This window comes from Calidris pugnax, unplaced genomic scaffold (assembly GCF_001431845.1).
Source record: "Calidris pugnax isolate Ruff unplaced genomic scaffold, ASM143184v1 scaffold44, whole genome shotgun sequence".
Taxonomy (NCBI): Eukaryota; Metazoa; Chordata; class Aves; order Charadriiformes; family Scolopacidae; genus Calidris; species Calidris pugnax.
In genome coordinates this window covers 21,197,242-21,268,590 of record NW_015094506.1, presented here as the reverse complement: position 1 = coordinate 21,268,590, position 71,349 = coordinate 21,197,242, and the positions used below count along the sequence as shown (strand labels likewise).

The following is a 71,349-nucleotide window of genomic DNA, read 5'->3' as shown; positions in this document are numbered from 1 at the left end:
GCGGCGGAGAGCGGCGTGTCTGGTGCAGGTGGCGCGGCGGGGCGGGGACGGGCCGGTGGGGGCGGCGGCGGCGGCGGGAGGGGGAGCGGCGCGCTGTGAGGGAAGGGGCACGAGCCTGAAACATGGCGGAGGAGGAACTGGGAGCCGCCGCCTCGTCCGGCCTCAGGCGCGGGGAGGGAGGGGGGGGGGGAGAGCGGGGCGCTGAGGGGGCAGCCGGGCCGAGCGCCCGGCCCTGCCCTTCGCCTCCCGCCGCCGGTCCCCGGAGCAGAAGTTGGAGCGGAAGCGGAAAGTTGTAACCCCGCGGGCTCGGGGCCGCGACGTGGGGCCCGGCCGGCTGCGGGGAGGGGCGCGGGTGACGCCCGGTTCGGCCCCCGCCGCGGGCGGGGAAGGGGGACGGATCCCCGGCTGCCGCCGTCGTTTGTCAGCGGGAAGTCCGAGCCCGAGCCCCACCTAGTCCGGTCGGCGGAGAGAAGCTGATGGCTCTTTCCGGCCGGTGTGGGGGGGCGAGGCGAGGAAGCGGGGGGGGACAGGCCGGGTGCGGCCAGTGGGTTGCCCGGCCGGTGTCCGGGCGCTGCGGTAGCCCGCCGGGCAGCCCAGCGACCGCCGGGGCTTGTGCCTGGGGAAGCCACGAAGCGGGACAAGCAGACAACGTCGTGGCCAGCGAGTTCCCCTCCTGCTTGTCACCACGTAAAAAGGGGATGACAGGGCTGTTCATCTAAACACCCCCCACCGCTCCCCCTGCTACCGCCCGTGTCAAAGCAAATGGAAGAATTTGAGTGACGCTCCCTGCGCCAAACCTGTCTAATAAGTCTGAGATACCTCATACCCTTCTGCGTGTCTTGGGTGAAGAAGTGATCGAAGGAGAGCGAAGTTTGTGAAGGGTCGAATAAAACCAAACCTGAGTGGTTTTGAGCTGGCTTCGGATTATAAAAAGAGGATAATAAACCAAGATTTCTTTAAAAAAAAAAAATCGGTGTGGTTTTACTCCCTTTTCCACCTTAAAGGGACGGGTTGTCCTTTTAAGGGTTTATTGAAACAAAGATTTTTCTATTCTGCTTTAGGGTATAATAGTAAGGCAGTATGCTTCCAAGAGAGAGGGTATTTCAGAGATGCCCACCTTGAAAATTGCACAGGTCATGTGTGTGTTGTTGCATTTAGATGTTTTGATTAGTGTCATTTGTTATTTCCAGGGTATAACAGCTACATCTTACCTCAATATGAAATGTGTAGAGAGTGTATGACAAAGACTTTTCAGTGTTCTTTCACAGTAAAATATACATTGGAATTACTGTTGTAAAAAAGAAGACACAAAACACTCTTCTTTTTCATAAATTATAATTAAAGGGCAATGTAGCAATCACATTGTCTTGTATAGTAACCATTCAAAACCAAATTTATTTCCCTTTGGAATAGTCTCTTTTCTTCTCTATGGGAAACTTGAAAAATTAATCAAATGTTCATCTTTTGGATGACTTGCCTCTGTTAATATTGCAAACTTTTGAGGAAAAAAAATAATCAAAAAGCCCCAAAAAACTTGCTACATTCAAGTATTTTCACTTCCTTTATTCATCACATCTTTTTTTTTTTTTTTCACTTTTGCTCAAAGTCTATCCTGTAGACTTCATTCTATCTAGAAATAAGCTGAGTGTATAGCGGGGATTACCTTGGCTGTTCATATCAAAGGCTTTGCAAATAAACACTCTAATTAGATGCAGTGTTTTATTCCTTGGTACCTGCATATTTTCAGGGATGCTTCTTGTAGTGGTATGAACTACTTCAAGTTCAACTTGCAACTGTAGTGTAAAGCTTTGTGATTATCTGTAGCTAGATAACTGAATTTTGAGTTGAGCTATACAACTGTATCTTTTTTGCAGCAAAGCTGATCCTACTTGGAGCACCTGTCTGCCTGGGGGTGAAATAATCTGCAAAACAGAGTTGAAAGTCTATTAAGTGTAAAAACAGAACTTGTGGGAGGGCAGGGGTGGAAACAATAGTCTTTTTACTGTCTGTAACTGTGTGACTTGCTTCTCTTACTACATACATGCACCAGATAAGTTTTCTGAGTGGAATTAAAATTGTGCTATTTTGTTCCGAAGCTCTGCTGTGGGACAGTTCATCAAAAATAAATCTGAAGTGAGCCATGACAGTTCTTTGTGCTGTGCCAGTTTTGCAGCATAAAACTGACTGTATTTTTAATTGAGAGCCTTTCTGGAGCAGAGGCAAACAGATGGGAATCTAGGTGAGGGCCTACAAAAAGGGAAAGAAATTACTTGTATGGCTGAGGAAGGAAGTGTGCTGAAGACTACACTGCAGCTGGTGATCTAACAGTTAGTAAATGTGGCTGGGAACGAAAATAAACAGTTGTCCACCTATCATGTGGGATGTAAGTGCAAGAGTCACAGAAGTACTTGAGTACTTGGTGCTTACTGCTATAGTGCCAATCCTGTCATCTGCAGAGTTAGGTACAGAGAGGTGCTCTTAAGGGTAAGAGTATCTTATAGATAAAAACAGCCACTTTGTTGTCCTTGGATGTACGCTGAGAGGGTAGGTGGGTCCTTTATGAATTGACCCAGCTAAGTAATGCTTAGATGACTTTGAGATACCTAACTGACTTTTGAGAGCGTTCTTCAGGCTAAGCTCAAGTTGTTAAGAGTTTTGATCAAAATTGCTGTCTTAGTAAGCAGCTCTCTAAGCATACCCTGTGCAACAGAAGTTCATGTTTAGCTTGTGGGTACAAGCGCTTTCCACTCTTTCACCTCAGAACAAATGCAAAAGCAGACCGAAGTGCACTGTGTAATGTCGGTGCACTGAATCCCTGCTGAGTTGGGGCAGGCTTCTGCTGTGTTCTGTTGCATCTAGGTCAGGTAGAAGGATATTTTAGACAGCCTCCTTGTTCGGAGAGATTAAAGGAGTATCTACAGTAACTACACCTTCATATTCGAAGGTGAACTTTGTTTTCCTGCTCAGACGTGGTTAACATGGTCTGTTTCCATTCTTCTTGCATGAAGCAGGGAAAAAGGAAGGGGGTTTGTTACTTGAATTCCATTAATAGGGGACCTTTTTTCAAGTTGACTGAGTTTTCAAAGTTGTTCAGCAGTTGACTGCAGCAGAGCTTTAGTATCTCACTTAAAGCAATTAATGTATTGCTTCCTCCTTAGGCCTGTCAACCCTGAGAAAACCAAGTAGGACAGGCATAGTAGAAGCAATATTCTGAAGAAGTTCTGGCAGTTTGCTTGTAGTAGACAAGCACTATTTGGAGAAAGTCAAAGACATTTTCTGCTGGCACAAACTGTTTCTTCGTGGAGCAGTTGAATGAGGCTACCTTCAAAAGCAGCAGCAGGTTCTGGCTTGAAGTTTTCCTCTCTTTAGCTTTAAAATGCCTAAAGAAACACTGGACAACTAAAAGTGAAAGGGATTTTTTTTTTATTATTGTCTGTGCCTGTTTATGTATGCTGTTGTGAGCTCCTGACATACTGCATGTTCCTGTCCTCTAGCAGCAAGGAAAGTGAGGAAGGTTGTAAACAGCAGGTTGGAAATCTGCCTATTAGGCAACTTTTGAAATACAGAATGATTTGGGGGCCCTCTAGCTATTCAGGATGCTCTATTTTCAAGAACAGTGCTTTAATAGTAATTTCTACTACTGAAGCAGTAGAGTGAAAGTTACCATAAGACCCTACAGGAATGTGTGTAGCAGAGCTAAAGGAACTTTTTAGAGTTGAACCAGGAGGCTTAACAGTATCTTGTGCATTGTCTCACTCAGCTTTCTAGTTATTAATGTAGGAACTTGAAATTATTTGAAGGAAATCTCTGCTATAAAACTATGAAAAGAGACTGACGATTAAAGTACACATGGTTAGTTCATTTTTGGCCAAGGGAGGAATGCCAGACCATAGTGCAGGAATGGGACAGCCTAGCCCTTCTAATGGACTGGTGTTTGCATCCTGTGGCAGAGAAGCAGCATCTCATGTTTCTCTCCGGCCTGAGATTCTCTTCAGGGAACCCCAAGTTTCTTAGATCATTTGGTATCATTCCTGCAGCTGTTGCAACACAGGAAGGTGTCCTAAACCTGAATGACTTGACCAGGTCTTCTGCAGAAGGGATACTGTGTGTCACTGTTACTCGTTCATGAAATAATTTTCAGTATAACTAATTGTAGAGCTGTGAGAAACCTTATATCATCGCATTTCTGGACAGTATTGAGGAACTGGAATGGGAGAACAGTTTATTTTCATAACTGAAGAAAAACTTAAAGCAAGGATCTGTAGTTATAGTTCTTGTCTTCTTTTCATAGAAACTCTGAGGAGAACATGCTTATTGCATCAAAATTCATTGATGTTGAGTTGCATGTTACTTTTTCTTGCTTTTAACTGTGTTATTACTAAATCTTGATTTCAGTAGGTAATCTGGATTAAAGGAAAAGATGTAGTTTTAACATTTTCTTTAGTGTGGCTTACTTCATAACTTTATATGAAATCAGATGGTGAAAGTTTTTTCTTAAAGGAGTTTGCTATTGCACAGATGAGGTATGTTGGCTAGCCCCCTCTGCAGTTAATCTAAAATAACTTCTGAAGGCAGATAGTCCCTACAATTGTTTCTTTTTGTTTCTCTGTATTAGTTGTCTTAGCTTTTGAAGTCTTGTCCTATTTTTTTCCACTGATACTCTGCGTTTCTGCATCCTAACCAGTTGTGCCTTCAACTTTTTTCATGTTTGCAATGAAGGGAAATTTCTTACAAGTATACATCATGTATCAGGAAGCAGCAAGAAGAGAACTGCCACATCGGCGTTAAAGATGGAAGTGCTGGATAGATGTGAGTTACCTGTGTGGAGTTCGAGAGGGGAGGTACAGGAGGTAGAAGGACCTGTATGTTGCTAGGTGTGGCACTTCAGCACTTCTGAAATCAAAGCGTTTTTGGTAGTTGCAAGGCCAGACCAGCGACTTCTGGTTTTCCAGAGGTTTCATGTACAGTCAATATTTTTTGAGATGAAGCTAGTATGCTGAATAGTGTTCAGACTGCATCAGAACCCAGGCAATACTGACAGTCAAGTTGTGCAGTTGTACGATTCTTGCTTGCAGTTAATCAAACTTCTATAATATCTGGTCTTATACTTCACCTGAAAGTCATTAATTTGGAAGACTAGTGGAAAGTTGCAATGTGTTTTGTTTTTTCTGAATGTGGAGAACTGGAACATGGAATGGAAGTGATCTATTAAGTGGAAGTTACCTAAGAATCTTACTCTCTGCAATACAGTATTTAGGACTAGATTTATTTGTTTATAATGTGACATTTACAGTTGAGACTGAGCTCTTCGTGGCTTTGTGTCCAGGCTTATGTGGTTAGTTAAGTGTGGGGGAAGCCTAACATACCGTGTAGGAACCTCTTTTATTAATCTTGCAAATGCAAAGTGGGTAAGGTGAATTGTTAAATGTCGTAAGATGCAGTCAGTAACCCTCCTCTGATCTTTCATTGTGAAGCTACTTACAAGCTAACATTCTGAAAGCTTGATGTACAAGATGACCCATAAACATAGCCTACTTGGCTTCATGTGATTGCTTTTTGCATACAATATTGCTGAAGGATTTTCTTGGGGTTGGGAAAGTATATAAATTAATACTGCACACTAAATCTTGACTCATACACTTCTGGAGTTATATTTATATGGTTAGTATGTATAAGGATACATCATACTGTCTTTCTGTGACCCTTCTGACTTGTTTAAAATGAAGAACTGATGGGCAATAGGCATTCTGTGAGTGTGGTGGCTTTATTCCCATTCAGGGAATGGTCCTTTTGTTATTTACTGTCTATTGTTTATATTGGTGCAAGTGTACAGAAAATGTTATGTGTTTTTATGGGTTTTTTGATGAGCAGCATCAGAAATGAGTTCTTGGCAAGTGTAAATTTGCCTTCAGAGTTCTTGTACGTATTATACCAGTCCATAGACGAAATTCCAAGATAGTTTTATATCAACAGTATTCACTGAATATAATTATACAATTTGAGATGCCTTGGACTTGTATTCTTAGTGGGCTGCAAAATGCTGTGTTCAAAATCCAAATTCTGCTGGCGTTAGTTAATTGAGAATATGCCATGCTTCTAGAAACTGATGCCAAATTGTCATCCTAGCACTTTGTGGAACCTGAGAGACTGTGTAGTAGTAGTAGTCCTGTGGCATCAAGAAAAGGAGCACTGGAAGAGGGAAGAATAGCTGACTGCCATGCTGGAGAATCACTTTTCCTTTTTTTTTTTGTATATATCTTTTTTTGATTTTAGTAGCAGATTAGATGGGCTCTCACCAAAGAACAGACACCCTGTTACTTGATATAGATCATCCTGTGCATTGACAAAGTTTGGAGACCAGTAGAGAGAAGTCTGGGATACTGTAATAAATATACTTGGCTTTCAAATGTACTTTTGGTGTACAGTTTTCTACTTGCTTTTTTGTATCTGAATGCTAAAGAGAAGCAAGCATTTCTGAATGGTAAACTAAATCTCTGCTCATTTTATGTTCTTAGTGTTTATTATTATCTTTTCACCTTTCTTTGTTTGAGCAAGACCATTGCATTTTTTTTAATTATCCTCTGTTGGTTTTTTTTTTTCTGATCTCCCTAAACCTTTCATTTCAGGAAACGCCCTAAGCTAAATTGAGGTTCAGCCAGAGATCTCACATAGAAAACTTAAGTGTGGTAGCTGAAGTTCTGCAAAAACTGAGTAGCTGAATACAAGGTTTTACAATTAAGTGCTTTAGGCCACTGTATGTGCTGGTGTTTGGCATCCTTTTGATCTGTGTGTTGCTTTTCATCGAACTCTTAAGAGTAATCTCAGAAGAAAAGTGCTATATCTATGTGAGTAGGAATTAGAGTGAGAAAATAAGAGTATTTCATGTGAAGCCTGGAATGAAAAGATCAATGGTACAGTTTTACTCTTGAAGTACAAAGATACAAAGAAGTCCTGATGCTACTTCTTCCTTTTCTGCTAGAAATCTGTGTCCTGTCTAGCCAGGAAACTAATGAAGAAGCAGCATTAAGTGCACGTTAGTTTGGACTTAATTTAACTACAGTAACCAATATTTTGAACAATGTGCAGTCTTGCTAACTGAAAGCACATTCTGCTCCTAGCCAGAGGCAAGATCCTAAGACGCAGGTTGCAAATACTTTTTTTCAAAGATGAATGTATCAACTTGAAAATATTAGTATTTTCAGGTAATATAATTCTTTCATTACCTAACCTTCCTGTGAACTTTTAAAATGAAAATTGGTGCTGTGAGTTTCACAGAGGAAAGCTGAAGCCTCTTTTCTAAGCCAAGTGCTGAATGTGCTGTGATAGTAGAATGAAAATAAGAAACCATTTACAGCCTTATCTACAGAAGGTTGAAGTCATGGATCCCAAGAACCTAAACAGAGGATGCAAAGGCTAAACTAGGAGCACCCTAAGCAATGTGGAAATACAAGATTGTGGTTTCAGGAAGGATAAACTTGCTTCACTGGAACAGTCAGGGTGGACTGAAAAGACATTCTTTCATTCAGGCTTTGCCCAAAATATAGATTGTTTTGAGATGCGTGTATTTAACTTGCTGGAAGTAAAATTCTTCTTCAGTAAAACATTCAGGACGAGGTAATAACACTTCAAATGCCGTGGTGATTGTTGTAGTCTAGATAATAGATGACTCTTAGAAGACCAGACATACCAATGTGTTTTTAGAAAGGTCTTCCCACCCAAACCTCTGGAACCGATTTTAGATTTAGACATCTTCTGCTACCTTATCAAAGTACATGTTTGATTTGACTTAAAGTGTGTTTTAAAGTACGACAGGTTTCTCCAGAAAACAGCAAGCTTTGAAGATACAGAGGAACCAAAATGTATGGTCTAAGCAAAAACTAGAGTGATCTTAAGAAGATTCAAATAGGCTCTTGTGGAGACTTGATTAAACAAGTTTAACTCTCATTAATTTGGTAACTCTCTACTAAAGATTTAGTCCATGTAAAAGAAGGTGGTGTGGGGATGAGTGTGACTCAAATTCATTTGGTTAAAATTATTCAGCTTTTTGTGTAGGTGTCATTGTGTCTATGAACTCAGGCTTGCAAGCATGAATTACTTACCTTTGGGTTCCTGCTCATAACTGTCAGGTTTTTCCCTCCCTTGGAAATTCCTGACCCATTAAATGAGACTTTTTGGGGGCTGTCTAAGATGCATCAGCTGCTCACAAAGCAGATACAGAACTACAGCAGTTCACAGTTTGGCATGCTAAGATAAGCCAGCATTTGTTTTAGGGAGGGGTGTGGTGGTTTTGTTTGGATTTCTTTGGGATGGGGAGGTTGTAGGTTTTTTGGTTTGTTTTATTATTTTTTTTAATACCCTCATGTTAAGCTTGTGATAACTTAGCAGTTGCCTCAGAAGCAGCCAAGTTGTCTGTGCATCTGCATATGGACAGAGGTGTGAAGGTCAACTTCTACAGTTGTCATCCTCTAGTTGAGGTATGTTTGTGAGTTGAGTGTTCCCTGAGGAGCTACTGTCCTTAGGTTCAAGATGTTCTGTTTCTGGCAATGAGGCAGCAGCAAGATGTTCTGCCCAAGTTTCAGCCACTTTAAGTGTTTCAGATCTTTTACAAACCCACCTTCATCAGTAGATTCAGCTTATGAAGTTAACTGTGAAAAGAAGCAGTTAAGGTTGAACCTCCATTATTGCAGAGGTAGCAAAGCCATGTGGCAGAAGATGGTAGTTATTGCTGGGTGTTGGCATATGCCTTTTTCAACTTAACCTCAGGACGTCTCAAGCTTTAACAAAAGAACTGTTTGTGAAGTCAGGTATAACTTGGAGTGACTTTGAGTGACGTTTGCTGCTTACGGTCAAGTACCATATTTCTATTTAGGGAAATATTGATGGAGAGGTCAAAACAGACATGAGTTACAATTACTTGGGATTTTGCTAGTATGGTTAATTTATAATGGAAAAACTAATTCTATTCCTGTTAATGAATGCTAGTAGCTAGTATTCTCAATTTGCATAGAATCGGTGTCTTTTCAACAGATAAAACTTCTAATCTTAATTAAAATGATGTATGGGAATTTGTAAGTGCTCTCAGGCTACTAACCTGATTTGTAATAGAATTACTGTAAGTCATACTATGGAAGGATACTTTGTATGTAAAGGGCCTACACCCACCAGTCTTAAATGGCCACTAACAAAAGATCGAATAATGATGAAGGAAATCTGTACATCTGTGCCTTGACAATGTGTTAGTAATCTAAACAAACCTGAATTGAAACCAAACTTGTAAGAATGAAGGCAGTGCAAGTAATGATAGCTTACTATGCAAACACTGGCATTGCCAGGGGTGTATATGATATGTAAGTTATAGAGAAAAATAGACAGGAGGGACAAAATTTCAGGTGGCATTGGAACTGCAGTTGAATTTATGTTGGTAGAAAGAAACCTGATACAGGGCTTTACTGGTTCAGCAGCCAGTGTCACAATCAGAGTAGAGCTAGGATTGCCAGATGTTAAGCAGATATCATATGGAATTTGAGGCTAGGTCTTGTTTCTGCAACAGAAGTTAAACTGCCTTTTTCCAGAGAAGAGTATCTTAAGCCAACTGGCAAGTTTATTCTTGAAGCAACTTTCAAACTGCACAAGTGCATTTTTACAAGAGAAGTATCTTGACTCTGAGAATCCCCATGCCTTACTTGTAGTCCTGCTGTTTATAACTGGTTTTGTAGCTTGAAAGATACAATTTACTGTAACAGTTATGGGGAGAAGCAAATGCTTATATCTGCTTTTAATCAGAAGGATGCATATCAGGTAAAGCATGTTAGATGTACCATGATGTGGCAATCCATCAGTTGATAGAATTTTTAGAGCTAAATACGGATCCCTCTCTACAATGACAGTAGAGGCAAATTCACAGCAGTAAATTGCTGTCTCAGTTCTCAAAACTTGCTGTATGGTTGAATACTTAGCTTATGCATAGCAAGATATCATCATGTGGTAATTATGGATACTCTAATATACTTGTAGTATTTTTTTAAAAATGTGTTTTCTATTTATCTTCTGCTCGGATTTTCTTTGCAAGCATAAAAACCACTTACAATTCAGTTTCTTCAGGAATTCTGAGATCATAGTTTTAGCTGAAAGTCTGACTGGTAGAACATGCACAAACGACTTTCATGGTGGGTGGTGACTGTTTTCACAGAAATAGGGAGAAAATACAAAACCATGGCAAACAGTCACCAAAAATAAGTCTAAGTCTGATAAATGTCGTAAACTCCAGTTGAGGCTTAAGTAGACCCTACAGCTTACGTTTTATTGGTGACTCCAAATTTGTATTGCCATGGTTGAATTTTTGCACGAAGTTAAAACTTGACCTCAGTAAGTGGTGAAACATAGCATACCTTTTAGTGGCTTAAGAATGTTCATTACATCACTTGCTTTGAAGTGACTTTTTACACTTTGTATGAAACTACTTCAAGTTGCACATGCTTGTTAATGTCTCACATTAGAAAGCTTTCAACTTGAGATACCAGTGGTTTCAAGCAAGCCACTTTTTGTCCTCGGAATATACATTAAGGTTGTGTTCAGATTTAAGATTTAGGTGGGAGTTAAGCTTGACATAAGAAAAAATACCCAGATTTTATTCAGTTGTACTAATTCTAGACAGTGGAACTAGTCTCACAAGGTAAATTCATGTTGGCCGCTTTGCGGAAATTGTCCGTGTGTGCAGTGTTAATCAAGGAAGCTCCCCTCAATGAAAGCAACAAAACTTGGTTAAGCTCTCTCTGCGGTAAGTGTCCTCGTAGGCAGTTCAAGGAGCATCTTGAACCTTGGTGCCATGTTTGTGGTGCAGTAACTTGTTCTCAGGTCTTTGCCTTTTTCTCAGGTGGTTGGTATGATTTCATGTGACTATGTAAGCTTAATTACCCAGACAGCTTTTTGAAAATCCTCTGAATATCTTCTGGCATCAGTTAAAATATTTGAAGAAAAATTTTTGTCCTAGAAAAATTGCTCTATTAGTGCCCAGGAGAACTAGCTGTCCAACTGACAGTATACTTGTTTGTCAAGACAAGAAGCTATCAAAAACTAGAAATAAAAATTGCTTCTAGCTTTGTTTGCTGAACAGTTGACTCATTTTCAAAGAGTCTGCGTTTGTAATGAAATAGCTCTACTTCCAGGAGTCTTGAATAGAAAAGTCTTTAATTAGACCCAATCAGCTTTTTAGTGTATCTTGTCTTCAAAATTGATTTCTGAATAATGTTTTCTATAAATAAGTGTGAAAATCAGCTCTGGAGTATTTTAATTTATTTTTTATAAGGGTTACTGCTTGCCCTGTTGAGTAAGGGTTATCTAAGTTGCTTTAATTCCTAAGCATCTAAAGTTGGTGAAAATGAACAGGCTTCCACTTTGGATTATGTTGTCAAGGTGCTGGTTACGCTCTGCAATTATTCTGGAAAAAAAACCGCTTTGGAGTTGAGGGATGAGAATGTAGGACTTCCCCTTACATGTAAGTATTTGGGGAATATTAAGAACAGCACACATCCTCTCTTCTCTAATTAGTTGTTTCCCAGAAGAAGGGGTTCTAAACCAACAGACTCAAAACTTAGTGGAATCTGGATGGTACAGACAATTAGAAAGGTGTAGGTTTGGCTGTCTGAGACCGCTCCAATACTGGAAGTGGAAAACGTCTTGTCTGGAAAGACTTAATCCTCGAACCTTGGCTGGTCCTGTGACTGAACTCAAGCTATTTTCCCAAATGTCTGACCATTGTCCTCTTGTTCCGTCTCAGGGCTATTATCCCCTCTCTGAGAAGCAGAATTTTTTTCATTGGCTTTTTTTCCTCTCCCCTCCTAGTTGTAAGTAGGTAAACCAGTCGGTTAATTTGCTTCATCTGTCATTCTAATGTTTGAAACTTTTTTCTCATGCAAACAGTTGAGATGAATTCAGGAGCTCTGTTCCCAAGGTGGTTCTAACAAAGCCTCTCTTCCAGAGAGGTAAGTGTTCCTGGGGCAGAAGCATTATGAAAATTTTAGTGGATACACTGCAACTTTACAATACAACCAGAATGTCAGGGTCTGAACAAGAATCATAGTCTGTAAAGTCCTGAATAATCATGATCCCTTCTGAAAATGATAATGCTTCTGGGAGGGGACTATTTGGTTAATTCCATACCTGAACAACTAGTTTGCATAAGCAAGTCTCAAGGATATCTTCGTGTACTCACTGTATTTAGTTCATGTGTTTGGCCTGGGGCTGAGCTTCAGTTACAGTTTCATTTTGGGTTAATATCATGTGGAAAGATTGGACTATTAGCTCTCTGATTCCTCATCAGGTAACAAAGTCAAATCAGAAACCAAAACTTGAAGTGGAAGGAGTTGAAAGAAAAATAAAGTAAAAAAAGCCAAAGCCACTTTCATAATAACTATGATCGCAAGCCCAAATACCAATGGTATTTGAACTTTCCTGAAACCTCCATTGTGTGATTGCTTTCTAGGAAGGCTGTACAAGAAGTGTGCAGTTTCCTCATTCACTGCTCAAGTAGGGCTTCTTATTCCTCAGCTTTCTTAGTGTCATCACTTTGGTTTGCCTTTTCCTGGAGATGTGCTTCAAGAAATTGTTCAAGAAAATATCCAAGAGGCACTTTTTCTTGGTTTGCCTGAATCGGGGCAGAAATGGAAAGCAAGTTCCACGTTTGTGGTCCTTGACGTATGTGAAGCTTTTAAAATACTTCATTTCTAGTGACTTGTCCTGGTTAACCTTTCTTCTGTTCAAATGGGTTTCTTCAAAGAACTGCTCATCCTTCAAAGAGAATCTTTATTGGAGTACCCATGTGCATATAAAGCTCTTGCTCCTCTAGTTTATCAAGTACTTTAATTTTAAGAAGTGTGCCACAAAGAAATGAAACAGTTACATTAATATACTACACTAATGCATTAATACATGCATTAATTAGAAAAAATAATACAAACAGACTAGCGACAGAGGATGCACAAATGTGATGGGTTTATGGACTGTTACATTTCAGGAGGTATGCAAGACAGTTAGTGAAACATCACTGGCAGTTAATGGAGGCAATCTGAAAGTCAGCTCTATACTTAAGGAGAGATTGTATTCTTGAGACAGCACTAGAATCCAGTTTATGTGAAAATGCTATTTCTTGGAGAAGAGTAGCTTCCCTCATTTTTCTAGCTAAATTTTGCATTAGGCATCTCCGGAGATGAGTTATGTCAAATATCTGTGCGTATAGATACTTGCAAAGCCAGTACATGCTCCAATTAAGAGGGCAAAAAAGGCCTTGCTTTTTGTACGCTTCCTATCTTCTTGTTCTTTAGCGCCTGCATAGAGAGCACAGGTGACAGTATTTGCCTGCCTAAAGATGGAGGAGCAGAAAAATGAAAAAGCAAAGGCAATTGGCATTGCTCTCTCTCCTTGTAGGTCTGTCACATTAAAGGTAGCCAGCCTTCAAAGCAAAATATTTCTCTTAAAATAGACTCGACTAAATGAAGAAGGATTCAAACAAGTTACTTGGTTCATTTGGTAGGAATAAGTTTAAACTTAGTTGTATCTAATTGTTGGGTGACTCAGTGGATACTTACCATCAACTATTCAGTAAATCTGGGGTATTTTGCTTATCTGTTGGTCAGTTACCATAGTTTCTTTTGTTTCTGTTATGTCTCTTTGAGTATATCCATTTTACAGCCCTGAGATGGTGTGATCTGGGGAGTACAGACATATTGTTTTTGGACTTAACGATATTCTATTCTAGAAATGCTGGCCATACTCTGTTATAGCTGTAGCTTTAGAATGCTAAGTTGTAGATGAGGATATGCGTAAACCTGTGTCCTTATCTGAATGACTGACATTGTGTAATCTAATGATCCTTTCCTCCTTTCCAGTTAGTACAATTGCTTTCTGATAGCTTTAGAACTGAAAGGTATTATTGAAATGACTGGTTAGTGCAGACTGCTGAAAATTATTCTTAAGGTGCTACATTGAGCTCTGTCTTGACTGTACAAATGGTTTAATAATTACATATTCTTCCAAAGTTCTTCCTGTAACTTCTTTTTTGGGGAGGGGTGGGAGAGGATGACAATATGTGAAATGCAAGGCACAGACTTTTTATAAAGTGATATTGTGTGCACTAAGTCCAGTTTCTGTTTTAGAATGGTTAGAGAAGTGCGCTTTTTTTTTTCCAGGCAGAAAAGGAAATCCACCAGAAGTTTGAGCTTCCATTTCAGATTTTATACTTTGCATCTCTTTCAGCAGTTGAACTTTTCACTTTAAAGCTTAATGGCTTCCGTTGTTTCAAATATTATCAGGTAACTGAAAGATAGGGTGATTTGTGGCTTAAATCTTTTCTTTTATACTTTGTCGTCTTCCTCGTCTGCCCCCGCTTGTTTGTCATAAATGAGTCAAAAGGAAATCATGTTGGCACTGGATGGAGCTGAATACAGTATTAGTTCCAGAGTCAAGCGTTGTGTCAATCTGAAAAGAAAAGTAAGAGCATGATCAAAGTTTAGGAGGCAAGCAGTTTGTACAACATGTGAAATGGAAAAATGGGTTTGAGCTAGAGCAGCATCAGGTCAGGCTAGTTGGGAATCACTGGGAAGTCAAGTTCAGGCAGGATCAGAGCCCTGACTCAGTCTGGGGCACACTTGCAGCCAACAGGCACACTGGTCAGTGAAAAAGTGTACGCTAGGCTTCTGTTGCACCAAACAGTGTGACAGACCGCAGTGTCCTAAAGCAGCTCCTAGTTTTGTGGGCTGGTGTCTCCTTAGCTGAGAAGGAGGCAAAGACCAGTAACCAGGAAAGCTCTCTTAGCTAGGAACTGAGTTTTGCTTTTCTGTCAGACATTGAAGTAGCGTCAGGACTGCTACTCAAAACCAGTGGGGTGGTAGGTGGAAGTGGGAGCAGACAATAGATGGTGCTTCTGTTGCATGCTGTGTTAGAGATGTCCAAGTTAGCTTTCTTAGAGGGTTTTGGAGAATACATTGGTTTGTGTTTCATTCCAAGATGTCATGGCCAGACTACCTGAAGACAGACCCACACAGGGATGCCGTGATACCCCTATGATGTATAGGGGTGTGTGTATATATAAAGTATTAGTGTGCTCTCGATGACTTAAGGAGTAACTGTACAAATGACATAACAATCATCACAGAGAAAGAGGAAGGTTAGTACTTGTATTGCTCATTGCCTGGGTTTGGAGGGAAGGTCAGAGGAGTGTTTGAGTGTACTGCAGTCTGGCTTTTGTCACGTCTTCAAAGATCTTAAAGCTTTTTGCTTAGGTGCTTCCGAGATTAAGACTAAGCAAGCTGTAATAGTGTGAATATATGTGCTTTCATTACATACCAACATTTAAAGCAGTGAAATTGGCTCCAGAGTACTGTACAGCAACTGAATATTTAGGCCTGAACTTCCAAATCTGGTTGGTGAAGGAAGCTTTAGCTTGCATTAAATTCCTGAATTTGAGAGCCAAAATTGAATTGCTAGTCTCTCACTAAAACCAAGTTGTTAACTTCTTATTTCAGGATTTGTAGTATTCTTTAAGGAATTGTAGATCATTCAGTAAGAAAAAGTCACAAATGACTCAAAACACTAGGAAAAACAGATATTTGGTACCTGCTGCTTAGGTTCTGTTACTTCTAAATTACTGGCAGCCTTTGTTATTGACATCTCCATATTTAATCGCTGACTTCAGACTGAAAAATTCAGCTTAAACTGTTGTTTCAAAGACAGTGAAATTGCTGCAGTTCACCCAGATTACTGTACTGGGATTTCCCCTACACCCACTATGTTTATGTCATTCTAGAGACACCTTTCCAAAAATAAAGGCATAACTGAATGTTTGTTTTAAAGAAATGACAGGTAATGTAGTTATAGGCTTAACTTCTCATGAGCTTGAGAGGTGCATTTCAGTTAGAGACAGTCCTTTATTCCTGTTGTTTGTAGAAAGGCTGGACAACTTACAAGTTTGTGGATCTAACTGAACATTTACAGTGGTGCCAGGTGGATTAAACTTGTGGTGTGAATGGTGGTCTGTGTTTGCAAAAAATCCATGTAGGGAAGGGAGCATATTTTTTAAAGTCAGGAGTGGAAAAAATGGTCTATTAGGTGTGAAAATCACTCAAAAGTCTCAACATTTATTGGTAACAGAAGCCTGTGGCAAGAACTGCTTTGCTGGACACCATGTCAGTTATTTCCTTACAGCTTTCTCCTTGTGTTTCTTTTCTTGCTTAGGGGTGCAAGGAACAGTTTAGATAAGTTGAAAGATTGCTTATTGTGTCTTTGCAAGAAGAAAACCAAATGGGATGTGGGCTCTGGATTTCTCATCTTCTGACAAAGATGGACATTAACATGGAAGTGCTTTAATTTCTATGTGAAATATCTTAGCTTTTTGTGCTAAACACCTAACAGATGGTGTGACTCCAGAGATGATGTGAGATTACTGCTGATGAGAAGGGTCTTTCTTATTTTACTTCCACTGCTTACCTTGCACAAGCACCTGTGTTGGATTGCCTGCACTTCCCCACTTGCCCAACCCCCAAATTATTCATCAGCTGGGGAGAGTTTCATCTTTCTGCGGGGGCAGAGGGGGGAGAAAACAGGTAACTCAATCTGATAAGTGCTAAAGCCTCTGCAGGAAAGGAACTGAGACCTTCCTCCCAGGGCAGCAGTAACAGTCCTCTTAGCTCAGTTGCTGTAAGAGGTGTGTTTTCTTGAGCAGTACGTCCCAAAATATGTGGCCTTATTCTGGTTTTGCTGGGTCAGTTTTCAAGACGGATGAGTGTGCAGATCCGGCAGATTGTTGTGTGCAGCCACACTAGCGAGTGTGGAACAGGGGACCAGATCCAGCGTGTAGAAAAGGAATGGTCTCAAAAGATTTTTTTAGTTGTCTCCAGTTATTAATGAAACTATAGTCATTATAACTGCGGTTAGATCTAGCAAAACACTATGAAACTTTCAGACTTAACTGGGGATTATTTTTTTTTTAAACTGTCTTCTGGGATTCTGCTGTTCTTTTTGAGAAGTGTTTGTTTGCTGGGAAGAGGTTGGTGTAATTTTCTGACACAAGTCTTTCTGTGATTCTTTGTCTAGCATTTAAGTGTTTCAGAATGAGAAAATGCTTGCTATCTCCTCTTGGATAATTGTTTCGTATCAATAGTAACTGTTAGCTTTACTAGAGTAGAGTTTATTCAATATTGCTTTATGGGAGCACAGTAATGAGGTAGAGGAAATACTATATCTTATGGCTGCAGCGTTTATTGTAGCTGTATTAAGAGCTGATAGTTTGAAAATGGCCACCGTATTAAAAAAAGTTAACTAAGCCCTTTTATCAAACCCTGTGTAGTGAACGTTTTGTCAGCATGCTGATGCTTTCAGTTCATCAGAGGAGACAGACGTTTCATGCATGTCAGCTCATATAAACAAAGTAATTTACACATGTATGTGGATATATATATAAAATTACAAAAAAAATTTGTGATACAGAATCACTTTGGGGGTGGATGAGGAGTGGTTGTAGTAGCTGTGAAATTTAAGCAGCGTGTTTTTAGAATTACTGTATCAGCACCATAGGTAACAAACATTAGTAGCTGTTTATCTGATAAACCTATTCAATACTGTAAATGTGGTGGTTGTAAAACTGGAAGCTCTTTAGGCATCTGTGTGGCTCTTAGGAATACTGGTTTTGGTCTGCTGTTGCAGAATAAGTAGTGTATGCAACTTTTTGTGAGTGAATGAAAGATCTTGAGAAACCTGTGAAATACCTTAAGGTTTGCTGTGACTGTAGCTGAGAGGTGCTATGGGCTGGTTTGTATGACTAGAAGAGTTTTTTTGTAGGTTTCTGGAAAGCGTTATAAGATGAACATGCCTCACTGGATGGTATGCTGTAATCCAAGTAATTGGCCTATCAATTGGAGTAAATTAATTTCTATTCCTAATTCCTCCTTGCCATAAATAAAGGTGAATCCATCCAGACACCTCTGAGACAGTGATATGTGGACATGGATGTGAGCAATTCTTCCAGATACTTGTGCACTTTCTTTGAAACACCTGCAATATTTTGGCAAGATCATGATACTGAGGTCTTTATTACAGAGAATCTTAATATGGTTTTGACTTTTCTCTAAATTAGTGTTTCATGGGTTATAAAAAACTCTGTTTTAAAAACTTTCCAAGTGTGTGCGATCTTGACTATGAAGTTAGGCTAGATACCACTTAAAGAAGAACCATTATTCATGTGTTAACAAGAAAACCTTGGAGGTACTTTAGATGAAAAAGTAGCATTGTACAACAGTTAGTGTCTTGAATAAATGTCCATAGTTGCCATATTCTGTAATAATTAAAGTGATGTCCTGCTTAGGTTATGTCTGATTATAATGGCATATCTCCTGTGTTTATCAGCTGATATCAATATTTAACTGTTCATGTCTTGTTACATATGTGATCTTACAGTGACTGTAGTAATGCTAAAATAGTTGTCCTGTTGATCAAAAGGATGAGTAATTTATTGTCTGTTTTAGGTTTTGAGGGTGATTTATCTCTTGCATCATGCGTGAATACAAGCTAGTGGTTCTTGGTTCTGGAGGCGTTGGAAAGTCTGCTCTGGTAAGTATTCTGTGTGTTTTCTTGGGCTTCTCATGTCTTTTTTTTTCTCTAATATACTCTCTACTAACCCATATTTCTTTTACATAAGTGTGCACAAATAAACAAGAATAAATTTAAGCAATGACTGCTGAGGGTTCCTGGCTAGAATAAGTACGTCCCTTACTGGGTGTATCCACATCCATTGGTGTGCTCTCACGTGCAAATATTTTTGTATGGGTTGGTTGATGATGCTGCTTGGTCAGATCTTTGCCTGTCTTACACAGTGAAGTGCATAGCCACGGCATTTTGAAAGTCTCTGGCTTCACTGTGCAGCTCAGCCATAGTTCTGTAGGCAATCGAGCCTCTTCATGAAACTCACACAATGAACTACTTCGCCTGCATCTGGCCTTGGTAACTACTGGCTCAAGAAAACTCTTCAGGGTGCTGTATTCTTAATCTTTGCTAGCAATCTCCAAAGTACTGATATTTTTTTAATGCAAGTACAAATACGTATTTGCATGTTTGTAGGGGGTTTAACATGTTTTCTACATCTTTCCCTGCAAGTCAGTGTATAGCTGCAGCAGGGAGATGATTGTAAGCCAAAGAGGTCATGCATTTTAGTTACAGAAAAGTTTAGTCTGACCTAGAGTAGCACTAAAAAGTTTTCAGAATATGATGTTCTTGGGTCACCTAAGAACTTTACATCTTTCAGTTTAATTGAGCACCTTATAAAGTAAGGTCAAGAGGTCCACTCTATCGGGTAAGAACTATTCTCTTACATAGCATTCCTAAAGGAAAACGTAAATGACAAATCATGTTAGATTGTGAAAGAACTTTTTCCTTCACCTCTGAGTTCTTTATCTTACTGCAGCATTTCTGGATTTGAACCTGTCTGCTCTGACTTGGCCATTGAGTCTTAAAGTTCCATTTGACTTGTGCTAAAAATGTCCTACGTGCTAGGTACACAGGAGTATCCTACTGAGTCTAGTTAAGACTAGTAAATGCTGGCAGTTGTTTTTTTGACTAATTCCTGTGCTGGCAGATAAGTAGCAGAAGATGCAGTAGTTCTAAATGCAAATGTAAAAGCCGTGCAGCTGTATAGTATCCTATGCAACTAAAAACTAATAATGATTCCAAGAGTTAGACAAATCTCAAATCAATGCATGCCTTAATTCAGTGCTCCAAGTGAGAGTGGATAAAGGAAGATGTAGCATTGCTTCATCTAACAGTACTTAGTTAACTAAGCATATACATCTAACTTCCTGTTGTTTCTTATAATTTCCTATTATTATAATTGTTAGTCACCTAATTTGCCTTCAAAAAGGTAATAGATATACTGAGTATATATCTAGAAAAGTAATTTGTGTGTTTGCAAAATGTCTCTATGCAAGAAGAATCTTACAAGAACTTTTGTGTTGCAGACTGTACAGTTTGTTCAAGGAATATTTGTTGAAAAATACGATCCTACGATAGAAGACTCCTACAGAAAGGTATATGCAAGACCTCTCTAGTTTTATAGAACCTTAAATATTTGACAGTATGTGCTGGAGTTTTGAGTCATTGCTTGAAAAAGGGTATGCCTGGTAATGCCACATAATACCAGGTAACTTAACAAGTTTGAAATGCAAAGGTGCTCTTAAAGTCTGTCTAAAGGAATAATTCAAGACTAGCTTTTCAGTGTTTGAGCATAATACCTTACTAGCTAGTCAGTAAAAAATGGTAATTTCCTTGTCAGAATTGGGAAAGTTGATTCAAAAAAAAAAAAAATACCACTACCAGGCTTTTTAATAATGTTTATTATTAGTTTGTGTGTGATGAAGTATCTTCAGGTAGATCTGGACTTGTATATTAGCGTGGCAGTGTGCTCTCCTTGTTTCCTGCCTCCCGGCTCCTGTGTGGGCCATGGCCACTATGTCCGCCTGCAACAGTTGGAGGTCTAAGCTACTTGGCTACTAGGAAAATCTGCTAAAAGCAACTTCACATTCACCTTTAGAACACCAGAGGCATCATACTGTATTCCTAGCAGTTTGACTGATAGCTTGATGCGCTTCCATTAGGTGGGTTGTTGTTTTATTAATAAGTTAACACAAACCTATCATAAATGAACAAATACAGTGGCCTGTTAATTTCTCTCTTCCCATCTTCATTGTGACAGGCTGAAAGGTCTGACTCTGCCTGCATCATCTTGAATCTCCATATTGCTCACTCTTCAGTTTCAGCTGAGACCATGATTAATATTCCAGACTAAGATAGTTTTCATCTGGACTGCTACCAAAAGAGTTAACCATTTGAGGAAGCAGATTAGTTTTCATCTGTGTCAGTTTCTTAACCTATCTTTCTTTTTTTTAGCTGAATTACTTTTCAGGCGCATTGATACTCTGATGCAGTTCACCAGGTAGCTGCAAAAATGCAAGGGACACAAAATGCGCAAACCCTAGCTGGGAATGGGCAAAAACTGCAAGACCTCCTCTTTCAGCACTGGACTACTTATATACTGGAATAAAGAGGCTGCATTAGCAGCTGTTTCAGCCTGTAGTTACCACAATCTCTTCTGAATGAAAGAGGAATTAGTGAGAGCAAAATGATGATTTCATGCTTGTTTTCTTTGACCTCATATAAATCTGTGTGCTGGAAAAATCCTAGTCTGTCTTAAGTATGTGGGCTTTCATCCAAAGCTAGAACTCTTATTAAAGAGAGCAGCTACAAAAATTTCTATATAGCCACTTTTTCTGTATTAGAGGAGAAGGAATTTTGGACCCTGTCGTGATGTTTGGTGCAGGCCTTTGCTGGGTCAGGCCCAGTAAATGACTCCAGAAATATTCACAAGCTGTACTGAAGTGAAATGTTTCCTTTGTTATATATTTACATTCTTCAGGTCAAACTAGATTCATGATGTTTGCTGGGTGAATTTTGCCAAAGACTGTTTCCATGGAGTCTGAAAAAGTGAAAAGTAAAGTCATTTCGAGAAATTTTGCCTTTTGCTAATTAATTTTTATATTTTTTTGGCAAAGATCTTACAATGTTCCTTTCGGGTTTAGTCCTGAAATGACTAGGAGTCTCTGTGTATTCTTCTTTTCAAATCAGTCAGGTTGTTTAAGTCTTGCTTAAGTATGAACACCACTTCATGCAGTCATTTTCTTCCTGTCACTGCCAGTTACAGTTCTAACTTGCTTCTTGACTTGAGTGACTTTGCAACTGCCAAACCAATACATTTTAATTCTATACTTTCAATGTTAAATATTATTTTAAAATACTCAAAGTTGAGAGGGTGTGGCTTGAAATATTTTAAGTTTGTCTGGAATTAAATATCAAGCATGAAGTCTTGCGGCTTGACACCTTGGTTTACTCCCTAAATATTTTTTCATAAAGAGAATAGATGCTGCTCAATTAGCTGAATAACTTTGTCAGCAATACATGCTAAAATAGTGGCTGTTGAAGGAATCTACATCCCTAGGGGATGTGGGGGAGGTTAGAGGAGTGGAAATACTCCTCTTGCCCACCCTCCAAGCTCAAATCTAGTTACAAAAGAAAAACTCAAAGTTAAACTTGTGATAATGCATATATGGGGAGGCAAAGTTCTTTGTGAGTGCTGATCTTACAACTAGGAATTTTATGTGCAAATGGAAACAAGGGAAGTGTACCAATAGCTTGAAAGAAAAAAAAGTAAGAAGTAAAACGTGGGTAACCTGCTTGGAACAGCTTGAGGGCATGTCCATGTCCTTTGATGCCCTCAAGGCTATTTCTTTATCTAGTTTCTACCTCAAAAAAAGAGGAACTCTGAAAGGATACAGAAACTGAACCAACTTCATAAACCTTCCATTTTTTGCAAATTTCTCTAAGCTGGATCAGCTTTCTAATTAGTGTCACTAAAGGCTTGTTTTGGGGACACCACCCTTAGTGGTTTGCTTGGTTTATTGTTTGCTGTACACTACTTACTGTCTTCTTGTTTTAAATTTCTATTAAATGAGTGTTAGTATGCCTATCCAACTTCCTAGCTCTCACCTGTACTTTTCTTCCAGTCTGTAAATGATCCCTGAAACAAGTAGAACTCAGTTGTGCTAGTTGCTGAGAACCATTATTACAAATTTAGCAGCCTCCTTTTTAATAATCAAAAATCCCTAATCACTTTACAAAGTGAGTGTACTTGGCTGCTGATGCTGCTATTGAAAATGTCACTAGGGCTCTTTGAAAGGTTTCTTCCTGCTGTTTTCAAAGTGTATGTCCATATAAACTTCTTAAGCCATTATGTTGCTTTATGCATTATGAATTTGCTTATAAAACCACACTATTCCTGGTGTCTTTGGAGGGGGGAGTTGCAAGAGGAAAAACTAACCACATCTTTCTCTCTTGACAGCAAGTTGAAGTAGATGCACAACAGTGTATGCTTGAAATCTTAGATACTGCAGGAACGGTATGTAAAACAACTTCCCTAAATATTGATGTACAGTGCTAAAACCATCAAAAGCTGTAGGGATGTAAATTATGACACATTTCCTTCCTCTTTCTCTAAAGAGTAACTGGTCAGTGCATTGCAGTAAAGGATGTTCTTTAACATACTAGTATTTAAACAACACTTGAGTATTGCAGCAGAAAATGAATTGCAAGTTTCCTGTGAGCTCCTGTTCTGTAACAGGGGAAACACGAGATTGAGAACTATAAAAGAGCTTGTGGTGCTGTTTTAAATGGATATTGCCCAGAGGAAAATTTAGGCCCGATGATTACTCGGGTTTGATTCTCTGTGGAGAATACGTGCTTTCTTCTCTCCTCTTTCTTTTGTATGTAAGATGTACTCTGACATTGGGATAAAAATAGTATCGCTTTAGTCAGCTTTTGTGAACTCAAAGCGCAGGGTTTATGCTGACCCTTTGCATACTGGTCAGGTTTTTCAATGACCTGTTCCAAGATGTACTGAAAGCAGTCGTTTCCTTCGCTGATTCCCGTGAATACAAGCTCAAGACCCTTGGAGAGTGATGTGTGTTCTCTGAACTATAATAGTAACCTGGTCCAAAATAATTTATTCAAATTCCGTATTAGACTAAGGCCATGTAAAACTACAGAAGGGTGGAATGGCTGTTCTCTCAAAATATATTGCGCTTTTCATCTGACCTACAGCAAGGGACTTGGTGAGTGATTGATTAGTGACAAGGTGGCAGAGTCACCAATGCGAGAAAGGCAATTGCTGTTCCATAGTCATACTGGTGAGAGTTTTCAAACTGGGGCAAGTCCTAATGCTGCTGTGCAGTGCACCAGTGAGTCTTCATATGCAATATTGTAGTTGTCACCATGCTCTAGGAATGGTGACAACTCTGAGTGTCTCCATCCTGAAGTCAATCTTCTTGAAAATGAAAGTAGAATTTAACATGAGAAAGTGCCTAGACTACAAAATGGATGCTGACAAGGAATGCGTTCACTTTGCCATGTGCTTTAAAGAGATGGGGGGAAAAAAGTTGGTGTGTAAGGAGGAGTTTGGGAGGAGTATAACTTCTGTAATCTACAGATTATACTGTACATTCTAGTCTGCCTCCTCTCTTTAGAAATTACTTTGGTTTCTGTGATGGTGTTTTTTTTTTTTTTTCCCTAGGGTATCACCCATGTGAATATCTAGATATTGTTCAGCCACCCCAGATAATGTTCCAAAACAGATTTATTTAAAAGTGGTTTGGTTTACTGTGATGCCTATAATCAAACAATAAAATATCAGTCAATTTAAAAAGGAGGGGAGGGCACAAATGTGTCATACTTGTGATCCATTTGTGACCTAAGTATATGGTAGTTTGTGTAATGAAAGGGCAAACTGAATGCAACATATGTATCTTTTTTTTTTTTTAAATTACAGGAACAGTTTACAGCAATGAGAGACCTATACATGAAAAATGGACAAGGTTTTGCATTAGTATATTCCATCACAGCACAGTCCACGTTTAATGATTTACAGGATCTAAGAGAACAGATTCTTCGAGTCAAAGACACTGATGATGTAAGCATTTCTAAAAATGCATAATACTTGTATTTACAGTTTTCATTATAGATGTTGTAATGTATACACTGAGATCGGATAGCTTCCAAGCTTTAAGTTGAGACAAATCAACCAATAGATGCATAGTACAGAAATGCAACTCTTAAGATAAACTGGAGAAGTTGTAAATTGTCACGTGGTATGCAAAGACAATTGTCTTTTTAATCTCTGCCTTTAAAATACTCTTATTTGAAACCGTAGATAAGCTTATTCACTAGTACAACAGAAAACATTTCTAAGGCAACTCTATTCTTACCTCAAAAATGATGAAGGTTTAAAAAAACCCTACAGTTCAATTGTTCTTTTCAATATGCCTACTGTTTATGATATTTGAAAAGCACAAAATTCTGATTCCTTATAGAAGACAGGACTGTAAGCTTTAAACTTGCACGTTATGTAGCTTTTGTATTTTGTGTGTCCTTGCAAGTAAGTTTGGACATGTCATTTCCAGACAGTTTCAATATGTACCTCTTAGCATTATTAAAGCTATAAAGTTTATAATTGAATTTGGAAACTTGCTTGCTGCATGTATCCACATATGCTGCTGCTGCCAGCAGACACAGAATGTATTAAACGTTTCAATTTCAGGGAAGTTCATTGGGACTCTTGTAATACAAATCACCTTGCACTTTCTTAATCATAAGCATTTGCAGTTCTTGCCTATGTTCAGCAGATCTCTTCTAGAAGTGATTTATTACCCATTATCACAAATGTATCTCAAAAGTGTAGTATTTAAGTTGCATATGCCTTTTCCATTTGGAACCTACCAAGTTACAGCCTTGTTTAGCATCAAATTAACTTTGTACACTAAAATCAAGATAAAACTTAACAATATTTGAAACATTAATTTACATAGTAAATTTATTCTGATTCACATAAGCTTTCTAGTATTTTGCTAGTATTTCCTTGGAATTGGATTTCTCTTTAGAACGCTCCCCCCAGTCTTGAAAGTCATTCCATAGTATCAGCAGAAAGATAAATGTTGCAACTTTAGTTCTCACCAAAATTGAAGTAGTTTTTCCTGTGCCACAGCTTAGGTATAATGCTTTCTCAGTGAGGGGAAAATTAAATGATCAACATACTGTAAATCTTTTTTCAACAGTTGAATTTGGAAGAAACTTAGCTATGTCCTTAAAGGACAAAGTAAAAGGAAGAAAAAAAACCCCAGCTTTGTATGATTGCCTTTTCTTGCCATGAAGGTCAATTCAATGTTTTCTGTAGTTACTAATTTTAATAAACTAGCATGTTTCTTTCCTCTGCATATCAGCTTACTGATCAGAACTGTGTGAGCAAGCTGCTCTTGAAAGGAGTGCAGATACACAGGGAGCAGAGGAATGGTGAAAAGAGCTTTAGCAACATTCATCATGCTACTCAGTACAGGCCACTTTTTCCAGGATTTCTGAACATGTAAAGATCTTGTAGCAGATTCTTCAGTAGACTCCTTGATACCTTAAACATCTAAAAATGAAATCTTATTAGGTCTTCTAGATGATGTGAGATTTTGCTCAATTTCACACCTGAGCGAGCTGTTGCCTGAAACGCTGGGGATGAGTGACAAGATCCATACACAACGTCAGGGCTCTCTGCAACTCCATTACAACCACCTTTCTGTCCCTTGTGTAATTTTCTTGTTAGGCTGGGTGCTGAGCAGCAGCTCATGGGGCAGCTGGTGAGGGCAGGGGGACTCTGCCCACAGCCCAGGTCACCGAGTGATGCACAGCATCTTCACAGCATCTTGGGCAAACGGGATGGAAGATGGGGAAAGAAGTGAAAGCAGGCAAAAAAAAAAAAAAAGCAAGCAGTCACTTTGAAGATTAAAGTTTCACACAACCATAAACTTCAGTTTCTGTTATACTGGAGCTTGATTATTCTGGAGGTCAGGATCCTCTAAGGGTTCAGGTTGGGTTTTAGGTGTGCGTTTACACTGTGCTTTCACAAAATTTTAATGAATTCTTTGCTGGGATTAAATTGTTTTTAGGTGCCTATGATTCTGGTTGGCAATAAGTGTGACTTGGAAGATGAAAGAGTTGTGGGAAAGGAACAAGGTCAGAACCTAGCAAGGCAATGGAATAACTGTGCATTCTTAGAGTCTTCTGCAAAATCAAAGATAAATGTTAATGAGGTAAGGCACGCTACCTACGGGGGGAGGGATGGCACAGAGAGAAGGATGGGGCAATGTGTTCTGGCAGCCAAACATTACTGTTTGTCAAGAAAAAATAACAAAACTGTTAATAGCATTCACTATAACGGACAAAACTGTTCCCTACTACTGTGAGAATTTGTGAGGTGTTTATATTAAGAGATGTACTTAGCTTTGACTCCGGACTTTTAAAAATTCTATTAATTTTAGAATAATTAGTTATCAAATTATATTCATACAAATTTGGAATAAATATTTTCTTCATATTACATTCCCTAGTTGATATAATCTCTATTCACTAAGAACATACTGCTCTAAACTCTTAAGGATTTTGTCAAAACTAGCAACTAATTAGAGAAGAGACCTAAATAAGTGCTTTGTAGAGAAAGAGAGACATAAACCTTCTCTACTACCTAGCTACTTATTTATTTAGCAGGGACAAAGTGACTGATCAAACATGTACATTTTTAGGACTTGCCATAGTGTGTGCCAGCATAAAGAAAGGGATGCAAACATTTTTAGAAAAAGAAACTGTGTTAGTGTTTACATTTCTGGAAGAGCTTGACTATTATGATGACCCCTGCCATTCATTGAGTCTTCTGGAAAACATTTTTGGCAGCATCAGTCAAGTTGATAGGGCCTCTGTGCAAGACTTGCTTGTAATCAAATAAGTATGGTGATTTTAAGCACAGCTGATTATTAAAAACAAGTAATGTGTGTTTAATTAGTTGGGAATTCCTGGAAACTTTTCAGTTTTTCTTAAGTACAAATTAATCAGCTGAACTATATAAAAGTCATATGTTTAATAAACTAGAACTTATTTTCATCAAATAGTAAAAGCTCTTGTTGGAATGTTTGCTGCTTTGCAGCCAGTGCTTAGTAAACTGCTAGCATGGCTTTAGTATGAAGACTTTTTTGATTTAGGAGATGCAGAAATAATTGGAACAATGTTGTCAATTATGAACAAAACAGATGCTGTTTAATTGTACTATGTAGACTTGTCTTAAATTAGCCTTTCAACAAAATCATGTTCTAATTAGAATTATAGGAGACTCAAAGTGTGAGAGAGTCTTATACATGAGTTACTTTTCTAGAAAAATGTTACGCTTATGTCATGCTGTAGTCCTAGAGAGGCTGCTGAATTAATTCTCTAGACTGTGATATTTTTTTACGTATCTGGAAAAGCATGATCTCATTCAAATACTGAATATGCAGTGTACTTGAGTTACCATGAAAACTTGTAGTTAAAATTTACTAGAACTTTGAGACTGTCCTTAGACTGATTTGAGTTATAAGAAAGCTGTAACCTTCATTGCTAAATTGCAAAGAAATAGCATATAGTAGCTGATCACTGTGGCGTGCATCAGCATGTTCAGATCAATTTGACCCAGTGATGAAATAGGTGTAGATTATAGATGCCTTCCCAGTTTGCTTCACTGGAAGTGGAAAATCCTTGGCAGAAAACTGTCTCAAACAGGAAATAATCCAACAGGTATTAATAAATTATACAATTTAACTTTCTGGCTTTGTGATAACTAAATATTTACAGGGGTTCTTGAGTATGTGTGTACATTTTGTGTAAAGATTCAAGGCTTAAGGTTATGGGAGAAGCCTCTGAATTCCAATAACCAACTGATTTTTATATTCTCAGATCTTTTATGACCTTGTGCGACAAATTAACAGAAAAACTCCAGTGCCTGGAAAAGCACGCAAAAAGTCATCGTGTCAGCTACTTTAATATATAGCTGTACTGTAGCTCTGAGCCAGGTAAACCTTTTTAAAATTTTTTTGTGTATTATGTCTATTAAATACAAACAAAACAACAACAAAAAAACCCTCTAACAACTGTGGTAGCTCTTAATGCAGAACAGCATTGAAAATTCTTAATTTGTGTTATCATAGAAATTCTTATAGTCTTTATTCTGATATTCCAAAGTCAAAACTACAAATACGTGCAAGATACGCTGTTCACAATAGTATCAATTTTTTTTCAAGCTTTAAAATGTTGGTAGAGCTCAAACTAAGGATGTTCATTCTGATACTCCAAAATTTTAGCTTTTGAAAACAGGGTTTTCTTTTTTAAAGGCTGCAAGATCTCAGTTACCAATAATGCACACTGTAAACTATTGCAGTTTTCACGCTAAAATGTCACTTTGTGCTTTGAACTCCTGCATATATTTGCATGATGTCATAGGAATTTAGCTTGCTTTCTTTGGCCTATCTATATTTTGTAGGCTGAATTGTATTTAGTACATTTGGAAGAGAGTGGTGAAGTGATCATTGTAACACTCCAAATATTTGACCTGGAGCTATTGGTTACTATATCAATTTCTTACGTTGGCAGTTGGCTAATGTTCTACATGACTAAATCCATGCTTTAAGAATGCTGCTGAAGGCTCCAGCAAGCTCCAGCCTGCTCTTTAGCGAGCCTTTTTAGAAGTTAGTCAGCAGGCATGATTTATTTTTTTTTCTGCAACTTGTTCTTGGGCAGGTTGTTTCCCCCTTTTCACCTCTAAGCCTTTGTATGGGCACAGGTCTCTCTTGATTGACCTGACATTATGCAAGTTTCCTGTTCATCATGATTCCCTTCCATTTTCCTGGATGTGGGGTGGTTCAGTTGCTTTAGTGCTATGGTCCATTATTTTGTCATCTGGTAGACCTATTTGATATACTGGAGGATCCTGGTAGGACATTTCACTGTCATAAATTGCAGGCTTTTATTAATATTCAGATTAGTGCCATGTTTAACACTTTTTTTTTTTGGTATTGATATTTAAACTTACTTAATTTAAACAAGTTGAATCAGCTTAAAGTAAAACGGAGAGGGTTCCAAAAGCATTAGCTGAAGAAGGCAGAAGTGGCTGCTGCACTTCCTTAACAGAGCTTTTGATTCAGGACCTTTGATCCGCCAAATGTGTTTTTGTTTTTAAAGCCACTGGAACTGTCATACTGTAAGCAAAACTAGTCCCACCCATCAAATACTACTTCCACAGCTCAGCCGTATGTATCCAGCTTTACTAATTGAGACAGTCTGTTATTTGTATCTGTACAGTAGAAATTACATTAGTAGAGGAGAAGCAATGAGGTTAATTTTCTCAGTCTGTTTGCTAAGAACTTGGCTAGTTCCTGCTTTAGTTATTTTAACTGAAGAGGAATGACAAATAGTTCTAAGTAATAGTAACCTCTTGTTTTGTTGTTCCAGGTCTGAAGAACTGTTGCCCAATTCAACAGTGCCAGCATTCCAACTTTATTAAACCTACCAACATCTTAAATGGACTTTCCTGTGGTGGTACCCTTTAAGAAATGGATGAAAGCTACTACATCAGTTTGCACATTCTAATCACTTTCCAGTGTCACGAGAGATTTTTACTTATAAATATTCTAAGTGTATGCAACTGGTAAAACCAGAGCCTACATCCAGTATTACTGATAAGAGACATTGTTCATCCACCAATGTTGTACATGTATGAAAACTGTGTACTGTATACTTCAACAATCCCCACTTTCTATTGGAGAGTACAATAATGTAAATCCTAAAAGCACCACTATTTTAGCATAATAAATGAAAGTCCAAAGAGCTCCTATATAGACTACTCCAGATAACTTTGCTTCATCGGTATTTGTAGCTTACTGTAACTTTTTTAAAGAAATACAGGATCATCATCATTGTAATGTACAAAAGCGCTTTGATTAACACAACAGCTATCTAGTTTTTTAATTTTAGGAAAAACCTGTGGAGACAGTGATCTAGTCTTTAAGAGTCCTTTCAGTATAACGTCTGACTAAAGACATGGCCTTTAATATCTGTTGGGAAGGAAATGTCCAGACTTTTCAACCTTTTATTGTATGTTTCCTTTTCCTTGTTTACATAGGGAACAATGTTTATAGTTGTGTGTACAGTGGGGGTCTACAACAAGAAGTGTATATTTTAAAACGATTTTTTAATGATTTAACAATTTTTTGTAAATCATTTTCGGGCTTCTGCAGCTGTAGATTCTCACTGTGAATTCCCTTGCTTGCTCATGCATAAGTGTATTTGCAATACCAAATATACAGGTTTAGTACTTTTGCCTGTTAGTGATTGTTTTACATGTGTAACGTTTTGGTTGAGATGTTAAATGGTGGAAGAGTACTGTGGATGTGAATGTGGGAAGTAATTTTAATCATGTGTAATTGGTCACAGGGCCTAAGTTGCAGTAATTAACTTTTGCTGATTTATTTAACAATGCCTTGTTGCTTTGTATGCATTAACGTTTGGGTGTAAAGATTGTGTGTATATCCAACAGGGAGCCACAGTATTTAAATTGACCAACCTAATGTTACAACTGCTTTGAGGTGGCCAAATGTAAACTAAAAGCCTTAATTAAAGTGGTGCAATTTTGTATGACTTAGCATCAGTAGTTCAATAAATTTGGATTGCCATGCAAGGGCTTGCATTACAGTTATATACTACTCGAATGTTTTGTGTTTCAGTAGTGCTAGTAAGTATTGATTTTTAAATCTCTTGCACAGTGCAGATCCATACATCTTAGGACGAAAAGGAACCATTATGACTTTGTCTTCTGACAAATACATGCCATGGATATTTCTTCTAACAGCATCCCATGTGCTAGGGTGGATGAATTTCTGACCAAATGAAATTTTGCTAATGTTCTTGGAGTATTCCAAGTTCTAACGTAAGGGAAAGTCTAACAGAAAAATATCTGTCTTCAAAGTTAGACTATCAGTGGCTATTTTGGGAACTTGAAAATATGTTGCCTGCTATTTTCTTTCTTTCCAGGAAAAATTAATTGTTAAAATTGACTTAGTGTAGCTTAAAAAAAAAAAAAAATCTCTTGGGAGAAAATACTGCTTTTCTGCATGACTAAACCACATTTGTTTGATTTCAAGGAAATCTACAGAAGAGCATTCTTGCAGTATTGAGTGTAGAGTTTTGCAGACTTTAAATATCTTTTACCACTGTTGGACTGTGAAGTGGAATGTGTGGACTGTGGATGATTTCCCGATCTTGGCTGTGCTGCTGAAAATTGTCACACCCAAATACTTGGTACCTCCTGTTTCTCTGGCACAGAATTATCAGAGCGTGTTCTAATCCATTCCTGCAAATTCAATCAGATTAGGTTAGCTAATACCGGTAAGCTTTGAGATAGTTTACGTTGCCCAAAGTGAATTAAGGAGCCCAGCTGATCCTTCCTGCTGGTAATTTCATCAGTCATCACCATTGCTTAATGGAGGTAACACACTCTTTCACTGTGTAGGGTCAGAGTTAAGACTGAAATTCCTTTTCATTTATCATTAGAAAACAGAACATGTGGTTGATGATCCCCATAAATATCTCTTGGTACTCTCTACATCCTGGTTGGTCCCCAGAGTAGATGAGACTGGAGCGCTAGATGCTCTAGTTCCTCTTTTACTAGCTACCTTCCTCCTTGATGAGCTTATCAGTATTTTTCCTCCCTTCACTTTCAACCTCTGCTTTTTCAGGTCTTAAAACACTTTTATGTCCCAATTGTCCTTTTATCTGTGTTCTTCTTAATGTGTTTCTTTTCCAGGCAGCTGTACAGATGGCATTGGGTGGGAGGGAGAGAAAATTCTTTCATAATGTCAGAGCAGGGGGGGGCTGGGCTGGTCTCAGTGTCCAGCCAAAAAGTACAAGGAACGTCAGGCCTTTTCCTGAAAGCTCTGTATTGAAGCATTCTTGGTTGCTTTGTGAAATAGTAAATGTACAGTTCCTCAGCAGCAGAGATAGTCAATTTGCTCAAAGTAAATTTTTTAGAAACTCCAGGCGTTACTATCTAAAGATTGTGCTAAAAAAGTGAGAGAGACTTTTTTGCCTTTTGTAGTTAGAACTTGGGCCAGATTTGTAAAATCAACATACCATAACCCAGGTAATACCTAAAACCCAGTATTTTTCTCCTTGAAAACTTAGGCAGACTTCAAGGGAGCAATGTCCCAGTTGTTAAAGGGAAGATGCATGACAAAATGATGCTGAGGAAGTGATGGACATGAAGTGTAAGGAAAAACGAATGAAAGAATTTTCTTCATTTCTAAGTAATCGTGGCATAAGAAGCTGTTCCCGCTGAGGAAGTGAACATCCAGTTCCCCACAGGAATTGGAACTATGTAAGCAGTTACCAATTCTAGAAAAGAATCCTGTCTGCTGAAATTTTGAACAAACTTTTACGTATCTTCAGGATAACTGCTTTGTGTACTGGCGCTTAAGAAGTTCACGCTTGAACTACTTGTACAGAAACAGAACACTTCTCATCAAGCTTTGAATGAAAATATGCATAATTCATAGCTTGAAAACTAATGCAGTAATTTTCCAAATTCAGTGTTAATACACATGTATTACTGCTTGTAAAGTTAGCTTATGCTTACAGTGCACACAGAGGTTGTGACTGCTTTATTTCCACCCTAATCTGAAATCGCTATATGTCAGTATTTAAATATCTTGAGCTTTCTATGGCAAAAGTAACGTTTATGTCCTGAAATATAGAAGTATTATTTAATGGAATTGCACTCTTCCTATTAGGACTCTTTTCTATCAGTATAAACTTATTTCTTATACCTTACCTTGTTACTAATGCCCTTCTTCATCCTCAAATTACTCTGTAAAATTAATGTCTACTTGTTGAAGTTTTAAGAATATTTTGAGACTTTGCAAGATGTTTTGAGGTGTCCAAACATACTCTAAGTTCAGATTACTTCTGCTCTTCTGCATAAGAGAACATAACTTATGGAAAAGTACTGTAGAGTTAGATATTATTTCATAATGTGTACTGATATTGCAATGCTAGAAATGGGAGGTGGGAGGAGAATCCTGATGGAATTTGGATTAAACTGTGCGTTTTTCTCCTTTTTTGGTGTAATTAGAGTTGCTGTTTTCTCATGGGTGAACAGTAAAGACGAGGATTTTCTTCATTTAAACTGCTACATCTATGGATGAGTCAAACTTGATAGATTTTTTTTTTTTTCTCCCAAGGTTTAATAACTTGGAGAAATTTTGCCACACTGCTACTAATTCTGGATAGACTTCAGTTTAGACATCTCAACAATAGAAAGTTATTTCTAGATATAAATGGTCAAAAATAGTAGTCTATATACAGCTGTCTGCAACACTTTTTCAATTGTAATATGAAGATGTAGCCAAGCATCAGCATAGACAGAAAGCTTTTTGTCCAGTGTTAAACTGCTGTCCCAACAGCATTAGGCGATAGTTCAGTTTATAGCTTTATTTTGCTTGTTTATGGGGAATAGAATAAAAGCAAAAAAAAGAGTTGCTCAAATAGGTAACAAAATGCAGTTGTATGTAGTTCTTTAAGGTACCATTAGAGAAGCAGAGCTCTTAACCAAATTGGGTTCTTATTTCTGAGTCTCAAGCACCTTGTACTTTTCTTTGAAAGATTTGTGAACAGCTTGAGGATTCTTAAAACCTAATTTAACTTCTCTGGTTTTGAAAGTAAAACTCATATTTGAAACTTTACATTCATAGTCTGGAATGATAAGCAAAGTTGTTTTGTAGTCTTGATTTTATTCCCAGTGTTGCAATATCTGAGGTTCAAACAACAGATCAGTGTGGATTTTGCTGCTTTATTTTTTGCTTTTCTTCTGTTTTTCTTTCCTAAATCCTCTCCAAAACCATTTATTTTCAGAATTTTGAATCATCAAGCAGAGGGTGGCTTCCTGTTTTCAATGAGATGTTCTTTAGGGAGAGATTTGTGAATGGAGAAAGGAATGTCTTCGTAATTCCACTGTACTCACTTCACTCAAGAAATATTAGTGCTGCTGAACAACAGGCTCTACGGCTTCATTGTTTCAAGAAAGTTAACTGCCACCAGGATAATATTTTTTTTTCTTTGGGTGGCTGAACTACTTCATTTGAAAGACACTGTAATGTGTAACTAATTCATGTAATTTCTTTTGGCTACCATAAACTTGAGGAGAGGGGGCACATCTGCAATCTTGGATACAGAGTGAAACTATAGTAGAAGTTATAGTTCCTTCTTTGCTCAGTATATTTTACCTTTTCATATTCTGTGCCATTTTTACCTTGTACTTCTTAATCTAGCAGGGAGGAATCAGTAACTTCACTCCTGTACTAAGGACAAAAATCTACATGTGAAATCCCAGCTCTTGGCAACTGGGTTTACTGCTTGTAACGTGCCCAATACAACAAAGACTCTTGGCACTACTGTCGTGATTTTACACACAATAAAATGACAGTTACAAATACGTCTCTTTCTTTTTCCTTTTTAACAAAAAAAGGGGGGTTAGCTGAGCTTCCCCAATAGGAGTAGGCATGGGAATCAATTTGTTTAGGGTAAGACTCCCAATAAACAGAGTCAACACACGCATTTTAATGCTAAACAAGCACATAAACACTTGACTTAAATTCTTGAGATTGGTTTAAAAGAAAAGCTTCCTTACATCTAAATTTTTAAAAAGTGAAAAATTACACATGTCCAGGAATGTGTTTCAAATGAGAAAAGATGGGCTTAAAACATGAGCTTTCTTCCTTCTCTTACCAAAAGGCATGGTATTAATGTGGGTTCCATGGTTTTCTTTGTAATGAATGTAGTCGTGCTGCTGTCACACACTGCGCAAGAACTTTGTCAGGCTCTTGCTTTTGTTAGTACTGAATTAAGACTCCTATTTTCTATATGCAGATGTCATGTATGCATCCTAGCAATGCATTAGAGCAATTTATTTGATTTGTGAGCTGTCTATATTTATAAAAACATACTTTTCTAAAGGGTAATTGGAGTTTTGAGTTCGTGTACTTGTCTAATTTAGTATATCCTGAATATAGTACATCCTGTAGACCCTGCAAACTTCACAGAAAGCGAGTAGGGAACAGAGGAATCTTGGGCACTGGCAAGAAACTTGCCATGTTTCTGTGGTAGTTGGGCTCAATTGTCTTTGCTTGTCCTGCCTGTAAGTATTGAGCGTTACTACTACCCCTCATGAGATTTTGACAATGTGGCTGCAGTTGCAATCAGTGTTGATGCAAATATGTGAAACTTAAGAGGGATTTGTAATTTTTAACTATAAATTTAAATTCTGAGTCCTTTATATTGTGCTAAAGGAACACTATGTAAGAATGGACTGAAAAATTTGCATTCCCTTCTGCTTCTTGGAAGTGTAAGATGCTTGTGTGAGACTCCCAGTTCTTTTTTTCCTCCTTTTCTTCTCCTCTTTCCCTCCTGTTGGATAAATATGAAGTTGGATGCTAGTCAAAAAACACTGCCTGAAAACATACCTCAGGGGTTCTGTCTTGTTCCTTCCCCTTGCCCCCTTTACGGGAGCCAACTTGGAAGCCTCTAAGGTCCTTCCCCAGCCTGCATTTAAAGAAGTTGTACATACTAAGACAAGTTCTCTCAAGGGCCTCAAATCCTTTTGTTTTTTTTGTGGGGGGTTTTTTGTTTGGTTTTCTTTTTTAAATAAAAAAAAACAGTATGTTGTCCTGTTAATTTAATATTTTTTTCTTTCTTTTTTGTGTTTTTTTTTTTTCTTTTTTTATTTCTTCTCATCTGTCATTGCTTTGAATAAATTTGGGGCAGCACGCAATGGAAGTACTTTCTCTGTTTACATCTCTCATTTGTTTACATTTTTCTGCCCTGATAAAGGGCTGGCCTGAGAGGGCGAGCTGTTGGGAAAGAACTGAACCAGATGTTAATTTGTGCATTATTCTCAATTTCCCACCATGCTACAGAGACAGTAATACTGTGCTGTTTTGTGAGGACGTGTTGAAGGGTAAATTCTATTAAATATGTTGTACTGAATTAGAATACAATAGTTCCTTTAACATTCTTTTAGTCTTCTGCTGTAATGAAGGTTGTTGCCTTCGCTTGGGCTTTCATGATAGTCTACATGAGAAGACAACTATTAATTTTTTAATTTTTAAATCCAAAAGGTCCCTTCCAACCCAAGCCATTCTATGATTCTATGATTTCCAGGGTTGACCGATATACTCTCTACGGTTCTCCTGCTTGCTGGTGTTCCATATCCAGTTTTCATCAGGCTTCTCAGCTTTCCTCTTCTTGTGAAGCCTTCTGAGGTTCAGCTCTCCCAACAGCTTCAGGGAGCCACCAAGTTGGGTGCTGTGGTGTTTTATCAGCGTCTTAAGCCGGCTGTGGGACTTCAGATGATGCCCTGCAATTCTGCTGCCTCTGGCAGCTGTTTTTAGATGTATCTCTCTGTATGAGGAGTTTAAATGCCTCATTTCCTCAAAGCACCCCAGAATTCACCTGAGTACTTGAAAGTATTTTTCAGACCTTGCTTTGTCTATGTTAAAAATGCACTTTGGACAGTTTTCCTTGTACTAGAACACAAATAAATGAACTCCTGTATGAACTCAGGTATTTGAACTGATAGGGTAGTGACGGTGTTATCCTGTAGTTAAAAAGCCTGCAAAATGCATTTTGAGGAGGAGCGGTAGTTTCATAACTTTTGTTGGTTTGCCCAGGGAGATAGGGGCTGAGCGATCCTGCACGGTGGTTACTGCTTCACCGCCAGCAGCCCGCGTTAAACCGGGGGAAATGGGAAAGAGAAATGGGCTCAAATCTGCAAACCGCGGGGAACGGCCTCCTCTCGATACAGCCAGGGCTGGGAGGCGCTGCCGAGAAAGCATCTTGAGCCATGGATTAGTTCTTCTCTGTGGAGCGAGATAACCTGGACAGCATCTGACAGAGTTAAACTACTTTTTTTGGTTTTTTAAGGCTTTGCCGCTTAATGCAGGGTCCCTCGGCAGAGGGGGACGGGACAGGCCTTTCCCCACTCCCCGCCACGGCGGCCTGGCCCTATCTCTGTCTGCCCAGCACCTGGCGGGGCTCGGCTGCCCTCAGCCCAGCCCTGCCGTCCTTCCCCGGGGCTGGCTGTCCGGGCCCCGTCCCTCGCCGGTGCTGGGTACCCGGGGTCCGTCCCGGCTGCCGGCGGGGGCTGGGCTGGGCCCGGCGCGGCGCAGGCGCAGTGCGGCGGCCCGGCCTGGGGCGGAGCGGGAGCCCGGAAGTCGGCCCTTCTCCTTCCGGGCGGCGGGCCGGCCCTGGCGGAGGCGCGAACGCCTGAGACCGGGCGGCGGCGGACCGGAGGCCGCCATGGAGAGGTGGGAAGCGTGAGGTGGCCGGTGCTGGTGGGGTATCCCTGGGGGGATGGCGGGTCCCCCCTGTGGCGGCGGCGGCGGAGGAGGAGGAGGAGGAGCGGGGAGCGTTGCGGGCTGGAAAACGCAGTGAAGCTGGAAGCGGTCTCTGAGGGCTGTCGAAGGCTTTTGTGTCACCGGCGGCTTTAGATCTGCGTGATTTTTTCCGCAGTGTAATTGTCAGTTAAGCAGAAGTTGTTAATTACAGGGGAATCGTTGCGCCGGGCCTTTTGCGGGGTGCTATACGGACAGGCCTGCTCAGGCAGCCCCCGCTGCGGCCTTCACAGCCCGCCTGTAGCTTCTCCTTGGCCTTTTAGTAATTGTTTAACGACTTCTTTTTTTTCTCCTGAAAGACACAGGATTTTGTGTATCTGAAAAAAAAAAAGAAATTGTGAAATCATGTCATTTTTTCAATGGAACTTTTCCATTCAAAATTGAACTTCATGCTTTTGAATCTCTTACTAGTATTTTTGTTTGTTTTTTTATTTTTTGTTTTGGGTTTTTTTTTAACAAGAAAATGTCTGTTGTGGTGTAGGAGGAACAAAGTGTGTGTTTTCAGACAAGCTGACCAACACTAGATGTTCTGTAGGGGAAACTGGACATCAGTACTAGAATCAGAGGTTACTTAGCCGTTATTTAACTTTCCCAGTTGTGGAGTTACTTGAAGCAACAAAAAAAATTGCGTGTTCTGCTTGGATTCACTTTGTGTCTCTCTGTTACTGTTCTCTAGAAATGGTTTTGGAGATGTGTTATCCCCCCGCGATGCAGAGATGCCCAAGCCTGGATGGAAGCAAAGCTCTCAGAAAAGAGTTTCTAGTATCCTTTTTCTGTAAAGACTTTATCTTCACTTTAGTCGTTGCTTGCTGTGTTCACAAGGCGTATTTTTACCACTGCTTTGATATTGAGCATGTTGAGAATCATTTTCAAACATACAGTAAGTTACTATTTTGTTTTATACTTGTTTAAAGTGAGGAATGTATTAATATAATGTGAAATCGTTGTCTGATTTGTGAGATATTCTGTAGTCAAAATTTTGCTATTGAACTGTTTCATATTTTTCCCTTCTGAAGTCATGATTTTTTTGTGTGGCATTTTTACACATCGAGAAGGAGAAAAGTTCAGGAACAAAACTGTGATTGCAATATCTAAAAACTAGTAGGGAGGGATGTTAATGACTGACTGCAAGTGTAACTATGAAATCTAGATGAGTTTAATTAGAAAAATACTCTTTTTTCAGCAAACTAGTACATTACTTGGTCTTTACAAAAGAGCTTAGGAGGGGTAAGCCAAAAGATGCAATTCTTTGCCTTTTCATGGAATAGTGTTTCCTCTGAGTGGAATTTTCTTTCTCCCTTCCTTTTCCCCCCCATAGTAGTCTCAAACTATGTCAAAGCTGTTGTAGTGATGGCTCAGAACAGATTATTCAATAGACTTCAGGGAAGGTGAGGGATTGACATATTGCTTGTATAGTCAATTTTTGACTACATTTAGTTTGATTATTTTGGTTGTGGGTTCAGTATGATTTCAGGGTTCTCTCCTGGACTTATGCCATCACATTTGTGTAACATGCGGTTTTAGAGTTTTTCATGGACTTAGAAACTTGAGTTGACATCAGCCCAGAGAACTATGTGAGCCATAGCTGACTCCATCCCAGTTTTTGAAAAAAACGAAGTTTTCTTCTCTCCACTGTATCTAAATTCTATGGTTCTGTGCTCTTTCGCATGTACTGTGTTATCAGAGTATTGTGATTATTCAGTGTGTCTTAACTTTTTGTCCACAATAATAGCAAGAGGCGAGCACAGAAATAGATTTATATTTCTACAGGGGTTTTTTTTACACGCTTATTTACAATAAGAAAAAAATACCTTGTAACTTGACAGCTAATATAAAGGTATTTTTCTGGTTATGGTAGCAAAGGAATCCAATACATTTGCTCTTCCTTTTGTTTTTTTGCAAGCAGAATAAAAGTAGTGAGATACAGGACCTAATTTTAGTGTCCCTAAGAATCATGATGTTCTTGGTCACTGACATAATGCAAGATACCTTATCTTTTACACACTACTTCTTAGTAAACCATACCTAGAGCACTTAACCTAGTTGCTGACAGTAAGGAGCAAAGTAGAGCAGCAGAGACTTTTTTCTTTAAGTCACCAGCATCCTGGAACTGAGAGAGAGAGAGCAAATATTTTTTAAAATGCATTCAGTCTCAGATTTTCCTGCGATGGTTTATGCAGCATAAAGAAGGTCCTTGTGGGGCAAACATATTCTCTTTTATCTGAGCAGTTATGAGGACCTGTTGTGCTTATGTTTCTGAACTTTACAGTGTCTCCTAGCCCTCCAGCTTTTAAGGTAGTGTTGAAACATTGTGTGACCTAACTCGGGCTTATGACTGGGACTTTCTGCTTTAGTCTGAAAGACAAGATCTGCGCTCTTCATAACATTTGAGCTACAGCAAAATATTTTTCCTTTCCAAGTATTCATGGTTGTTTTGAATAGAGCTGAAAGCATGTTTAGGAGAGTGTTTCTTAACTTGTTTATTAATCAGTTCTTACATCCCTGGACGACACTATTGGAAACATGACGCCCAGAGGCCAGCTGATTTCCAGAACTCCTGGTTCATTGCTTCGCCAGCCAGGTAAGACTGCTTTCTTTCTGTAGTATTTCATTAAAGGAATAATACATTTGGACTTCATAATTGATAGGAATTCATAAGGAGAAATACATGGATGCACTGTAGTGGGTCCAGCAAAGGGCTGCAGTCGGTTAGGGTGTTGGAGCATCTGACATGCAAGAGAGAGGCTGGGAAGAGCTGGGATTGTTTAGCCTGGGAAAGAGAAGGCTCAGGGGGATCTTGTCAATGTCTATAAATATCTGAATGGGAAGGAGTAAAAAGATAGCCAGGCTCCTCTTGGTGGTGCTCAGTGAAAGGACAATAGGCACAGTCAGTCTGTGGAGTCTACGTCCTTGGAGGTAACCAAAGCTGACTGGATAAGGTCCTGAGCAACTTTTTCTAGTTGACACTGCTTTTGGCAGGGGGGTTGGAGCAGATGGTCTCCAGAGGTTCCTTCTAACCTCAACTACTTTGTGATTCTGTGATTCTGAAGTTAAACACATTTATAAATATGGAAAAAAACACCTAGTAGCAGTTAACATATATGTTCATATGTTATATACTTATGCTGTTGCTGACTGCCAATGGATTTTTGCCTTTCAGTTTTTAGAGGGTGTTTGAGCTTCATTTTCTTTGTTTGGCCCAAGAGCATGTCCAGTGTCACCTCGTTCTTGCCTTACTAGTCAGCATTCTAGTTTGTTGTGTTTCCTTCTTTTTCGCAACCTTCTTCTGGTTTTGCAGTAGCTTTTAATTATTCAAGATTGTCTTTTGTGTAATGTCTCCTCAGGTATTTTTGCATCCTTGTTTTTATGACACATTAATTCTGTTGCTGACCTTTCTACCAGGTGTGTTTATTGGTTGCATCAGTAAATGTTTTTTGTCTCCACTAGCAGAAGAAGAAATTAGGTGGTACACCTCGCAGAAGGGCTGTGGAACCACACATGGTGGCTAGGGTCAGGTTTCTCCCAAGACCTCCCAATCTCATCAGCTCTGCATCAGCTGACTCACATTAGGAGGGTGTTGGGAGTTATTCGCAAGCTGGCACGGGTGCAAAGATAACAAGTTCCAGAGAGGCTGATTCTTCATGGTTTCTTAGGGTTCCTGGCAAGTCCTTTGTGGTCCCTTGTTCTCATTTAGTGCAGTATCTAGTGACTTCTCTTTTGGCAGCCAGCAGCAAAGATAAATACTGTTAGCATCAGCCACCTCCTCAAGCACAAGCTACATGTGTGTCAGCACTGACAGCTCTCACAATGAAACTGCAAGTTGTTCTTAGAGTTGACTTGATGCTAAACATACTGTGAAGAGGTCTGTAATCCTCTTCAGAGTCTCCCTCACTAGTTGTGGCTGAAATAAAGAAACATGCCCATTCCCACATTTCTGTGTCGTCACCAGGGCTTACCTCCATTTTCCTTGTCGGTCTCTTCCTGTAGTCTTTTATTATGTCATCATTCAGGCATTTATATAAGGGATTCCTCTTTTTTGTCATCATCTAGCCAGTGTGTTTTCCAGGAAGTTCTAAGAGGTTGGTTGCACCTTCTGCTGCTCCACATCCTCCTTTCAGGACTGCTTGCAGATGGTGATGTGTTAGTTGTTTTAAGAGAGAAACGTTGTGTGTCATATGCTGATGGTCAGAGAGCACTTCAAAATCAAATAGCTCTTTTCCCACTTTTATCTTCAGATTGGAACATGTGTATACCATCTTGAGTGTTGTCTGTCTTCAGCGAAGATCTTTATTTCGGGTAGCTTGTTGACCTGACAGCTTGCCACGATTTGTGTGGCTGGTCATCCTAGAGATGTTACATCAGGAGATGTTAGTAGGCAGCATATACTCTGTAAATATATCATCTATTTTTTAACAGACTTCAGAAGGAGACTTTATGGTTTCTTAATAATGCTTCTCTCTACAAACTTCCCTAAACACAGCTGACAATTATCTACACGTGCGGCTGTGATTTGTGATAACCTTTTTTCAAACAGCATTATAAGTGGACAGGCAGTCCTTACAAAAGGTTTGCTATTTGACATTCCTGCACTATTTAATTCAAAGACTTCTATGCTTCTTCCTTACAACCCTGCATTTCTCCTTGGCATCCTGGCTTTCTTCTGCTTTAACTCTGCCACTGCATCGTAGAGATTTTCTGAGGGTCACAAGTGTCATCTGCTACATAGGCTAGAGCTACTTCTCTTTCAGACTGCCTGAAGGTTCTGCAACAAACAAAGCATCGGCATTTTCACTTCTGTTTCTGTTCCCATTTTACAGTCCCATTCCTACAGTGGAACATTTAAAGTGTTCTTATGAAGTACATCCATTATATCCTCTCCTGAGGACAAGGTTTTTTTGCTCCCTTTGATGTCAGTTGGTCTTAATTGTGGATTAGGGGTATTAGAAACTGTATTTGAGGATTATTCAACATAGTTCTTTTCTGCCACCCTGTAAATTCTTAACCTTGAGTGCATTGTATCATATGGGTAGGGAGGTTATAGCAGTTATTTTCTGGTACCAAGGAAGAGAGAAGGATGAGCCATTAACAATTTCAATGCTTTGATCTGCAGCTTCAGGGTCAGACTGCTAATGTTAGTAGCCACACTTACAGTTCTACAGATTGAAAATTGATTTGTGTCTTTGATCTTCCGTATGTCTGACTTTCATATGTCAAGAGTTTAGGGAAAATTTTTGTGGTGACTCAGGATATGTGCTGATACAAGGACATAAATCTTGGGACAGAAACCTTTGGTTCTTCAGCTTTCCTGATCTGTGTGAAACTGATGCATGGAAAACCAAGTTTACCTATTGATACAAAGCCTTCTAGGGTCCCTGTACCTGTTTGCAATGAACTTCATCCCTTACAATTTGAGGGTGTCAGAGATGTGATGAGATACACTCTTGGCAATCTTCAGGACTCAGGATGTTCCAAGAATGTTCTGTTTACCTCATGTGCTAGGGAAAAAACAAAACAAAACAAAAACCACAAAAAAACAAGTGCCATAGGCATTTGATCTTCTGCTTCCAAACGCGGTGTAGTCTAATGGACACGCTGGACATGCTATTTATTTTGTGGTTGTTATATGCTGTTGCAGGCATCTTTGCCTCTGATTCCAGCAGTCCTCAAGTTCAAAAGGAAACATCAATGCTGACTGAAGCTGTTTCCTTATCAAGAACTGCTGTTGAGGGTTGTATAAGCACTCCTCTCTGTGAATTTGCAAACAAAATGTTGGGACTATGTGTCATTTCCTCTTTACCACTGTTGACACAGCCCCTGATTTAGCTGTCCCTGTCTTAATGGAACCACTGGTTTTGGGTGGCTTACCAGGCTGGTTGTGATTGATAAGGGGACCAAAGCAGCTACTGTCTTGATGTAAATCTGCGGTCTTTGGGCTGTATAAAAGTCTGTTGTGGTGGAGCTCCCTGTTGTCATAGGACATGGCATTTATCATCTCTCAACGCAGTGTCTCTGTTTCTAACATGGGTCAGATATTCCTGGGAACACCAGCCACTGCATTAATGTGCAGAAGTGTCTGGAGCAAACGTAGTGCTTGCTAGAGCAGACTTGTGGTTGCCTTTTGCTGTAAGAGTTTGGAGACCAATTTCCAGAGTGACTGGAGATTTATTGCTATTTATGCTCATGGTGTGTGTTTACCAATGAACTTTAGAAGCTGAAGGTGTGTCACACATTTGGTGCATTTATACACTCACATTCGATCTGGCTTCAGACTTCTATCTGGAATGCTGCTGGACTAGAGGTGAAACTAAAATGACACTAGATGAGCTTTGTCTTTACATTTATACGTGCCCTACTTGAAAAACTAGGGCTTGGGTATTCTCTGGACGTGGTTAACAGAGTGTTTTTATAACTCTAGTGTAACTAGATGTGTAGATTATTAAATTCCATCATTGATAATTAACCTTCTTATTTCTAAGTGTTGTTGGGCCTAAGACTTGTTTTTCCTTTACACTTGGCATTTGTGGGTTTGGTCCAAGCCTTCTGATGGAAGGAAAATGGACAGGAGCAAGTTACTTCTCCATCAGTTTGATTTGTCTGTTTCTGGTGTGATTGAGCAGGATTTTGTGAATACTTCATGCTCTGTTATAAGAGTTCTTTTGGAGCTACCTGATAATGCATAGTGGCCTTAAATACTTCTTCTTTTCAGAAAAGGCTCTCTCTCTTTGAGTTACAGGACTACCTCGAAGCTCCCTGAAGCCATCAGACATGTCTGCCCTCCTGGGAACAGGAGGGAAATCTCCTCTGATTCTACCAACTCCTGGACTTTTTGGCAACCTGTCAATGGTAAGATGGTTAGAGCACCTTTCTCTCCTTTTTTTTCCCTGTGACACTTACAAGAAACTACAAGTTTACAGTGTTTCAGTGTGAGGAATAATAGAGGTGTGTAAGAACTTGCTAAATGCACCCCGTGTGTTGAGCTAGTCCTTAGAACACCAGCTTGTGACTACAAAAATCTTTACTTTGCTTATTTACAAATTCTTCAAAGACAATTGTTCTGTGTCAGCAAGTTAAACCTCCAGAATTTTTCTTATTTTAGCACTCTCCACTATTAGGCTTCACTTGGATGTTAAATTTGGGACTTCAAAGCACAAGTTTTTCTGATCACTTTTCAGATGACGTTAATTATTTTCTACTGTAATGTCTTCAGAAAAACACTGATTGGAAGAGTTATCAGTAGGGATGTCTGAAGTACTTTATCTCCGTTTATTTTTAAATTAACTCATAACAAGTTAAGGTGTCTTTCTGCATGTGTATTTTAATTCATTCTCCCTTCTGGTGGTTCTAAAGTTTGTTACCGCCTATTTGTTTCTTTAAATTATCAGGTTCTGGGGCCTAGTTGGTCAACAAGTGTACAACTCTTAGCCATGTCACTTTTCCTCTGATTCAGAGCCTCTTGCCATTCTGTAGCTGGTGTTTTGTGAGTGGAGTGCATTTTAGCTTAGCATTTAGTGCTCTGTCTTGAATCTAGTTTAGATGAGCAGGGGGAAACTTGAGACTAGGCAAAGGCTTTCACAGGAGAGTGATGGAAAGAGGACTTCAAATTATGAACCGTGGAAGTTTACTTGCTGGTAGATAAGAACACTCATCAGCCTTTTTTGTGTTCCCCACAGAGACCTGATGCGGTTTTATTGGGACTGAGTTTCTTGTTATTTTTACTCTGCAGCCAGAGTGCTATAGAATTCTGTTCTGGTTGGCTAGAGGGCAGTGATGGCAGGGAGAAATCAGGCAAGAGGAATACTGTGGGTAGAAACTGGGGCATAAAAGAAGAATAACAGATACATGTCCACAGTTTTTGGATATGCTTAAGAAACTGCTACAGCAATGCCATCTGGTAACCTGTTTGTACTTGTTTGGGTGGGACCATTTTAAGAGTCTGGACAAAGAATGAACCAGTTGCACCTCTCTGGGTTCTTTGTACAGCATTAGTTGCTGCTGAGGAAACAGTTGCTCTCATGGAAACAGCTACAGGAAGCTGTGCTGTCAGTGCAGTGTATGTACAGTCTCTCTTCCGTTTTGGCTGGCTTGCTGCTCTCACATCCGTTATGTTATCAATATCCATATATGTCCCCTGAAATACTACCCAAAAAGTATAGGTTGTCTTTATTTCCCCCTTCAGTTTTCTGGTACTTGCTATTATTTTAAACATGTATTGCTTCATTCGATCAAATGGTTTTGAGCAATGCACCAAGAAGGTTGAAAGACTGGTTAAATGGTTCTGATTCAAATTTTAAATATTTTGCTTAACTTCTCACAGCTGCTTTACAAACTTGTAATGTTATTCTGTCTCTTTTTACTTTAAATGACAGAATACTAAGTAAACATAGTAGAATATGAAAGTTAAGAGTTATTTATTTGTTTTAAGATGAAAAGTGGTACACAGTGTTCTAAAGTCTTATTACGTTAGCTTCTACTTTTGCTATTTTCTGAAAAAAAAAAAAAAAAGAAAAAAGAGAATTTCCTTATCCAGGTTAAAATTCACCTTTTCAGAGCTTCTTGTTGAAGGCATATATGTTATCTTATAGCATTTATTTCACCATTAATTTTTAGAATGGCTCTGTTTATACCATTCATATAGAATGGTATAAAAAAAACTTGGAGCTAGGCTTATAGTAGTCTGAGATTGCTATTTATTTTCCTTATGTTCTTGTTATGATTTTAGCTGGATGAAAGTAACTGGACGACGGTGCTCTCACCTCAGCAGACCGGAATGTTTGGCAATCTAGACATGTCCAATATGACAGAAGATGTCACTATGAGTGCTGTCCTGTTGCGTGAGGATGATCCTGGGGAAGCTGGTGAGACAGTCTGAAGGGTTCATAATAGTTATCTACATTTTTTATTTGTGGAATGTAAATATATATGTTCTTTTTTTCTGCATTATTTTGCTGAAATATTTCTTTGTCAAAAACGGTCTAGTTTAAAAAGTTCAGATAGTTAATCTCTTCCAGTTATTGGAGTTTTGAGAGTTTGTGTCTTCTGTGGAACCTGATGGCACAAATGGGATGCTCAAGCAATGCAAGAGACAAACTGGATCAGCTTTTTGGAACTTGTTGTTAAAACTTTCTCAGATGATATATTTACAAAAGTTCAGATAGTTAATCTCTTCCAGTTATTGGAGTTTTGAGAGTTTGTGTCTTCTGTGGAACCTGATGGCACAAATGGGATGCTCAAGCAATGCAAGAGACAAACTGGATCAGCTTTTTGGAACTTGAAAAAGTTTTATAATTATTTGACTTACCTTGCAGCGTCTGTGCATCTTACTATTGTAGCTGATAAGTTCTTCTGACTTTATGGGATATAAATAGTTCATTTCGTTATTGTCCTCATTTAGATTTACAAAAGGCAAGATGACTTGTAATCAGAAAGATTTTATATTTTTTTTAATATTTTTTGTTTGTAGCGTGTTGAGGTTTTTTTACCAGGTTGTGTCTGACTAATACGGCTGTTTCTTTCTAAATCTGTTCTAGCTACTATGAGCATGTATTCAGACTTTCTACATTCCTTCCTAAAGCACACATCAACTACCATTTTCGATCTTGTGGATGAGTATGAAAATATTTGTAACAATCAGGTAAGTAGTTTTCTTGTTTGGTTTCTTTATTTACTTTCTTTTACAGTTTTTCTTCCTTAAGTATAAATAGTATTGCTATTTTTCTTTAAGATGAGAAGTCACAGTTTAACATAGACAATTTAAATCTTCCAGCTGGTTGCAGTCTTATGAGTCACTGAACACTAGGGTTGAATAGCGTCTCTCTTTCCTCATACGCTGCTTTGGCACAGGAATATCCATTGTGTAGCTTGCTGAATACTAAAAATGTCATCTGGCTGCCATTCCATTGCAAGTGCCAAGTGATGATAAACATGAGCAGATGTATAGATTTTTTTTGATAACGGTAATATGCTGGATTTAAAAGTGCTTATTTCTCTCTGGTATAAATAAATAAAATCATTGTATTACGATGCTTTAAGAGTTTTCTGCTACATTACAAACAAGCTGGCAGTAGAGGGCTCAATGCTAGATTTAAGGCTTTTCTGCTTTTAGACACCGTTTTTCATTTGATTGGCTGTTGACTGACAGTTCAGGATCAGCGGGGTTTGACAGTTCAAATGGAAGAAATTATCATGTTTCTGTCAATAAGTGTTGAACACAAAAGAGGGAGGTGGGCAGACGATTTTTTTACGAGACTTCATACCTATGTCTATGTTAAGAAAATGCGTTCTTGGTAGAAGGTTGCTAGGCCTGTTTGGTGCAAAGTTTTTGTTGGGCTGAGTTGGAGAATGCCAAGATCTTTATTGAGGTGAGTACTTGTGTTCCCAAGTGGAAAGGAAGACAAGAGAAGGAAAATAAGTTTGTTTTGTAAGACAGTGGAACTTCGGAGCCAAAAGGGAAAAGAAAGTCTCTTCCATTCCTCCTGCTTGAGAATACAGATCCCATCTGCAAGATCAATTGAATACAGAGTGGTTGTTTTAAGCCATGTGGAACTGGGGGGAGTTGACTCTATGTTGCCAAGGACCTACAAAAGTAGAGTGAAGGATGCTGCTCCAAGGATTGTCTGGGATGTTGCTGACGGTGCTTGGGATGGGGGGGGAGGGACAGCCCTGGGCTCTCGTGCTGCCTTTCAGCTGTACTTTGAGATCAGTCCAGTGGGTCCTACAGCCATGAACTCTTTTCATATTTACTGGGAGGTAATAGAAGGGAACAGGGAAGATCATGCTCCTGTCTTGCATAAACTGATGGATATATTGATGCCTGAGAAATTGGATGCTCCTAAAATGTTTGGGGCCTTTCTCAGTGTAGTAGGAGCTCTAGAACTAGCTAGTGATGGCGAAGACTTTATTCTCTACGTTTTCTTCATAATAAATAAAGGAAAAATATAATAGAATTTCTTTTTGATGATACTGTAAATTATGTGATAGCCAACAGTTTGGGTTTCTTCATTTAACAGAGCTAGAAAGGGTATCTTTCAGGCACTGATAAACGTTAAACACTACAGAAGTGGTGTTGCAAATACCAGTAGGGCTGGCTTTATGTTTGATATTGATGTACATGGAAAACAAGTTGGGGGTTTTGATGGTTTGTTTTTTGGCTTTGGTTTTGGTTTTTCAGTGGTTACCTTCTGTCTCTCCCAGTCTTTTGGTACCTTTTAATTGATCAACACAAGCTTGTTTTATCGTGGGTTTTTACAGTGCCTTGCAAAACAAAGCTACTCTTGTGGTGTATGGTCTGTAGGCTGTGTTAATATTATTTTTATTAATAATTGAGGGTATTCATGGTGTGGAGTATAATTTACCTATTTTGAAGAGATAATAATCAAACTTGGTTGTTGAAAGCATTCAGGATAATGAAAAGATTGCTGTAGTGGCTTAGAAAAAAAAATACAATGTTGGGCAATATTAACTACATATAAATTTATTTACCTCAGGTGAATATACTAGGGAAAATAGTTTATCGGGCAACTCCTGGACAGCAAAAGTTTTCAAAAACTGCCAGCGTCTTGTGGCTTCTCAAGCAAGAGATGGTGACTTGGAGACTGTTGTCCTCGCTTTATAGGTAATTCCTTTGAAAAGCACACTATATTTTTGCACTGAGCTGACTTTCTTGAATTTTTTGTGAGTTTATAAATATGGAGTGAAGCAATTAAGTACCTGTTAATAATCTGTTTATGGAACTAGGCCCTGATATATATGCCTATTTATTATCAGTTTACAGAAATGAAAGTTGTAAATAAACCTATTCTTACTACCTTTGCAACGTCTAGTATTTTTTTAAAAGAACATTTTAAGTGCTTTCACTTAGGCATTCTGTTGAGTTTTCTCAGTTTAATCATTAACATTTTGCACTTTTATTTCTAGAGACAGAATACAGTCTGCACTGGAAGATGAAACTGCATTTGATATCACAGTAAGCTTGGAGTTTTGGGGTTTTTTTTTTAAGCTAAATACAAACTAAATGCTTGCGTTTTGTTTTTACCATCACAATATTGCAGCCACTCAAAATTCAAAGGTGAAAGAATGTAAACAAAAATGAGACTGATTTTTATCAAGACAAATATTAAATTATTTCATATTCGGTGAAAAGTTAATTTAAATATTCCGTTCTAAGGAGAAAATACTAGTGTATAAAATATTACAAACTATACTTTATGTTTTACTTTCTAAAGTGTTCACATGCACTTTGAAAGTCTACTAGAAATAACTATTTATTCCTTTTAAAAATCAATAGTTTTAATGTTCCCGTAGGTCAGAGATAATTTTGCTTTGTCTAAAAGAAGAACATGTGGTCTCAAGCTGTCTAGCCTTTGCAATCCTGATTCCAATTTATCTCAATAGAAATCCAAATTTTTTAGCATTCTTCTTTCAGCTGTAGTCTTCTTGTCTATGTCAATACAGCGCTTCCAGCCTTTGCTGCCAGAATATGCTTAGGAAGACAAAACAATACGTAAAGTGACTCTGCCTTTGTAAAATTTATGATCCCAGTTGCTTTTTTCTCAGTCATAAAATAGCTTCCTGTAGGATTCCCACTGCTACGTTGTCACTTAAACACTGCTGTGCCAAAACCCAATCTCCTCCTACCTACATTTTTTAGAAAAATACATCTTGTGTTCTCTTTTTGTTGCAAGCCTAATGAAAGCTAAATTAATGCTGGAGAACAGTTAGAAGGATCAGGGTTCTATGGTTGGGTTTTTGGGGGGTTGTTGTTTTTTTTTTCACTTGTTCATGTTAAGTTCATATGGTCTTGGTAAACATAATCCTTTTTAAGTATACAGTAATAAATGGGATTTAGGATGAGTGCACAGTGGAATCAGTGGATCTACTATGTAGAATCGTTCTGAGGTCATACATTTGTGAATTATGTTCTGAATCTCATTTTTTACAGTTTTTAGTGTAACTGGATGTAAAAGATCATCCAAATAAAACACATGCATAGTGTCATCTGTTATTAAAAAGGGGCAGGGGAGAGGTAGCATACTGAACTTGTAGAAAGTTTGTGAGTTAGTATGTGTTTGATTTGGTATTCTTGGTTTTGTGGCAAGTTTGGTTTTTTTTCCATGAAGTAATAATCAGCTTTTTCTCAAACAGGTTTTAACTGCTAGTGAAAAGACTAACGTAGACAACTTGTTTCACAAAGATTCACTTGTTCGACAAAGCCAGGTATGATGGAAAGTTTTTAAGATGAGAATGGAAATACATCAGTAGAGACTTAAATATTGATAACACTAATGCTCCATGTACTTTATTAAGCTGTTTCTAATACTTATTTCTTTATATTCACCGAAGTGTGTTATTCTTGGTATGCGTAAAAATAATTCTTTTTAGTTTCTAAAGATCAGAAATGTTTTTCAGGCTAGCTTGGAGAGGATGGAAAGCTGAAGGCTAGTCCCATATAGAGCATCTGTTACTGTTGATTGTGATCAATAAACTCTAAGTAGCACTGTGGTAACTGCAGCATCTAGTGAGAGGTAGAGATTGAGTGCCGAAACAACCTTCGTATTGGATACTTAAAATGAAAATGTCTTCAGTATGTGTACGCCTTGGCTTAACATGTAGATAATGAGTAGATGCTGAGATGATATGAAGGCAGTTAAAATTTTATATGTTACATGTTTGTTTTAAAAATGCAATTTAATTTTATTGCAGCTGGTGGTAGATTGGCTAGAGAGCATTGCCAAGGATGAAATTGGAGACTTCTCTGATAATATTGAGTTTTATGCAAAATCTGTATACTGGTGAGTTCAGACTTCCTTTGATTGTATAGATGCTCCCATCAAGTGTAAAATTCACAGACACAGAATCACTCTTAAAAAGAAGTGGATTTCTAAAAGTTGTTTAGTTCTTTAAATTCTTAAATGTAAAAATTGAGATTTCCTATCAGTTGTTGCTTTTGGGAGGTTAGGATGGAAGGAAAACCATCAAAGATGCTTAATTTAATCTTAACCTGGATGCAGATTTGATTTTTTCATAAGGTACAATAAGAGATAGAATCATAGAATTGTGTAGGTTGGAAGGGACTTTTCAGATCATCTAGTCCAACCATGAACCTAATGTTGACAAAAAAGTCACTAAACCATGGTCATCTGCAGATCAGCTTCCTGGTTACGCTGGATAAACCCATTTTTATTACGTGTTTCTCGGGTGGTTACTTCTTTATCTGACATCAATTTTTGCCTGTTTAAATTCTTGTCATCACTTTGTGTCATTGGCCCTTGACCAGAAGCCGTTATTGTCATCTTTATTATCAATGATGATGGGTTTTACAACAGAAAAGACCAAAGACTTCCTTTGATGCTAGATGCCTAGAATAAGCCTGCTTTTAATGGCCAGTGAATACAGGCTTTTGGAATCATGTGTTCATCCTAAGTTGAATTTGTGTCCTAGACTGACTTTATAGTGAATAGAAATGGGACATTGTGCTCATGCAGAAATAAATTTATAGTTAAATAAATAATGGATGCTTTTGAAAGAAATCAAAGATACGTGAATTGATTCGAATATTGTACTTCATGTGAGATGATGCATTTACACAAGAATAACACAGTCCATTGATAAATCAGCCAAACTAAGTGTGTCTCTTCTGTAACCATGTTCCATGTATCAAAAATATCTTTAAATATTTGTGTCTTAATAGAAGGTGCCTGCTAAAGAAAAAACATTTTTCTTATAAACATTTCACTGCTTTCAGGGAGAACACACTACATATTCTGAAGCAGCGGCAGTTAAGTACATACATTGGAAGTTCTCGAGCTCTGGTAACAGAGTTGGTAAGTATTATTTAAAAATAAAGTTTGGTTTCAGAATGGGTTAGAGAGAGTTTATATGCCATTTTCACAGCCTTGCACCAAATTTTAGATAGCTATGCTATGCAAAAGTAGTTGTACTACCTAAAAATTGCGAAACATTTAAGCTGGAAAAGATGAAAATTAGTATAGAAATGGTGAGGCAGGACACCTCTGTTGGGATATGTGGACTTCTGTTTTCTTTCAGCAGTCACTTCATTCCCTCATCACATGTACCTGTGGTCTATTTGGTGAAGTAGATGACTTTATTAGTTACTTCTAATGTCTGAAACAAACTCATGTTCCTAACCAGAAAAGCCTATAAAACTGTTTGGAAGCACTTGCAGATCACAGTGTGCTATCTTTATACAGTAACTAGTACAACGATACCAAGTCCTGATGGGATTTCTTGAGGGCTACTATAGTAAAAGCTAATAGGAGGGCAGTCAAGAAAAGGACTGTACAATGGAAGGGGGTAGTGAACTGTCTCAGCGACAGCAAAAGCAGTCATAGAAGATTAATCCAATTGGGGAGTGATCTGAGGTATTGATTGGCTTGAGAAAATCTGTTTGGATTAACTAGAAGCCTGTTATGAAAAGCCTTCTCAGCTAGAAGGTGGAGAAGGTGAAACAGTCTGGTAGGTAGAGAGGCAGAAGGGGAAAGTATGTTTGAAGGTGAGAAGAGCTGGAAGAGGAGAAGTTTGGGGCAAAAAACAAGGTGATGGAGTAAATAAAAGAAATTGCAGTGGCTCCTTCTGATATGAACAGTGACAGAAGAGGAATAATAGAAATGCGAGAGGAAAGACAGGAAAGTATCATGCTAGTTATTGCATGGGTTGTACAGATTGTTATGACAGCATGAAAAAATGACTCCAAATTACAAACCAGGGCAGAAAATCATCAGAAGAGGCAGATAAACATTGTGTGGATGGTTGGTGTCTTTTTCCTTGCAGGATCCAGATGCTCCTATCAGGCAGAAACTGCCACTTGATGATTTGGACCGAGAGGATGATGCGAGGTTATTGAAGTATCTCTTCACTCTCATCAGAGCAGGAATGACAGATGAGGTAAGCTGCAGAAAGTTACAGTATCTTCTTGGTTAACTAGTTTTAACTTATTTTAAATCTTACTATTAAAGCTAATGAAAAGCTGTGTACTAAAATGCCTGTTAAAATTTGGCTTGTAGTGATTTAATTTTCAATTTATTATCAATACTGACAGTGATGGACTGCTAAATAAGTATTCTAATAAAATTTTGCATATAATTAAGTAATTTTGGATGTAGAATAGATCTTTTGGAAAGAATGTTGTATCTTTGGGCTTTTTGGTTGTTTCACAATATTTTTTTACCATAGTGGCTTGATACTATATACTGGCAGACAAACACAGAATGTTTCAAAGAACTTCTTAGCTGCATTTCTAATAATCAGTGGATTATCATACAGGCTTCCCTCTCGATATATTAGAGTGGATCATGCTTGCAATTTTAACTAGAGAGAGGTTTGATGTATGCTTTTATTAGAAATAGCATTAAATTAAGCAAACTTTACTTGCTCTGCTCATTCCCTTGAGTATATGATCTGAGTGGAGTTGAGGGAGGGAATCAGGGTTTTGTCACCTTGTTGTACAGACAGTTGCAGTGGCACATTTGGAGGTGTGTCCTGGGACTGAGAGCTGGGAAACGGTGCACAAGCTCCATAGGCTAGTACTGTCATCAGGAAACTTAGTTATTTACAGTGCTTAATTCTTACTAATTAAAGTAACTTTTTTTCCTTGCTTTCTGCTTCTTGTTTTCTTACCTTTGTAATTTGACAGGGTTTCAGCAGTGAAAAGTCTGATAGACTTTATCTGAGTATTCTAGAAAGCGTGTTATTATCCTCCATTAACTTTTTTACTCTAAGTCTGCCTGTTCCCCCAGCTTAGAGAATAAATGATGTGTATACTGTATTGTGTATACTTTGCATTAGTCCTTGTCTGAGTAACATCCAGGCGATTTCAGTCCTGAAGCTGTTCGAAGTAACAATTCCCAGCTGTGAAGTGGCTTTCATGATTTAATCATATAAATACTTGTATTGTGGTGTTGTCTAAAGGCCTCAGCTGGAAACCAATTCCCTTATACTAGGCTCTATGTGTATACATAATGACATTTAAATAAGGCGGGTGGGTGGAGGGGCAGGACTGGAGATTCTTGTGCCCAAGACCTTAGACTTAGGAATATGGTTACTTGCTAGTATTCTGTTCCACTGTGATGCACACCTATACATTTTCTGATAGTATGGGCACGTGAGCATGTTGCTGCAGGGCAGTGTGAATGTAAATTTGCAGCATCAGTTGTTCTGCAGTGGCTGTTGTGATTTCCCTGCTGTCTGACAAGCAGGTTATTCACTACTGAAAGAGTAAGTTACAATACTTCAAGTTTGCTCTGAATTAAGAATGGACCATTGGGCATTTACCTTACAACAGGTCATACACAGCAAGTAAGCTGGAACAACTTACTTGTCTGTTCTTAAATTTACTGTTTGTCACCATTCCCAAAATGGCAGAATGTCTGCAGCCCTCCAGTGTGAAAAGAACAGAATTTGGCTAAACAAACCAAGGCTGCATATTGCAATTTCTCTCACTGTTCATACTGTTTTGTCAGTCCTGGAACGGTACCAGTCAGACTAATTAGACAATCTTAAGCTGACTTTTCCCTCCCCCTCACCCCAGAGGTGTAAATTGGAAGAATTGCAGGCAATCTTTTTTGTATAGGTTCTGTTCTACTTGCCATGCTATTCAAAATAGCTTTGAATTAAACCTGTTTGTGCTAGTGCATAGCCTATTGAATATTGTTATGGGAGAGGTGGGATTGCTATTTTTAGAAGTGTATGAGGGGTTGGAAAGTGAAGTCAGCTGGAAAAGTAGATGACTGTGTGAAGAGATGGATTATACATCTAAGCAACAAGACAACACCTTTAACTAAACTTATCAGAAGGATGCGTAACAGCTGTTTAAGGCAGCAAAGGAGACTGTAGCATATTGCTCACATTGCTATAAATACTGATGGCAAAACTAAAACATTCAGTGAAAAAAACCACTGATGACATTTTATTTACTTTGAAATCTTTCAGTTGTTTTGAGTTTAAGGTTCTTTGTGCTTCTTTTTTTGCATAGTAGAAATCTACACAAGTCAACTGTTTTAATAATGTTCAGATATTTAAAGGAGAAGCGGGTGGTTTTCCTACCTTGAAGTCGGTTGCTGAGAAAATCCATTATTTTTCAGGCACAGCGCTTATGCAAACGATGTGGTCAGGCCTGGAGAGCTGCGACTCTGGAAGGATGGAAGTTGTATCATGATCCTAACATAAATGGAGGTATCTATTTCAAAGTACATTTGAGACAGATGTAAAAAATTGGACAGAGTGCTTTCTCCTAGTACCTGTCCATGGCAAAGAGAAATAGCTCTTTCTTGTTCTGCAGTGGCTGTTGTGATTTCCCTGCTGTCTGACAAGCAGGTTATTCACTACTGAAAGAGTAAGTTACAATACTTCAAGTTTGCTCTGAATTAAGAATGGACCATTGGGCATTTACCTTACAACAGGTCATACACAGCAAGTAAGCTGGAACAACTTACTTGTCTGTTCTTAAATTTACTGTTTGTCACCATTCCCAAAATGGCAGAATGTCTGCAGCCCTCCAGTGTGAAAAGAACAGAATTTGGCTAAACAAACCAAGGCTGCATATTGCAATTTCTCTCACTGTTCATACTGTTTTGTCAGTCCTGGAACGGTACCAGTCAGACTAATTAGACAATCTTAAGCTGACTTTTCCCTCCCCCTCACCCCAGAGGTGTAAATTGGAAGAATTGCAGGCAATCTTTTTTGTATAGGTTCTGTTCTACTTGCCATGCTATTCAAAATAGCTTTGAATTAAACCTGTTTGTGCTAGTGCATAGCCTATTGAATATTGTTATGGGAGAGGTGGGATTGCTATTTTTAGAAGTGTATGAGGGGTTGGAAAGTGAAGTCAGCTGGAAAAGTAGATGACTGTGTGAAGAGATGGATTATACATCTAAGCAACAAGACAACACCTTTAACTAAACTTATCAGAAGGATGCGTAACAGCTGTTTAAGGCAGCAAAGGAGACTGTAGCATATTGCTCACATTGCTATAAATACTGATGGCAAAACTAAAACATTCAGTGAAAAAAACCACTGATGACATTTTATTTACTTTGAAATCTTTCAGTTGTTTTGAGTTTAAGGTTCTTTGTGCTTCTTTTTTTGCATAGTAGAAATCTACACAAGTCAACTGTTTTAATAATGTTCAGATATTTAAAGGAGAAGCGGGTGGTTTTCCTACCTTGAAGTCGGTTGCTGAGAAAATCCATTATTTTTCAGGCACAGCGCTTATGCAAACGATGTGGTCAGGCCTGGAGAGCTGCGACTCTGGAAGGATGGAAGTTGTATCATGATCCTAACATAAATGGAGGTATCTATTTCAAAGTACATTTGAGACAGATGTAAAAAATTGGACAGAGTGCTTTCTCCTAGTACCTGTCCATGGCAAAGAGAAATAGCTCTTTCTTTTCACCTTAAGAGCCTTTTTTTTTTTTTGTATTTTGCTATATCTGTTGAACATGTAAAAACTAATGTCAAATTATTTTAGTTGAAGGTATGAGCACACTGAATACAGTTAACATGCTAAAGTCCTTTCTTTCTGAAAATCAAACATAATCACAAGGAAACAGATGTCTCAGAGTTCTAGACAAATCTTCTCCACCTTCATATAATAATATTTCAGTCTGTATTTTCTCAAGATCTGACTTGTGCCACCTAGCAAACATTTTGTTGCTTACAGTAGTCGGACTCTATATCTGGCTTCAGAAGGGTATAGTAGGACTAGAGTTCAGCAAATGTGAATGCAGGAAAAAGAGATGCTTTTAAAATATTTGAAAATTGTTAAATTACCTTTCTCCTTGGTTCTGGAGTTCCTCGCACATGGTCCTATTTATAACAGTACCTTTCTTCTCTTAATGTTCAGGATGTTGCAAGATATAGGAAAGAATTTAAGAACGTGTCTAAGTGTTGTCCGTAGCTGGGTCTGGAAGGCATAATGCTTTTCTACTTTTCAAATCCTGACAGCCTGTTACTTTTATCTGTGTGCTTCACCAGCATCCTAGCCTTGTTTTTAGTGTACCTACCGAGCTTCTTGTTACATGAATTTTAGTTCCGTGGTGCATGCCCTCATGCAGATGCCTGCAGAAAAGCGCTGAAACAGTGACTTTTTCAGAAGTTTGTATTCCTTTTCTCCTTAACTTTGTGTTTTCCAAATGTAAACATTGTAGATATGTTATGGTCAAAACCATTATTTTCTTCAAAGCTAGATAGCAGCTAAGTTTTCAAAATACTGTAACTTTAAGATGTGTGTTTACCAAATACCCCAGAAAAGCCACCTTGCGAGCCAGTCAAAAGCATTAAAATGCCTTGGGAAGAGTTCCAAAGGGATTGAAATTGGGTTAATAACAGAAAATAGGCTTTACCTTGTTACTCGTTTCTCTGTTTTTTAATAGCACCTTTTTCTTCTTTTTTTACCTTTTTTTTGAATTATCCCTTGCATGTAGGAAAAGAGCTGGAGCCTGTTCAAGGGAATCCGTACAGGTGCATTTGGAAAATAAGTTGTTGGCGTATGGCTGAAGAGGTAAGATAACGCCGATGTGCTTGATATTAATTGATCTTTTCTGAACGCTTTAACATGATTTTAAGTTAACCTACCCCCTCTGTCTTTACTGCTTATAGAATTTGCAATTAATGTTTCTAAGAGGACTTCTGAAATAACATATTTATGTCTTGTAGTGAGAAATCTACATAAACAGCACCAATTTTTCAGGCTTGGGAATTGTCTGACTTTTATTTGGTTGAAAGTGAAACTGCTGACACTACCTTTTACTTTCATCTTGACTTAGTTGAATAGGAAAGGAAAAACATTGCTTTCTTTCCAGGCCAATATAAATTTTTCATGTGAGTTACTGGTGAAGGGGAAGTCAGTTGCTATTCTTGCTTTGGCTCCTGATACATGCTGTGATTCTCCAGCTTTTCTTGGAAACTGTTAGATGGAACATGTTGTAATGGATTAATCTCTAATAAAATGTAAAGTGACTAGAAAACATACATGCTTTCTAAATAAAAGTTATAATTTTTTGCTGTTTATTTTAGGAGCAGTTTAATAGATATGAGAGAGCAATCTACGCAGCACTGAGTGGAAACCTTAAGCAGGTATGTCAAGCCTCCTAGTTAAGCGGTGGTTGGCAGTGATGCATTTTCTTTCTCATATGTGACAGTGATACCAGAAATACTGCAATTACTGGTGGTTGTCCTTTTAAAAATCTAGTAAACAGGACAATAGAAAACATTGCTGCTTTAGTTGGCATGTTCTGTGTAGGATTGACATGCCTTAACTAAATATATGTGATAGACTTTTCATAGTATTATTCCTGCTAACTTTCCGTACAAACTGTTCTAATGTTGTTGGTTTAGTTCTTTTCTAATTTAGTATTATTTAGGAGCTTATATAGTCACCTTCCTGCTCATGCACAGTGTTCTTATAGACGAGCTGTTACATCCAAAGATATTCTGTACCTGAATTTTATTATCAATGTTTTATGTTATATACGATGCTCTCTTTTAAGTAGTTCTCTTATTTTTAATCCTTCACATGGTTTTGAGGTCTCCCACTCCTAACTAGTGACTTTTAATTTTTATTTTATTTTTAAGAACAATGAGGAGTGTTGCAGACTGTCATAAAAGTTTCCTTGCTGTTATAGTAATCAGCAGTAAGGTCCTACTTGAAGAGCTCGATTCCCCACTCCTACACCCCATCTTGGTTGATGTACCAAAGATAATTCAGAAAATAAAAAGAGGGGGAATAGGGAATGTTTTCAGGTTTTATTCATTGAAATGTAAAATTAGTTCTTTTACAGGAAGAAAAGGCATTGTAAAATTATACAGACTTACGGAACAGAAGATATTTACCTTTTTGTGACAGACATTTAATGAAATTAAATTTCAGTAATTTTCAGTAATTTCAGCAGAATTCAGTTATTTTAAAATTACTGTAAGATAGAATTGTTTAATGAAATGCAGCGTTTTCTCTGGAACTTGTCCCAGGGTTTGACTGTTCAAAGAGCCTAGCAAGATTCAGAGAACTGGATAGCAAGTTCTTGAAATCTCACCAAAGCAGCAGTAGTCCCTCCTTCCTCCCCTTCACCACTCACTGCTGCACGGTGACTTCTGCAACCACGACATAAACCAGTACAGCAAAGCGATCCTGCTGAAAAACTGTGGGGCAGAAAAGTGCATTGCCTTCCTCTGTGTTGGTTTTCTGAGGTGGTGGTACACGAGAGGGGGAGTGGTGTCAGAGTGGTGCTGCCTTTGGAAGGAGGATAGGAGGCTTTCTTTTTCCGACCTTTGATATAAGATAATCAAGGGGCTAGAGCATTATTCAGCAAAAGGATTTTATTTTTTTTTTATATCCTGCTTTGGTGAAGGAAAGGCTGCTGTTCAAGATGGTTATTAATTAGTCTGGCTTGGTGACTGGAAATCTGATCCTAAATTACAGTTGCTCAGTTCGGATTCTGATAGTTCTCTGTGTCTGATAATTTTTGCTATTTCTTTAATATGCAGCTTCTTCCAGTTTGTGATACCTGGGAAGATACCGTTTGGGCATATTTCAGGGTCATGGTGGACACTCTTGTTGAGCAGGAAATACGAACCTCAGTAATAACTGCAGAGGAGACAGAAGAGCTCCCTAGAGAATACTTAGAAACAAAGTAAGTTTTAAGTAAAATTTTGCTTCTGCGCTTGACATGATGATCTGTATTATCTGTTTGGAATATTCAAGGTAATGTTTTTTGCTTTTTCTCTCCTGCTTTGAAGCTGGACTTCAGAAAAAGTTTTTGAAGAACTTCAGGCAACAGACAAGAAGGTACATATTAATTGCAGTGTTTCTCCTCACTGTTTACCATTTTTAACTATTCACTAAGTTGTACTTTTACTACCTATTTAACAAAATGCTCAAGTATGCAGAGTGACTGATTTATGGTAGGTTTTCTACCTCTGTAATATGTAATTTCTCAATTCAAATAGATTTTTCTATATGCTACAACATTTCTAATGATGAAAAAGATACACGTTTTGTCTTGCCCCCTATCTGCCAAAGTAGCTGGGTGTGCTAAAGAAACGGCTGAGTGGCAGTTGGTGTCTGACACATAAAGCAAACAGAGTAAATCAACTATTTAACACTTTGATAAAATGTGCAAAGATTGATTACATGCCATTTTCTTTATAGGAGGTTTGTGTGCGTATTTCATATTGGGCCTTTCAAAATTTGAAAGTGTATTTGCTTAAACAGACTGTGTTTCTGTGTTACTTTTAACACCCAGGATACTTACTTCATTTAAGATGGAATATATAACTTACATGTTAATTTTGTGAAGATGAAACTGAAACTACACTTACTTTTATTTGATAGAATAAACATAACTTTTATCATATTGCTATGACAAAGACATGTTGAAAGACAGCTTACAGATTGATGCAGTCGGCCACAGATACGCCCGGCTGCCTTTGCCTTTCTAGTGCAATCCTCATCATGTAGCAGCTTTACGGGTGCATTTGAATTGTATTTCATGCATTAATTCCTCTACTCAACAAAAGCCAATCTCTTCTTCCTCAAGTAAGTTTCACAGGCCTTTTCTTTCAGGATTTGTACACATTGTTGCTTCATCTGTGACTTTGTAGAATCTATTTCCTGTAATACGGTGATTTATTCTCCACTTCAGTGCAAAAAGCCCTCAGTCTTGGATCTCTTCCATGGAAGTATTAACTCTACAGATCTATATTCTGGTTCTTTCCGTTTGTCAATAGTCTTGCAATTTGACATTGAGATAGCAAGTGCCTTTTCTCCTGCTGTTTATGCAGAATACCCTTTGAACTAGGATAGCTTTTGTCCCTAAGGAACCTTTTCTTTATTTATAAGTTTGCTTTCCTTATACATTGTGCTATAAGATTTTATTCAAAGTTTGAACTTTCTTTTTCTCTCCCCAGAGGGTTATAGAGGAGAATCAAGAACACTATCATGTGATTCAGAAATTCATTATACTGGGAGATGTGGATGGTGAGCTTTTCTCTAAGTGATTTTTAAATGTCAATTGAGTACATTATTTCTAGTGACCTTTCCAGAAACTTATATGTCAATGGATTTTAGAAGCACACAGTAGGCAAACTCCACCTAAAAGCTAAGCTGATTTTTTAATCAAGAACTGTAGGGACTTTCTGCAGTTTGACATACAAGGTAGTTTTCAAAGTAATGAAATCATGTAAATATGTCACAATATATGGGAGGTTATTGCTATAACTTTTTTCTGAGAAATTACCATATACATGCAGCAGATATTTAAGCCAAACAGCTACATCTTTCCAAAACTTGCTATTTTGTTTTGTTAGGCCTTTGAGGCTAAATTACATTTGTTAAATAAATGCACAATTTGAAATATTTCTGAAGTTCTTTTTCCCTGTAATATGGTTAATATCAACGTTTCTTTGGTGGCTATAGGTTTGATGGACGAATTCAGCAGGTGGCTTTCCAAAGACAGAAGTGTGCTCCCAGGACACCTCCTTCGTTTCATGACGCACCTTATTCTGTTTTTCCGCACTTTGGGTATGCAGACTAAGGTAAGTTCACTTTTATTTGATTTGTTGTCATAGCAATAGCTAGTCTTTGAAGTAGAAATGATTGTGTGTAAATACATAAACTATATTCAATGATGGTGAATTACTGCCAGGGTGATGAGGAACTGCATGCTTAAATAGTGTATTTGTTGATCTTGGAGCCTAAATACAACAGTCAAAACTAGAAAAGATCATCCTCCTCCCCTCCAGTTCAGCTTGAAAATTGTTTTTTTGAGGGTGATGGATTCTACTCATAAGCACTTTATTGAGAAGGACCTGACTCAGACTTCAATGTTAGGATTATTCATAGCAGCCAAGATGCTTTGAATATAACCTGACCTTATACACAGTCCTTAGAATCGTACCTATTGCTGTAAACTCAAAAATGTATTTGTTTGAGGTAACTGGTACAAGCTGAAGCTTTCACATTTCCCCCAAATATATAGTATGTGTAGCTTACTAGCTACCTAGCCTATTTATGCTAAATATGCCGATGGGTCACATAGGCTACAACTACTCTTTTCTGGGGCAATCACAATTAGAAGCTCTGCTTTTCTACTGTTTTAAATATTAAGTGTTTATCTATCAAGTTTCTGAATGTAACCTATTCTGGCAGAAGACAAATGTGTGTTTTCATTAGATGATTTAAATACAGCTCTGAGTTATTATGCTTTTTTCATGCCTCTAATTGTTGCTTTGTTCCCTTCTTGAAATTTATTTTTAAGTCAGTTAACATTTAGCTAATTAAGGCAAACCTGTGTGTGTATACACATACTTCTTCTTTTAACCAGACTCAAAATTTGATAGAGTAGGTCTTTAAGCTGGAGTATGGTAGAACTAGTCATTAGGATATGTTTAACAGGGGGGACAAAAAAGGTGTGATTTCCTACATAAATTCCACTGTGGGATTGTGAGTAACTCTTGATTATTACCTTTACAATTTTGAAGTAGGTAAATTTACTGGAAGATTACTTCATCAACCCTCAATAGACCTCAGAGGGGAGAGGCAGTTTTGCAAGCTTTTTTGATGTTCCTTATTTGATGTTTGAGTACAATTCATATAGGTATATGCTTAGAGGAAAATTTCTTATTTCATTTACACATATCAAACTAAAGTGATCTTCACAATAACAAACACTTGAGTCTTAGCTAGAGCAGCCTCAGGTGCTTGGACTGTACTTTGTTTTTTTAATATAGGCTATTGCAGATGAGCCAGGTGGTATTTATACTCTGTACATAGGAACATGAGAATTTTCTATACTACACAGAGTATGTAGCACACTGGAATAGTCATCTGTTCGCCTGACATTTATTAATAAAAAATATATGGTAAAATGGAAATATTTGAAAAACAACTTTAAAAGTAACTTTCCAGGTAGACCAAAAAACTATATTATGCAGTTGCTGAAAAAGAAAATCTTTAGAACACTAAATCTTTGAATCAGAAGACATACCTTTTTTTAATCACTCTCCAAGAGAAACAGTTTTTCCAGCTGAGCCTGTTTGAATGTGTAGGTTACTGAAGCAGGAATAAGCAAATAACCTTGTGTCTGTGTAATAGTGGTAGCTTCTAAAGTTTGGTGGATTTTGTTTGTTTGGGGTTTTGGGGTGGTTTTTCTGCCACATTATCTGATTTAAAATTTAATTTCTATTTGTTTGTAATAAGGAGGAAGTTTCTGTTGAAGTCCTAAAGACCTACATTCAGGTAAGCTTTCAAAAATGTATTTTGCTTTCTCTGATGTAAATTAGACATAAAGGAGAGCTGAGGTTACAAGATGGAAAGAGCTATGACGCAGTTAATGCTCTCTTCTCGAGAGGTACATGGAAGCTTGCCTAATATGCAGAGTTTCTGCCAGCAGTGCTTAAGTAAGAGGCGGTTTTATTGATCCCTGTTTAGAAGCTGGAGAAGTGGAATCTTATTATATCAGAACAAAATAATCAGAAATTTGTTACACATGTATGTTTTTACATAAAATACGCTTTTACATAAATGTAGACACGCCTTTGTGTTTGCAGAGAGGAATGTAGTATGGTTTTCTAAATTTTTTTCTTCTTATTCTGCAGCGGATGATATCTGAGAAGCACACAGACTTAATAGCATTTTATGTTAGCCACTTGCCCCCAGAGCTAGCTGTAGCTCAGTATGCTTTATTTCTGGAAGATGTTACTGAAAGTGATCAACGCCACCACTGCCTTGAATTAGCAAAAGATGCAGGTGAGAGATGCTGATATTCAAATTATCATTTTATATGGGTTACTTAGTCTTACGGCAGTTTTTAACACAAGACGTAGCTATGAAGATGGTACTGTTTCCTTCCTGTGTCTCTTCATTTTTCAATGAAATAAAATTAATTTGCTGATAGCTTCTTCAAGTAGGTATATTGTGGATTTTAACTAACCTGGAATTGCAGATGTTTTTCTGAATGAAATAAGTAGCACTTTTGCCTCCTGGATTATGTCCAAACATGGCAGGAAGCAAATGCCAGCTGCCTGTCTCAAATATGTGCTCTGAAACTTGACATGATTGTATTATTTTGGGGAACTAGTTATAAAACCTTTTTGTGGATTTAGAAAGGTTATAAGGATCTTTAAATTTTTTTTGGTCCTATTTATAGTGCCTTTTCTTAGCCATGATGGGTTGCTTGCATTAATTGTAAGCTTCCTTCCACGCCTATACATCAAACTAAAAGGGACTGTAGTGAAGCGGCAGGCTGTCCATTGTTTGACAATGCCTCTGTGCCACTCAAAATTCACAAAGAAATAGATTTACAGCAGAATTCAGTGTCTAATTTTGCTTCAATCACTTTTTAGTCATTTTGTTTTAGAAACTTGGCTAAGGCTTCGAAAATAAGAGTCCTGCTTCAGCTTCTGTAAAAGAACTATTCTGAGCTTTTCCTGGTACATTTCCTGTCAAATCATCATCTTGCCATTGGAATTGTAGGAATCGGTGGTCTTAGCAAATGTATCTACATGCTGGTCTCCAGCACAGACTGAAGAACTTGTTGTCTTACTCTTTTTCCCATATTTGGTGTTCTCTGTTATCTCAAAGATCATTATTTTAAAATACCTGCAATAAATCACATATCTCAAAAGCTTATCATTTAGTCTGACAATGTGAGTGTGAACAGAGTGATGGAATAACTAGCAGTAAGGAATAAGGTCAACAGCTGGAGTCTGAAGTTCATTTTGTGGCAAGTTGGAGTTCGTGATGGCTGTTACATAGTTCTCTCTTAACCTAGGTCTGGATGTTGCAACCATAACAAAAACTGTTGTTGAGAACATCCGCAAGAAGGATGCTGGTGAATTCAGTCACCATGACCATATGTTAGATACAGGCACAACGGAGGTGAGTATACTTTGCAGGGCAGTCATTCCCCTTTGCAGTCAGCTGCAGAGCCTTTTACCATTTATGATCCATATTTCTCTTTCAACAATGCTGGAAATTGCCTTGAAAAATCCTGTGAGGAAAATACACTTTCCATGTGACCACGTGAGGAGTTGAATTGCACGAATTCATAACTTCTGTTTCTGCATCTCCTTGATCTTCTGGGCTGTGGTGTGTGCTGCCCAGCAGCATCTCTGCACACAAACAATAAGTGAAGATAAAGCCCATGAAATGACTGTAACAAAATACATTCTAGCTGAGAGTAGGATATTATTGTAACTTCTAAGAATTATGAGGATTAATACTTTGGATCTCAGAGGTACCTCCTTACATGCTCAAATGACACACTCTAGCCATGACAGACACTGCCTTTACTGACAGTTTCCTTGTCATCTCTGTTGAGTGTTGGTTGGATCCAACTCAGTGCTTCAGTGACCGTGAGGTACTGTTAAGAGCTTGCATTCAAAGTGTTGTTCAGAAAGCAACCAATAGTTTGCAAACTTTTGACAATTTTTGGCTGTTCTGTACTAAGTTTAAACTCTCTATTTATTCAACTCGAGTTGGAAAACTCTGGTTGCAGGCTGATGGCACCCCTGAAGATTATAGCAAGGGCTCCATAAACCACATTTGTACAGTGAATCATATGAAAGTTGGAGGAAGATGCATGGTAATCCAAAAAAATTTCTGAGAGCTGATGCTCATCCATTGGTCTGAACATCATGGGAATACTTAGAAATGGATTTTTCAGTGATTCTAGATTGCAGAGCTGGTTTTCTAAGCTTTTGATACTAAAGTTGGGAATAAAGCAATCCTTGTTAGTATGTCTATAGTAATGCTATCCAAAGATCTCTAGAAACTTGTGTATTTCATTGAACAGGTTTGATGTGTCTTTACACCAGCTGTATGCTTGGAATGGTAGTGAACCTGTATGTTGTTTTTTACAGGTGGACCGGCTGAAAATAGATGTGATTGACTGGCTCGTATTTGATCCTGCGCAGAGGGCAGAAGCACTTAAGCAAAGCAATGCAATCATGAGGAAGTTCTTGGGTACTAAGCTTGACAAATATTGTAGATTTTTTTAAATGTTGTTTTTGTTCTCATTAGCTCTTGGCACTACATTTGATATAGCTTTGAATCTAGTCTATTAAAAAGCAAGGGCTTGTCAGTTTGTAGAAGTGAAGTATGGAAATTGCCACGCTGTTGATACTCAGTTCACATTTTTATAGCATCCAAGAAACATGAAGCTGCCAAAGATGTGTTTGTGAAGATTCCCCAAGACTCTATAGCAGAAATATATAACCAATGGGAAGAACAGGGAATGGATACTCCACTTCCAGCTGAAGATGACAACGCTATACGGGAACATTTATGTATTCGGGCATATTTGGTGAGTTTCAGCTATGCTGTATTTCAAGTTATTACTTAGAAATAATGGTGGCTTTGCCTTGGTGGGGAAACTTTAAACTTTGTCCATTTGATTTAACTTCTGATTCCTGGATGCATTAAAGTTGTGCATTTAATGACATTCTTGTAATAATAAGAATAAAAAATGTCCAAACATTGTTTCCGATGCAATCCAGGAAGCCCACGAAACCTTTAACGAATGGTTTAAACACATGAACTCAGCTCCACAGAAGCCTTCTTTGTTACCACAAGCAAGTTTCACTGAAAAAGTGGCCCATGAGCATAAACAAAAGAAGTACGAGGTATGTAAAAGTTCAAGTTGTTATTTACTATAACTATAGTTATAGTAAATAACAATAGTTTATGTTGTTATATATTGGGTATAGTTTACTATACCAAACTATTTTGGGACTGTTTAGTTTGAGGAAGAGGAGGCTGAGGGGAGACCTCATCACTCTTTACAACTACTTGAAAGGACACTGTAGAGAGGTTGGTGCTGGTCTCTTCTCACAGGTAATTAACGACAGAACGAGAGGGAATGGCTTCAAGCTCCAACAGGGTAGGTTTAGACTGAACATTAGGAAAGAATTTTTCACAGAAAGAGTGGTTGGGCATTGGAACAGGCTGCCCAGGGAGGTGGTTGAGTCACCGTCCCTGGATGTGTTTAAGTCGTTTAGATGTGGTGTTGGGGGATATGGTGTAGGGGAGAACTTTGTAGAGTAGGGTAGATGGTTGGACTCGATGATCCCAAGGGTCTCTTCCAACCTAGACGATTCTATGATTCTATAAACATTTACATTCTTGCTTAGGAGGCAGTCTTAGTTTAATGAAAGGGAGTAGAAGACTGCTAATTCATATTGCTTGAAAACTCTCTTCTAAATTATTCCAGTTTTATGTTGAAAAGAGGGAGTATGAGATAGAATAGTAATGCCACTGCGCAATAAATTATCTTGCTTTTTCTTACATGACTCAGCTTTACAGACAGTATTGTATAATGTAATAGTAAATATTCGTTATAATGTGTTGATTGTCAGTGTTATTAGTAAATCTGAGTACTTGATTTTGCTATTAGCTCTTCCCTGGAAGTGGAGGATGAAGGCTGTTCTGTGTTCTTGCATTCGCCACAGTTTCTTCTCTAAAAGATGCTGCGGTTTTGTTTGTTTTGCCGAAAGTTGTTTTTGCATGTCTGGCCGGTATGAATATACTGTATTCAGTTCATACAAGCATTTTACATAAGCCTGGCAGAATTAAGTTGTTTAAAATTATCTTCCTCCAGTGGCTTTGACTGCTTCTGAACAACCTGTCTGACTCTGGGAACAGGGAATTAAGCAAGGATGGAAATAGCTGTTAGCAGCAGGCTTTTAGGTTTTGGCAGTTGGCTAAAGATTCTAATTTGAATTGGAGCTGCGCTGGCTGTTGCATGCTAGGTGAGCCGTGTGTGTTAAAATAGCCTTGGAAATTATCCTGTTCTGCAGCAGTTTATTTTTTGTTGCTTTGCCAGATGGACTATGGTATTTGGAAAGGCCTCCTGGATGCTCTTACAGCTGATGTGAAAGAGAAAATGTACAACGTGTTGCTCTTTGTCGACGGAGGATGGATGGTGGATGTTAGAGAGGTAAAATGAATGTTTGTATCACGGTGTAGGCCACAGAGCGCGGATTGTACCCAGTTGTACCTTTGTCACCCTTAGTTGGATGTCCTTCTGTTTGCTCTGTTACAATTCACTCTGGCTTTGCCCTGACCGGTTACAGATTGCTTCCCCTTCAGTTACCACGTAAATGGGACCTGGCTGTCCAGTCCAGGCTGGTTCGTCCAGTTTTTTTGCCTCTGACACTACTGATTTATGTGGTTATGCTGAGTTGCCTTTTAAAGGTAAATGTTCATAATACTAATACGTTATTTTGCTGCGGTAAGGATGTCGAGGATGATCCGGAACGAACGCACCAGATGATTTTGCTGCGGAAGCTGTGCCTGCCGATGATGTGCTTTTTGCTGCACACGGTGTTACACAGCACCGGGCAGTACCAGGAGTGCCTGCGGCTGGCTGACATGGTCGCTTCTGAGCGACACAAGCTTTATACGGTGAGTGACTGAGAGCTGCAGGCAGCTTAACTTCCATCCGAGAGCTCTGTGGGTTGACTCTGGAAAAAGCTTCTATATAGAGAGGAAGGCGCCATATGTTCCTTAACATTATAAGTTTCTTTATCTCTTCCCATTCACTGCAGTGGTGAAGGGTTGCCTTGCGTGCTGACTTAAGGAACCAAAGAGTTAACTTTGCTTAAGTTCAGTTCTTGCTTAAGCACTGCTTGTCAAAACAGAGAAGATGATGCCGGTGCTTTGACAAGCAGTTCTTCTGAGCACTGCAGTTACTAATTTTTAGATGGGGGCTACTGAAATAAGTTTAACACTTGGACTCAATGATCTTAAAGGTCTTTTCCAACCTAAAGGATTCTATGATTCTATGTTAAGCTGTAGAATTGTAATTGATTTAATTTTTTTAATTTCCATTACATTTCAGAACATTGTATAAGCAGGTTTTGTTTTGGAGCACTTGGTTCACCTAACCTTTCCTTCCAAAAGCCTGAAAAACAACTTTATCATGTAAAAAAACCAAACAAACCCAACTCCCCAAATAAAAAAAAAATCTCCCCCCCGAAAAAACACCCCAAGGATTAGAAATCTGAGAAGAAACGTCAAGGCTAGGAAAAATAATGTGATGTATTCACCTGGATTGGCTCAAGATCTCTGCCAGTAATAATAGGAAAATTAAACTTGGCTGTTTACCAATAATCTCTGTAGTAGTTATGAGACAGAGCTCTCTTGGGACTACCTTCAGGTTTTGGATACTGCTACTTACTTCCAGTCCTTTACTAAACGCCCTTCCACAATGTCTGATGTTCACACTGTCTTAAATTAGAAAGAAAGGGAAAAAAAAAAAGTAACTTATTTAACCACCATTTACTTTTACATCAGTTCTATTAATGGCAAATAAATACAACTTAATTATGGCTTTGTGTTGTTTTTTTATTATTCTTAGGTATTTTCAAAAGAAGAACTCCGAAAGCTGCTACAGAAGCTGAGGGAATCTTCTCTTATGCTTCTGGACCAGGATCTGGATCCTTTGGGATATGAAATTCAGTCATAGGATTTCATGTAGATACTTGCAAAAACTTCTGGACATGGACATTCTGTTTATAAAAAAGAACAAACCCATGACTCAGATAAGCTGTTCTGATCTTTGCGGGGAAAAAACCCAACCCTCAGATTTCAATTTCAACTTGAAAGATTCTGACAAACTTCGGAGACTATATTTGTTATACAACCTTTTTCATAATGTGGTGGTCTTTTGTTTTCTAATAAAAGTGCTTCACAAAAAGAAAACATTCGTTCATTCTAGTCTCAAATGTCATCATATAAATATGGTGATTGCATAAACCTCCTTCATCTCAGCTACGTGCTGAAGAGCTGCCTCTGGAGAAGAATAGGCAGGGGTACAGGGGAGAGGAGAGCAAAGACCTCAGGTGGAGGGATGTGAAGGCAAGGGGGAAGGCAGCAGACCCCTGGGGCTGGAGGAGAGGAGCACCAAAGGAAGGAAGAGTGAAAGTGAAGGGTTGAAGGGCTTGTTCCTGTCTCACCTACCTTGTGTAGTGGCTGAAATGCAGTTTTGTAGTTGCTAAAATGCCAATGTAGCCCTGAATGGGAGGAACGGCTGTCATACCTTGAAACTGCGGAGTTTGGAGGTTTTGTAATTTATTTAGCAACTTTGGTCTGGCCCTGTTGATGTGTGTAAACACACCTTCAGTGGCTTTGCCGTTACCTGGGGAGCGCAGAGCTTGCAAAAGCTGCAGCGCCCAGTCAGTGGCAGAATCCTGACACTTGACAGAACTTATATATTCTTTTTTAACATAGGTTTTTACGTGTATTATCTACAGAAATGCCCAGCCCGCTGGTCTGAGATACTTGCCCCTGGCACGGGGGCGGACCGTGTGGCGGGGCTGTGCCTGCGGGGGTGTCCCCGCCGCGGGGAGCGGGGGGCAAGGAGCGGTCCCGCACCTTTCCCTGGGTGTCGGGGGGCGGGTTTCCTGGAGCCTGGCCCCC

The 71,349-nt window shown here is 38.5% G+C and overlaps 2 protein-coding genes across 2 annotated transcripts; both read left to right on the top strand.

Moving 5' to 3' along the window:
- The first annotated feature begins 18,454 nt into the window (after positions 1 to 18,454).
- On the top strand, positions 18,455 to 31,177 carry RAP1B (RAP1B, member of RAS oncogene family). The gene is made up of 7 exons (XM_014963832.1): positions 18,455 to 18,597; positions 19,998 to 20,066; positions 22,931 to 22,987; positions 24,413 to 24,553; positions 26,571 to 26,714; positions 28,384 to 28,499; positions 29,935 to 31,177. Exons 1-6 carry the CDS (start codon positions 18,541 to 18,543, stop codon positions 28,468 to 28,470), a joined length of 555 nt encoding a protein of 184 aa, XP_014819318.1. The 5' UTR covers positions 18,455 to 18,540; the 3' UTR covers positions 28,471 to 28,499; positions 29,935 to 31,177.
- A 6,583-nt stretch (positions 31,178 to 37,760) lies between these two features.
- NUP107 (nucleoporin 107kDa) lies at positions 37,761 to 70,632 on the top strand. The gene is made up of 29 exons (XM_014964316.1): positions 37,761 to 37,835; positions 38,599 to 38,684; positions 40,414 to 40,503; positions 44,656 to 44,765; positions 46,642 to 46,777; positions 47,450 to 47,553; positions 49,406 to 49,533; positions 49,836 to 49,884; positions 51,063 to 51,134; positions 51,621 to 51,709; positions 52,663 to 52,741; positions 53,709 to 53,822; positions 56,018 to 56,108; positions 57,104 to 57,106; positions 58,358 to 58,434; positions 58,950 to 59,009; positions 60,417 to 60,562; positions 60,669 to 60,717; positions 61,839 to 61,908; positions 62,347 to 62,465; positions 64,129 to 64,167; positions 64,527 to 64,677; positions 65,702 to 65,808; positions 66,792 to 66,894; positions 67,074 to 67,234; positions 67,428 to 67,553; positions 68,753 to 68,866; positions 69,166 to 69,333; positions 70,289 to 70,632. The coding sequence occupies exons 1-29, from the start codon at positions 37,828 to 37,830 to the stop codon at positions 70,394 to 70,396; spliced, it is 2,757 nt and encodes a 918-aa protein (XP_014819802.1). The 5' UTR covers positions 37,761 to 37,827; the 3' UTR covers positions 70,397 to 70,632.
- Positions 70,633 to 71,349: the final 717 nt, after the last annotated feature.

Excerpts from the sequence above, each read along its gene's own strand:
- NUP107 (XM_014964316.1), top strand. Across the intron at positions 44,766-46,641 it reads TTTTTGGCAACCTGTCAATG|CTGGATGAAAGTAACTGGAC; the intron begins GTAAGATGGTTA and ends TTATGATTTTAG. Across the intron at positions 49,885-51,062 it reads AAACTGCATTTGATATCACA|GTTTTAACTGCTAGTGAAAA; the intron begins GTAAGCTTGGAG and ends TTTCTCAAACAG.
- RAP1B (XM_014963832.1), top strand. The coding sequence starts at position 18,541 with ATGCGTGAATACAAGCTAGTGGTTCTTGGTTCTGGAGGCGTTGGAAAG. Across the intron at positions 20,067-22,930 it reads TAGAAGACTCCTACAGAAAG|CAAGTTGAAGTAGATGCACA; the intron begins GTATATGCAAGA and ends CTCTCTTGACAG. Across the intron at positions 24,554-26,570 it reads GAGTCAAAGACACTGATGAT|GTGCCTATGATTCTGGTTGG; the intron begins GTAAGCATTTCT and ends AATTGTTTTTAG.